This window comes from Neomonachus schauinslandi, chromosome 10, assembly GCF_002201575.2.
Source record: "Neomonachus schauinslandi chromosome 10, ASM220157v2, whole genome shotgun sequence".
NCBI lineage: Eukaryota > Metazoa > Chordata > Mammalia > Carnivora > Phocidae > Neomonachus > Neomonachus schauinslandi.
In genome coordinates, this window is record NC_058412.1 from 56,283,191 (window position 1) to 56,355,279 (window position 72,089).

General features: G+C 44.7%; 1 protein-coding gene across 1 annotated transcript; it reads right to left on the reverse strand.

Moving 5' to 3' along the window:
- Positions 1-13,592: 13,592 nt before the first annotated feature.
- On the reverse strand, positions 13,593-35,424 carry SLC1A4 (solute carrier family 1 member 4). Its single transcript, XM_021699176.1, has 8 exons — positions 34,898-35,424; positions 25,767-25,809; positions 23,520-23,582; positions 22,000-22,166; positions 18,143-18,376; positions 16,764-16,958; positions 16,321-16,455; positions 13,593-14,221 (listed from the first exon to the last, which is right to left on the reverse strand). Exons 1-8 carry the CDS (start codon positions 35,422-35,424, stop codon positions 13,987-13,989), a joined length of 1,599 nt encoding a protein of 532 aa, XP_021554851.1. The 3' UTR covers positions 13,593-13,986.
- Positions 35,425-72,089: the final 36,665 nt, after the last annotated feature.

Here is a 72,089-nt window from a genome sequence, read left to right on the forward strand (position 1 = left end):
ATAACACACTCCAAACCAATGATAGATTAATCACGTAATTGTTCCAGGCAAGGAAAGACAAAAGGAGTAAACTCTAAATTTAATTGAGGTATATGATTATACTCAGCTGGTACTCAGGAGAGACGGTTTAACCAACCCAGAGCTGATGTCCTGCTGCCAGTGCAAAAGTAAAAATCCCCGGTTGCAAGGGCACGTTGCTGGGGACGCGGGCCGAGGATCTCCTTTATGGTTGCTGCTCAGCTTTCACGACTGGAGGAAAGAGTCACCTTTACTGCAGCCGTTACCAAGGCAGGAGCTAATTGCCCCAAGGTCTTCATAGAGCTATTTAGATCAGCAGAGTATAGTGGAGCCCAGACAAACACTCTCTGATAGTCCTCACAAACTCTTGGTATTTTTAGCCTAACTTGCTGTAGTTGCTTCTTATGTCTTTATTGATAAGCCCCAGCAGGGGCCCCCTGCACTGAGCTCCTGAGCTCTTCTCAGTGAGAACAGATGATACCATCCTGACACAACTTACCTCATTCTTAGATCAAAACAACTTTACTTCTAAGAGATTTTTTTTTTTTGGTCTTTGTCATAAGCAAGTGGATTAAAACAACTTCACTTAAGTCATAAACAAGTGGATTTGAAATCATATCAAACTAATACATATTGTAACTTTACAAAGCGAATGAAATTGGCACTGACCGGAGTTTGATTTTATTAAATAATTACTGTTTATTTTTTTAGATATGATAATGGAATTTGGGGGATTTCTTTAAAGAGTCCTTACCTGGGGGCGGCTGGGTGGCTAAGTGGGTTAAGCGTCTACCTTCGGCTCAGGTCATGATCCCAGGGTCCTGGGATCAAGCACCGCATTAGGCTGGGCTGAGCGCCCCTGCTCAGTGGGGAGTCTGCTTCTCCCCCTCCCCACCCCTGCGCACGCGCACTCTCTCTTGCTCTCAAATAAAATCTTAAAAAAAAACTTAAAAAAAAAAGAGTTAGAGATAGATATATACTGAAATATTCATGGATAAAATTATATGATGTCTGGGATTTGCTTCAAAATAATATAAGAGGGGGATGTGAGTGGATATAGATGAAAGGAGATTGATCAATGGATGATGAACATATGGAGGTTCTTTATGCTATTCTATTACTTTCGTGTACATTAAAAAAAAAAACTTTTACTGTGGGAAATTTTAAAGAAAGAACCCAAGGTAACAAGTTAGCAATTATTCCCCAGTCCCAGTCCCCCTGGCCTGTAGCCCATTAATGTGAAAAGATCCAAACTAGCAGTCTATTTGGCCAGTCAAGATTCAGTTTTCAAATTCTTCCTTAATAGAACTTTTCAGGTACGTTTACAATACATTTACACTTAATTAACATCCTATTAATTCTAATGGAAATGAGATAGTCCAAATTTAATTAATCATTTATGACAACCGGAGAAGGCCCTTTAAGTTAAAATTATTTTGGTTAAACGTTTTCTAAAATGTCTGTATCATTTCCCAGTAAGAAATTAAGTTACTAACAATTGTTTTTCTTTTTTTTTTTTAAGATTTTATTTATTTATTTGACAGAAAGAGACACAGCGAGAGAGGGAACATAAGCAGGGAGAGTGGGAAAGGGAAAAGCAGGCTTCCCGCTGAGCGGGAAGCCCGACGCAGGGCTCGATTCCAGCACCCTGGGATCATGACCTGAGCCGAAAACAGACACTTAACCGACTGAGCCATCCAGGCGCCTGCAATTGTTTTTCTTTTCAATTTTATGACTCATTGTCGTTGTTAGGAAAGCTCAGGCACTGAGCTCGCTGTAATTTAGCCTAGGTTAAATTAATTAATTAATTATCTGGTGTTATTAGTGCTGATTCAAAAGCTCTGAGACTTCTTTCGTAGATGGTGGTCTTCCGTGTTCTCTCTCCTCTTTGTGTCAGCCAGCCGGTCTGCTCCCCCACCCCATGTGATTGTAATCTGCTCTCTGCTGTCCCTTCTCCACTCCTCATGGCAGCCTAACAGGGTGCCCTGTTCACAGTAGGCACTCAATTAGCACTTATTGAATTGGATTAAACCTGGGAAGAATGGTAGGTTGCCAGAGGAAATCAAATAATTAAGCTCATTAATCCATTACCCTTAATTTTAGACACATCACTTAAGCTGCTGAGTATAGTTTGGGAATTCATACCTGAGTTCCAGATGGTTGAGGTTGCCAGGTATGTGGCTGCTAAGGTAAATTGGGGAGGGTATGGCTCTATTAGATATTAAAATGTATGTCTGCAGGCATGCATAATTGCTGCTAATTTGTACCGCAGGAAGAACAAAAGTAGCAAATTGGTAAAGGAGTTCTATTTCTACTTCTAAAATGAAGAATAGCCGTTGATTACCTTAAGTACAACCTCTACGTTCTTTGTAGATACCAGCGCATGAAAGTATGGTTTGTGAAATTCCACCAAGTTACTTATTGAAATTAAAACATTTTTATAAAAGATGAAATATATTGACTAAAACAAAGAATTAAGTAAATTATGTGGAAAGAAAAACAACCCATAATCTTCATTTAATTGGTCTTGCCTACTAAAACATTTGACCTTTATGCAATACATTTTAAGTATATCGTTAGTAGGCACTTAATTATTTCCCACTAAATCTGTTTTGCTCAGGCACAATACCTTGGAGTCCACCTAGATTCCCTTCGGTCTCATCTCACATCCAATCCATCCATAAATCCTACTGACTCTACCTTCAAAATCCATCTAGAACCAGCCATCTCAACACGTCTAACTGCCGTACCCCAATCCAAGTCACCACTCCTCCTCTCCTGAGCTTTGTTCTAGCTTCTGATCTGTTCTTTTTTTTTTTAAGATTCTATTTATTTATTTCTTTGAGAGAGAGGAAGAGAGAGAGGGAGCATGAGCAGGGGGAGGGGCAGAGGGAAAGGGAGAAGCAGACTGCCCGATGAGCAGGGAGCCTGACATGGGGCTCGATCCCAGGACCCTGAGATCATGACCTGAGCCGAAGGCGGATGCTTAACGGACTGAGCCACCCAGGTATCCCTTCTTATCTGTTGCGCTTCCAGCAACGGTCTGCTCTCCATCCATAGCCGAAGCGATTATTTATAAGACAGTCTTCTATCTCTTCCCTGCTAGTTCCCCCCAGCAGCTCCTGTGACACATCAGTTCCCACTGCGGTCTACTTGTCTACACAACCTGGCCCCTGCCTGCCTCTCAAAACTCCTTTCCTCCACTCCCCCTCAGCCACTCTGCTCCAATCACATAGGCTTTCTTGCTGTCCTTTAAACACACACTAGATATTGTTGAATGAATGCAACACAATGGCTGCTGAATAAGTGACACAATAATTATAATCAGCAACAATTAGTACAGCTGCTATGCTAGCCCAGCCCAGGGAGATGCTCTTTTACCCAGCGGGTCTAAACTGGTGGTTCTCAGGCTTTACCTGGCATCAGGATCACCCAGGGTGATTCTCCGATGGCTGGCCCCACCTCTAGTTTCTGATTCAGTGGGGTTGGGGTGGACCTAAAAATCTGCATTTCTAATAAGTTCCTAAGTGATGCTGCTGTTGCTGGTCTAGGCACATGCTTGGCCTAAATAGCTTGGAAAGCCAATTGAACATTCTGAGCAGAAATTTAGCAAATGTTGTCCTGGGGTTCCTGTCTACTCTTTGGATGGAAATATTAATTGTGGAAATGAAGGGGGGGAACCTTGGACCTCATTTTTTGACACTTAGCCACAGGGTGGCCCCCTAGTTCCAGTGACTCCATTGGTCCCCAGCTGAGATGGTTTGGGTTATTTGGTGAAGTTCCAAACCGTTTGTTTTTAAAAAGAAAGAGAAGAAGGAAAAAAAGAAGAGAATTCAGTTGTAGGACCAGTAGTTGGCTGTTCACAAAAGAATGCCTCCGGAGCAGGCTGGTGGCTTCTTCAGCAACAAGCAGTTCTGGGCTCTGTTGGAAGACACCAGCATCCCTCAGGTGGAAATGACGGAGGTGAAAGTATGTTTGTAAGTGGGAGAAGGCATTAGTCAGAAGGTGAAAGGAGATTTCACTGTAGCCAACCAGGAAGCAGCATACACAGGACAAATGTTGAGCTCTGTGTAGCCCGCGGCACCCTGCCCGTGACAGACACTGCACGTACTCATCAGCCCCTGACACCCCTTCCAACCCCTTGCTACTGTGGTGAGGAGGGCACCTTCCTCTCAGGTGCCCTCCCCTCATGTCTTCACTTCTCTCTCAGCCAGATAAGCAGCTTATCTAATGACACTTTGTCCATCAGACGTATTTTTCAATGATACAGTTTTAGCGGGGGCGCCTGGCTGGCCCAGTCAGTGGAGTGTGTGACTGTTGATCTCAGGGCTGTGAGTTCGAGCCCCATGTTGGGTGTAGAGATTACTTAAAAAGAAAATCTTAAAATATATATATATATGTATGTATGTAGTGTTAAAAGTTTAAATGTGTTCTGTACATATGAATAGGCAACTGATCTTTTTTTCCTCAATAAGGGTCTCATTGAGGCTATAGGCTGACTGCTTTGGGTACTCCTGGTAATCTTTACTTCAGTTTTATTAAACTTATGAGACCTATGCTTAATATCACAAACATCATCACTCTCAATTCTGTTTTTCTACTCATTTGAGGGATAAAAAAGAAGTGCAAGTTCACGTAGCTGTAAAACAAATACTGCTGAACAAAGATGGTGACACCACAGAGATCCACTGGCTGATGGGCAGCCGCACCATGAGAAGGTTTGAAGTGTTCATTCACTCATATGAAAGGCTGCGTTTGTCATAATAGGCATTTAGGGAACTCCGGAACTTGTCTGGAACAGGGGCACGTGTCCTGTAAGTGGGGGCTGTGGCAGACCCATTGGCTCAAGGCCCATTCTAACCTCCCTCAGGTGTAGCTTCCTGAGTTGTGAGGACTAAGAAACTAGAGACCGCTTTCCTGGATTTCCTCAAAGCTCTGCCAAGCAGAGGCACCTGCGTGAAACTCGGAAGGTGAGCCTGGGAAGGTGGAAGTGAGGAATACAGGGTAGAGATACGCTGGGAGGTTGCAGTTGCTGACGGGGGCGCGAGGTGGAGGGGTGGGTGTCTTTCCCATTAGGTGGTTCCTAATGTCCCAGGTGTGGGGTGGTGGGCAGTGGCAGTGATGCTACTTCTGTTAGAACAGTTCTTCTAGAACTCTGAACTCTTAGCTGCATTTTTCCTGGCTACTAGCAACCTGCCTCTTTCCCTGTCCTCAGAAATTCTGTACACTCCTCACTAATACTGTGTAGTCAATGCTTTTTTGCTTTTCGTCACTACAGTGGATGCTGTTGTCTGCAACTTGGAATCCTTACTAGTAGAGGACTCTACCCAAATCAAAGCTATTCAGCCCGGGCTCAAGGAGATGCGTTGGGATATCATGCTCTTCAAATGCCCTGAAGTTGTGACATGTCTCCTGTTACCCTTTCTTCTAGTTACTGTTCAGTTTCCATCTCGACCTCTCATGTGGTCTGATGTTTATTAGAGGGGTTCTAGCTCTCCATACCTGACTGCCGATTTTCGTCTTGTTTCTTCATCTGGTTCCTCGAAGGTGTTCATCTGGACATCCAGCTGGACTCTCTTCCTTGGTGCTTCTGTGGCACCTCCCACCCTGTCACTTGGATGTCTTGAGAGCTGTTGCCATGAGAACAAAAACTACCATGGGGAAGTACACACTCTGACTTACATGACTCAAAATGAACCCAAGTGCTCCTTGATCTGGGGCTTACAATAGGGCATGTCATGAGATTTCTCACTGGCTGAGGACACAGGATAATTCTCCAAACACTGGCTAACAGGTATTATTTAAAAAAAGAAGAAGAAGAAGAAAAGAAGAAAATCTATGTTAACTCTTCTTCAGTACTGTAATTCCTCATGTGAACGGCACTATCAGCTTTGCATGGAACAATACTAAATGTAGTATACTTTTATTGTACAAAAAGGCAGATGGCAGGAAGGTTGAATACAGGTACTAATAGCTGCCTAGAGAGGCTTTGTGTCAATGGCACTAACTAGATAGTGAAAGAAGGCACGAGTGCTAAGAAAAGACACAAAGTGGCTAGCTCTGATTCTAAGACCAAATGCCAATGTGTGTGTGTGTGTGTGTGTGTGTGTGCGCGCGCGCGCAGGGGGGGTTCCCCACACCACCAAGCACTTCCCCGTGTTTACCAGCCTGAAAGCTCTCAGCTCTCTGAATCTTGTCCTTCTGGGCTTTTATGCAGGCTTCGTTACATAGGCAAGATTAATTAAATCTTGTCCATTGGTGATCAATTCAACTCCCAGCCTCTCCTTCCCAGAAATCGGGGGGTGGGACTGAAAGTTCCAACACTTGATTCATGATTGCTTCACCTGGCAACCAGCCCCCATCCTTGGGCACTTTCCAAAAGTCACCTCGTCAACATGAACTCAGCTGTGGTGGAAAAGGGCTTATTATGAATAACAAGATGCCCGTTTTACCTCTATGGCTCTGAAGTTATTTCAGGAACTGAGAACAAGAGACCAAATATTATGATAAAAGATGCTCCCATTGCTCTTACCGCTCAGGAAATTCCAAGGTTGTGGGGAATTGTGAGCCAGGAACTGTGGACAAAGACCAAATATATATTTCTTATGAATCACCATGTTGCACTAATGCAGTGGTTTGCAGGCTTGGCTGCACATTAGGATCATCTGGGACTTAAAAAAAAAAAAAAAAAAAAGTAAATGATCAGGTCCAAGTCCAAACCTAGACCAAATGAATCAGAATCCCAGGGTGGAGCTGAGGCTTTTTTTTAAAGCTCAGGTGATTCTAATAAGCCCTCAAGTTTAAGAACCACTGGGTAGGGCTTGCTACTTTGCCACATTTATCCTTGTGATGAACGTGGCTTTTTCTCCTCTCTCAGCAGGTGTCTGAGGACTTTAAGATGAAGTAATCACATAGGTTTTTCTAATAAGTCATATTTTTGAGTAGGGGCCAGCTTCCTCTTCCAAGACCGCCTGTCTTACACAGATTAGGCCTGCTTGGTGTGGATGGGACCTAGACACTGGTGGAGGGAGCCACCCAAGCATGGTCTCCATGGCGCACAGTGCTGGTCTGCTGGAGCAGTGTCTGAGGGCTGAACAAAAACAAGCAGTGGGCTGGATTTAACCTGTGGGTCACGGTTAGCTGACCTTTGCTCTAGATGGCCAAGATGCAGTTGGCTGAGAGAATTTCCGATGGGATGTAGGACACCTAAGAAAAGACAATGATCATCCAAAGCGACTGGTGGCCACTGCAGAGTTAGGTCTCCTACCAGGTCCTACCCCCCACCCCCATGTGTTTTCCTAATGAAGTATGACATCCAGTCAAGACATAGGATATTGCCAGCACTTCTAGAGGCCCCTCTTTCCCCTCTTCCAATCACCAACCCCTCTCCCCGCCTGCAGAAGGCTACTAAACTGACTTCTAACTCTATACATCAGTTTTGTTGGTATAAATGTAGTAATACCATATACACCATTTCACTCCTTGGTGTCTGTCCTTTTTCAGTACTGGCCATTATTGCTCTTGTGTTTCTGGAAGGATTGAATGTAATGCATCACCACTCAGGAGCTCCTGGGGCCACCCTTTTGTCATGAGATCGGTTCTCTTAGAGGGGTTTGGCTGGAGGTAAGTGGGGAGAGGGGGGGGCTATGAATAATCCAGCCAGCCTGCCCAGGGTGCTCTGCAGACTAGAGAGACAAAAGGTACGTTGATGCTACAAAATGCTTAGCAACAGACCCAGATGCCTTGTGACAGGCATGCCAGCAATTGGGAAAACCAGCCTGACTGGTAAAGTTGATGAAGCAGGTCCCTCTTGACCTCAACCCTATTGCCTCTGAGATTCATTAGTCTCCACTTATTAAAAATAATTTTTTAAGAGATTCATTTATTTATTTGAGGGAGAGAGCCTGAATGGGAGGGCACAGGGGGAAGGTAACAAGCAGACTCTATGCGGAGCGCAGAGCCCGATGCAGGGCTTGAATCCACGACCCTGAGATCACTACCCGAGCCAAAACCAAGAGTCAGATCCTTAGCCGACTGAGCCACCCAGGTGCCCCTAGAATTTTTTTTTTTTTACAGGGCATTCAACATGTTTTGAGTGTGAGTCCAATTTTTTAACTGCAACTCACTTCCAGATTCGGGGCTGTCATGCAGAATTGTGAAGCACTGCCCAACTCCAGGGAGCGTCATTTACGTGGAATACAATGGAACCACACTGTGCAGTTAGCAGAATGTTAGTAGAATCGGTTGCCTGAATCCAGACCCCATTTTCATTTAGCCTGTGGTCTAGATGCTTAGGCCTTCATCAGATATACATGTTTGGGGAGAGGTGCTTCAAAGTAATTAGGTGTTCCCATTAACCAGAAATCTTTTTTATTTTTCTTCCTTTTTTTTTTTGGCCCAACATGCTCAAATGAGTGAGTCTTATTTAATGATTAAGAAGATCTTATAGGGGGCGCCTGGGTGGCTCAGTTGTTAAGCATCTGCCTTCGGCTCAGGTCATGATCCCAGAGTCCTGGGATCGAGCCCCACATCGGGCTCCCTGCTCGGCGGGAAGCCTGCTTCTCCCTCTCCCACTCCCCCTGCTTGTGTTCCCTCTCTTGCTGTGTCTCTGTCAAATAAATAAATAAAATCTTTCAAAAAAAAAAAAAAAGATCTTATAGGATCTCCTTTGGGTATGTGCGGGAAGGATGGAGTGTAGTGGGAATGTGGGCAGTGATTACATTTTGAACATCAATTTTCTTTATCTGGGATGTATCTATGAAAGGAAACATCTCTACCTATAAATACAAAATGTCTAGAGTAGGCAAATCCATAGAGACAGAAAGCAAATTAGTGGATGCCAGAGGTCCTAGGTTTCTTTTTGGGGTAATGGAAATGTTTTGGAATTAGAATGTGGTGATGGTTGTGCAACTCTGTGAATATACTAAAAAACACTGAACTGTATACTTTAAAAGGGTGAATTTTATGGTATGTGGATTATTTTAATAAAACTATTATATTTTTTAAAAAGTGAAGAGACACTGCATCTTTACTGAGCTCAGGACACCCTGAAACTATTTTTTCAAAGAAGGAAACCTTCTGAGCTTTATGCATGATTTTCTTTTTCCCCTAAAGGCAGAGCTTGGGGACAGTTGTGTCCTAGAACCTGGGGCAAGTTCACCTGTTACAGACCACCCGAGGGATCCCAAGGCTCTCATCTCAGTCTTGTGTCTTCCTCTAAATAATCCTACATCTGCTAAAAAACTCAGCCCAATACTCTTTTATATATTGTTTCTAAGACACACAATTCAGGTTTGAGACTCTGATTTGAGAAATTTTAGGATACTCAGTGCCATTCTCTGAAACGATGAAAAGCCAGTGAGGATTCATGGCTGTCTTTCTTTGAGAGGGGGAAGTTTTCTTTCAAATGACTTAAGATTCTCCCTCTTGCTATGTACTCACTTACTGGCAACCCCAACTAAAGGGCACTGCAGGTCAAAGGCCCTGAGATTGGGAGGTAGGCCAGAACCCCCACACCTAAGCCTGCCTGCACCTTCCCCGAGCGTGTTGAGGAGGCATTGAGCTCGACCAGGAAAGCAAATTTCCGTCTGGACGACAGGGTGTTGCCGGCATCCTGAGTGGCAACTTGGAAGGATATAGCTAAAGAGAGAAAGAACGAGTAAAGCACTTCTTCTGTGAATAAGAGACATTCGAGTGCATCCTGACAATTGTTTACAGGGCTGGTTCTTTCTAAGCAGTTATCCAAATATTTTTAGAACACATGTTCGAAATGACAGCTTCAGACAGTGAGAAAGTGGGATATTCCCCAGCCGGGCTCCTCTACTCTGCAGCCACAGACCCACCAGCTGAAAGAGATCATCCTATCTCCTCAAGACAGCAAGGGAGCATGCCACTTGCTGGGCCCGCACATAAAGGAACACAGGCCGGTTGGGAACCTTTCCTGCCATTTTGTGTCTCATCTGAGCGCCAACACTACCACAGCACATGCCATGTGAGCACTTTGTGTAAATTAACTCCTCTACTCTTCACAATAGCCTATGCCCCTCTTAAGATTATTGTCCCCATTTTAAAGATAAGGAGGCTGGGGCGCCTGGGTGGCTCAGTCGGCTAAGCATCTGTCTTCAGCTCAGGCCCTGTTTCCAGGGTCCTGGGATTGAGTCCTCGTTGGCTCCTTGCTCAGCAGGGGGTCTGCTTCTCCCTCTCCCTCTGCCTGCTGCTCCCCCTGCTTGTGCTCTTTGTCAAATAAAATCTTATTGAAAAAAAGAAAAGAAAAGAAAAGGTAAGGAGGCTGAGGCTCGGAGGGGTTGTTGCGCCTGCGGCCTCAGAAAAAGCAAGCAACAGAGCTCGGATGGAGCCCAGACAGTGCACACTCCTTGCTATGTCACTCATGTCCTCCATGGATGCTGTGGGAAGTGCCTCTTAGCAGGCTCAGGTGACCCCACAGAACAGCACACTTTCCGCTCCCCTGGGAAGAGGCAGCTTATGGAATTGCTCTTGATTTGGCTATATTAAAAAGCTGAAGCACTGAGTACCAGTCTCAACCTTCAAACACTCTTCAAAACCGAGAAGCAAGACCGCTGTCCTCCAAGGTGGGAATCTGGTCATTAGTAACAGGCCCCATCAGGCCCTTGGTCTGTGTAAACAGCCCTTTGGGGCTTGTCCAGAAATTAAAACCGGTGTCTGTATGATATGAAGAGCTGGAAATGTCCAGGTCAGAATGGGACCTGTTTCTTCAGAGGCCCCAGAGCCTGGAAACTAAGGCTTCCAGTGTGAGCTTGTCAGATAATCTTTTATAAGAGGCTTCTAAATTCCCTAATTGTGCTGGAATGTGGTGTCACTGAAAATGAGATTATATAAAAGAATGGGCTGGGTGTGGTGTGGATGATGGTGGAGGCCTGGGCAAGTGCCCCACGCAGGGACTTTCTCAGTAATTCTATGGACTAGGGCATTCTTCCAGCATCACTCTTGGTTTACAGATGCTCAGTTAAGGCCTGTTGACCTAGTTCTAACAAGACTTAATTTTATGAAGGTATGTAGCAAAACCACCACTTTTTCATGAGCCCTGCTAGTGTTGACTAGTAGGCATCCAGAAGCAGCTGGATACTCACCTTCTGTGAGCCCCATCAGTGACTGCCCTGCAGCAGCTTGGCTCACCCGAGCGGGCCTACCCTGCTTCAGGGGGTCAGGCTGGCTAAAAGCGGCGAGAACAAAATCCATTCAGTCACCCCCAGGTGATCCCCTAGAAGGGCTCCATCGATAACTGCTACTTCACAACACAGGAATGGAATAAAGGAACGTGCAGATCCTAGTAGAAATATTGTATTCATTTTGAGGACTGCTATGTTTTAAGGCAAATGTCACGCACACAAAAAAGAGATGAACAGTATTTGAACAGTATTTATGACAACACGTTAGAAGAGCGGGGAAGACAGCTTCAGACAGTGAGAAAGTGGGATATTCCCCAGCCGGGTCCCTCCTGGTCTGATTGCTCCTACAGACTGAAAACCAGGGAGGCACAGGGCACCTTCTTCCTCCCAGGGCAAGGGGAGCCATTTTGGCGGATTCCTTACAGAAGCACCTGCCCCAGGCCCCGGCACTCTGCCTACCGCCTTGCCGGCTTCAGGACAGAGGAGGCACGCTCACTGGATGGGCAGCTCTAATTTTTACGTTTCGTGGAATTTACTTTTAGACACAGGAAAATCAATTTGCAGAAGCCACAACACTGTGGTTATTTCACATTTATCCAAATTCAAACTTGCTTGGATTGGAGCTAAAACAATGTGGATACACACATGCATACACGCATTTGTGTGCATACAGAATCATATCTATATATGTGTATGTGGAAGAAGGAAGGATAAGATCTACCAAAGGCGAAGGCGGAAAAGTAGTGAATGTTCATTTGCAATTTGGGATCAAACAATGTGATTGTTTCCCCTTTCAAAACAGAAGGGGATCAGCGAGGAGCCAGAGGGTCAAGGTTTCCAGGCAGCTCTCAGCTCAGTTCCTGGTCCCTCTTGGCCTCACAGGGGATGGAAGCGGCTTGGCTGGTTTAAAGAGGGGCCTTCCCACTGGCCGGGCCAGCTCTGTGCCCATGGCTCTTCCCCACTCCTTCCACTCAGGCACACACCCCCAATTTTAAAACGGAGGAGCTTGACTGCCTCTGTCCCCGCTCGCCCATTCTCAACAGCACGGACACACATCTCCAGGGCGTGTTCCCCTTCTGCAGGGTATGGGAGACAGCCATGCCACAGCAACAGGGCAAACAAGAAAACGCACAAGGCCAAACATCAGGAGCTGTTAATGGCCCATTGTGGGGTGGCCGAGCCGGTGCCTGGGGTCTGGGAGTCACAGGGAAGCCAGGGACCCGGAATGTGCTGCAAGATGGGGTGGTTCATTCAGGAACACCTGAACAACATCAGGAAGAGGTCGCACTTGATGCTAGCAAATACCTACAAAGAGAACAAGCGGCATGATAGAGTTGCTAACGCACACAGAGAACGAAGTTCTGCTCAGAGAAGCTGTCTTTACCGGGAGCATGAGGCCTCCGTGAAGAAAGGTATCATTTGGGTAAAACATAAGAATAGCAAAGGGGTGTTAGCACTTGATATCCAAGAAGTGAAAGGGGTGTTTTCATGGATTCACTTAGTTTGCCTCACCAAATCCCTCTGAGGTAGGTAAGAGGCAGGTGACAACAGCCCATTTTACAAATGGGGTAAAGTGAGGCCCAGGACTCACTGCAGATCACACCATGGAGACAGTAACAGCCACAGTGAAAGAGCATTCTTGTGCCTTTCGGTCTCCCTGTCCTGGCAACACCAGTCTTCTTGAAAAAGCCCCCTCACCTAGATTCAGACCAAGTCAGCAGGTATCTGCAGGAACGGGGACATTTGGCTTACAGTTTTAAACTCTTGATCTACTGGCAGGAAAAGAAACCGAGCCCACAGCAATCAGCCAAAGCCAGGGGACCTGGGGACTTGGGAATGGGGGCAGCCCACCCCACCCCAATTAGTGAGTGGCTTTATGTGTTTTCATTTTTGTTTTTGTTTTGCACAGTGCAGCATTTTAGGGGGCTAGCTGAATTCTAAGAATGGATTGATAAACCAGCAGGTCCTGAATGTGATGATCATGGAGGAAGAGGCCCCTCTCGGGCCTGTTGCCAGATCAGATCAGAGTGGATGGGGATAAAGCTACAGTGTTGTCAGAGGCCAGGTCCTGGAAGCAGAAAACTTCTGTGGGGCTGGGACGAGACTGAGGACGACTGTGTGTACCTCTATGTGTGTGTGTCTGTCTGTCCTGACAGGGTGCTTCCCTTACCCTTGCTGGCTCCCCCCCCCACCCCCTCCTTTCTCTGACCTCAGCATTTAAACTGTTTATTTCATGCCATTGACCAGAGACCCCCACAGTGCTAAGGCCATCTGGAGTATTTCTAACTGGACCACGTGCAGCGCCTCCAAGCCTACCAGCAACCGGTGAATCAGAACCAGCCACACCTCGAAGTTCGAAATCTCAACACCTCGGGTCGCAGCTCAGTGAATTCCAGCCAAGGGTAAGAATTTGGGAATTTTTCCAATTACTCTGGCTCACGAGGCAGCGTGACAGAGGACTGTAAGCCCCCTACGTCTGCCCAGAAAGCCCCCGCGCGCAGTGAAGGGCACATGTGCGTTGTTCCAAGCGCTAACCCACCCGGTCCCTGGGAGCCCACACCGCAGCTCCAGGACGGGCTTCCGAAGCACACGCAGTTGCACCTGGACATGGATCAAGCCATATGGCAGAGCGTCCTGGTCTCCGGGAACCAGTTCCTGCTGGGAAGCCCAATGCCTGCACGGAGACGCAATCCTCGAACTGGTGACTGGGCCAAAGCATCACTTAGGGCTAAGAGTCGGTGAGCACGGTGCCCACGCCGGCTAGCCGCCCTCCCACGGCGGGGCGCTACCGCCCGGGGGGGCCAGCCCGGAGCCAGCCCCCTCACAGAACCGACTCCTTGGATTCCAGTTCGGGGGCGCTGACTGCGGGGCCAGCGGGGTTCTGGTGCGTCACCAGGGGCGACGTCTCCTCCTCCGATCTGCAGTTGGGGACGGCCTCCACCTTCACTTCGCTCAGCTCCTGCTCCCCTTTCTTCATGGTCTTCTGATTGAGGTGGTGGAGAATGCCCGCACCCAGCGCGTCCCCTTCCACGTTCACCACGGTGGTGGTGCGGTCCCTGCGGGGGGAGAAAAGGCAGGCATTGGCGCGGGTGCCGCCGGGCCGGGCCGCCACAGCAGCCTGCGCGCGCCTCGTCGTGCTACCCAGGGCCAGGCCTCACTGTGCTCTAAACGGAGCTTCTTTCAGGATTTCTTATTCTCAGGAAAGCAACAGACCCTGACTGTGGAAAACCTGGAAAGAAGAGAAGTATAAAGAAGAAAACAAAAGTCACCCACCCACACTTCACAACTCCCAGCGAATCTAGTAACATCTTTCTATGTATGTATTTTATGTGGAGTAGACACCATCGTATGAGAGTCCCACGTAGCTGGGACGCAGAGTGTAGACAGGGTTTCGGACCCAGCTTCTCTCCTGCTCAGCAGTACACTGTGGGAACGCCCCTTCTTTTTCTCGCCCCAACACTGTGTCTCTGCTCAATGTTCAACTTCGCACGTATTCCATGGCAGTTGGCAAACACCGTCTCATAGCACTGTCCTTTCCAGGAGCTTGTCTTCCCACAGATTAGTCCAATCACCACCCCATCTCTCCTGGGGCTCAGAGCAAGTACAGTGCCCGTTTTGGGGCAAGGAGTGAACTCGCCTGCGTGCACCGGAGAAGCTGAGGGCTGTGCAAGCAGAGGCTGCGGGGTGGTGGACGGCTCACATGACTTCAGGTCTCTCCTGGGCAGTCTGCCTGGTGCCCTGTTCCTGACTAACTGCCTCTTAAGGGCCTGCCTTCCTCATGCAGAGGCAGCTGGCTGAGGAAGCAGACGGGGCCTCTGACGCTCCGCTCTGGTCCTGTCCAACTCACCAGCTCAGGGACTGAGTTCCCTCTGATGAGCTGTGTGGACAATGTGGGTCTCTGCTGCACATTTCACCCTCCTTGTTCTGAGGAACTGTAAGGATTCTGAGAATTCCTTTCAAATTTCCAGGGCTTACACAAGAAGTTGGAAACCACCATTCCCAACCACAATGGGCAGAGCCACGAGCCCAGGGCCAGACTCCAGCGTTTAGGTGATGCCGTGCCTGGCTCTGGCTAGCCTGGCCAGCAGTGTCTTTCTTCACTAATGTTTACTGAATGCTTTACCACAAGCCTGGAACTCTTCTATGCACTGTGGATATGCTAACTTAGTTCATCTCCAACACAGCTCTGGTGTAGCTTCTATTATTATTCCCATTTGACAGGTGAGCGGATCAAAGCACAGAACAGTTCCTATCACAACAACTAGTAAAGCTGGGATTTGAACCCACATACCTGGGTTTCAGGGCTTCACTTTCTTATCCATATGCTCTACTGCCCAACATTAGTACCTCAGGTGACCTTCCCTATACAACAAGTACTGTTTACACCTAAAGAAGGTATCACACAACTCAAGGAATCCACACTCAGAATCAACACTCACTGTCCTATGCCCTTATAGGAGCCCTGGTGATGGTGGCCTGAATCACACCTCCTTCCTAACTCCTCTTCCCCAATCCACTCACATCAGCTGGGTTCATCTTCACTTCCCTTGCCGAAATCACTCCTTGCATGTTCCAGGCCAAGGACAATCATCCCCAAAGGCTCACTGCTCCAATGGCTATGACCCCTACGCAGCCAACAACCTCCATTAGACCCTTGTCCTGCCTGTGCCTACCCTGGGGGCCCAGCCTGGGTCTTGGACCCCCATTTTCCTGGATGCTCAAACCAAGTTCTCAGTAATGACATTTCATGGTCATTCATGGCCTTTGACTCTTACCCTGTTTAATTTTTCCTAGCTCTAAATTTTGTCTTGCTTGGGACACCTGGGTGGCTCAGTCGGTTAAGCATCTGCCTTTGGCTCAGGTCATGATCCCAGGGTTCCTGGGATCGAGTCCTGCATCGGGCTCCTTGCTCAGTGGGGAGCCTGCTTCTCCCTCTGCCCGCCACTCCCCCTGCTTGTGCTCATGCTCTCTCTCTGACAAATAAATAAATAAAATCTCAAAAAAAAAAATTCTGTCTTGCCAGCTCAACTGTAGGCTCCTTCACAAGGCATGTTTGAAGTTTCTCCGCATACCCCAGACCTAGCAGGGTGCCAAGCTCCTACGGAAGTCGACACAGACTTGCTTCTATTCAGTGCCCTTAGGACTTGCTACTTACACAATCCAGTCCACAGCCAGGATCAGAGAAAGGTCATGAGTGGGCAGCCCGATGGCCTCCAGGATAATGGCGATGGTGAGGACCCCTCCAGCTGGCACGCCGGCCGCGCCGACACTGGATGCTGTGGCTGTCACTCTAGGGGACGGCACAGAAGACTAGCCATTGACACAGAGCACGGTGTGAGCACAGAGAAATGCAATATGGCAGCTGTGGCTTAGAAACCGAAAACCACACAACCCTAGGTGCTGCTGGCTGAGGCCTTCAGAGATGATTCACTCTCTTCAAGTAATGAACTCACGCTGTCATCTCCAAATGGGACCCCCCCCCCCACCCAAGTCATGGTGAGATTGGTATTCATGGGGTGTTTCAAAGGAAATCACACACATAACAAAAAACCTCTGAAGTTTTGACCCAGACCTGAAGATGAAGAATAATGAACTTACAGAATCGTGAAAATCTGTCCTGCTTTGAGCTCAATGTTGTTGAGCTGGGCAATGAACACCGCGGCCACACACTGGAAGATGGCTGCCCCGTCCATGTTCACAGTGGCCCCGATGGGGAGGATGAACCTGCTGACCCTCTTGTCCACACCGTTGTTCTCCTCAATGCACTTCATCATGGAGGGAAGGGTTGCTGAGCTGGAAAGGGAGAAACGGCCAACCATGACAAGAGTCCTTCCCAGCCTGGCTAAGAGACTACGCAGCTCAGACCCAGGAACAGAGCAATTTGCACCATCCCACTGTCTGGTTTTCTTCCCTTGAAGAAAGAGAAAAATTGGAATTGTTTCAAAGCTTCTGTCACAATGTGAGGTAATGTCAATTCCCAAAGTATTCAATATCTGACTCCCTAGATTTACCTGTTATGTTATTTACCTGGATACACCTGTTCCAAATATTTCAAGAAACGCCACATTACCTCATGGTGCAAAATGGTCTCAAGACAGCAAAGAACTATTTATTCTACATGCGCATCTTCTTTCTTGAATTGTTCTCCCCCAGAAGTCAAAGGCAAACTATGACTTTTTTTTCCTTTTAGGCCAAGAAGTAGCAAGGGCTGTGAGAGCCTGGAGAGGACTATGTTCCTGGATAACTGGAAGAACAAGCCCTGCTCTCTCCAGCTAGCCCCACGGGTGGCTGCCACAGCTGAGAAGCAGATTTGTTTCTAAGCCAGAGAAGCTTTCCTCCCTAATTCTTTTTACCATCATCACCTTATCATAGAAATAGCCATTCAGGATGGGAGGAAACATGCAGCAGAGAGGCAAAAACCAAATGTATGAATGCAATGTGCAGCCATCCTTTGAAAGTTTTCTTTAACATACTTGGAAAGCCCAATTTTTTGGAAGCATTTCCAATAATGACAAGGTGCATCTTTTGTATTAATTAGATAATCCCACAATACTGTGGACTCCCAGAGAGCTAAGCACCCATTCCTCACCGTGATGCCTTAGTCTTATTTTCTAATCCATATATCCAGAGGGAGAATTGGGCAGGCATCATTCTAGAAACTTCCCTGCAATGCATTTTGAGGTAAGTGGTTGCCTTCTTTTACTAATTAGGGTGAAGATCCACAACTGAGTTAAATAATGATCTGACCTCTAAGGAGCATGAAGGAGAAGGGAATGAGACAATCCTTCATTCTGGCAATCCCAGAGACCCACTTCCATAAAAGTGTGGGCTGGTAATTCAAAAAACCAGACAAGACCAATTTATAGTTTTCAATAAATCAAAATACACCAAACGTTGGTTGTGCAGCTACGACTGGACTCAGCTGGTCCCACAGGACTATGACTCAGAGCAGCCGAGGGCGCCTGAAACCGACTCACCTAGAGCAGGTGGCAAACGCTGTTGCAAATGGCGTGACGAGGCCCAGGAGGAAGCTGAATGGGTTTTTTCGTGTGAAAACAAAATAAATAAGTGGCAGAACAATTCCTCCATGAATAAAATGGCCCAATATAGATGTGAAGATATATTTTCCAAGGCTGGTCACCAGCACGATGATGTCCTTCATTTCCAAAATCTTGCTTCCAACCAGGAACATGATGCCCACGGGTACATACCTAGAGCGTGAGCATAGGTACCTGTCAGTAAGAGTGATGTGATGATGGGACTGGGAGACGCAGGCCCTTCTTGAATACACAACACAAGGACTTTCAACTAAGTGGTCTTCATTTCTCCCTAGGATGATGCTAAGGGCACCTGGCTGGTTCAGTCAGTACAGCATGCAACTCCTGATCTCAGGGTGGTGAGTTCGAGCCCCAAATTGGGCGTGGAGCCTACTTAAAAAAAAAAAAGAAAGAAGCTCTCTCTAGAATGATCCTGAGGAATTGAAAACGATGGGCCCATTTTATAGGCTGTGAAACTGAGTAGAATAAACATGATAAATCACCATGGGTAATAGAGTCAGGACCAGAATCCAGATTTCTTTCTCCTTGGATATATTATGTTCTTAACAGAAGGATGCTACCAACCACATGGGCTCCAAAATGAAAAGTCGAGGAACTCCTCAAGATCAAAGCCTCTGGGACTGAGAACTTGACTTTCAGCCTTGGTCAGGCTTGTTCTGAGAACTTAGAAACACAAAAGACTAACACCTATTTTGCAGAATTGCTGTGATACAGAATTGAGCCAAAGCTGGGACTTTTGTTAAGTTTTAAATTCTCCGTGGTTTGGAAAACATGATTCCGTGGGAAAAAGTCATTAACAATGACCCTCAGGGAACACTCCTCGAACGTGGAGATTTTTTTAATGGCGAGACGGGAAGAAGAAAGGGAAGGAATGAACTATGGGAGCCACAAAACCCCAAAGTCAGCTGTTTTAAATTAAAATAAATTTAGGAAGAATTTTATAACCATTGACTTTATTTGTAAGTTTCAATTACATAGATAATAATATCACATAGTTCAAATTTGAAAGGGTTCAAAAGGGCGAATAAAGTCTCCCTTCCACATCTGCCCCCCAAGTACTGAGTTTGTTTCCACCTTTACCTTATTCTTTTTAAATATTAGCCTCAAAACTGAAATACTATAGATTATCTTGCCATTGTTCTGCTGATGGACCTCCAGACTATTCCCAGGTTTTCATCATTATAAACAATGCTGCAAGCAGCCTCTTTGTGCCTACCTGCCTGTGTTCTCTAGGTAGAGACACCAAGAAGTAAAACTGTTGAATTATGGGGTGTGCATATTTTAAATTTTAGTAGATATCAACAAATTGTTCTCTAAAGTAGCTGTTCCAATTCATATTCCCACCAGCCGTCCAGGAGAATCATCTTTTCCCTGAACCACTGGTTCTGACCCAGGGATGATTCTCCCCCTGTGGTACATTTGGCAATGTCTGGAGATATTTTTGGTTGTCATAGCTTTGGGGAGGGGTGTCACTGGCATCTAGTGGGTAGAGTCCAGGGATGCTGCTAAACACCCCAACGTTTGCTCAAAACTATCCTCACTCTTATCAACGCCTAATAAAACCAAACTTTTCATTTTCCTAATCCTAGTAAGTTGGGCATCCCTTAAAATGTTTATTGATCATTCAGGTTTCCTCTTCTATGAATTGCCTGCTCACATACTTTGTCTACTTTCTAATAGTATATTCAGTCTTTTTTCTTTTTCAACAACCAGAACTCTTTGCATTAGTGCTTCTCAAATGATCTTTGGTGTATTTCTATCCAGTTGGTCATGGGCCATATTCTTATAAAAGACAACAGAAATAAAATATTAGAAAAGTGATCATGTGCTTGGATGTTGCAGCAATATGAAATTGCTACAAAAGTTTCTAAACACTTATCCTCAATTTCCCTATAAATCTCACTGCAGCCAGATAAACAGTTCGTGAACTTGTACCAGTCCTCTGGAAACTAGGTACCTGAGATGTGTGTTCGTGTGTGTGTTCATATATACATTATATGTAAATATATATAAACTTTTTTCAGTGTCTTCTTTTGTTCAAGGTATCTTTTGCATGCAAACATTTTATATTTTGATGTAGTCAGATTTGGCAGCTTTTTATGGCTTGTACTTTTTGCGTTCCATTTAGGCAGAGTTTCCATACCCCTATGTTTTCTTCTAATACTTTTAGGGGACCCCCCTCCTCCTTTCTTCCTTCCTCCTTGGATGGTTTAATGCAAGGGTTAGCACCCTGAATTTTATTGGAACAACCACATTCACTCATTTATAAATAGTCTACAGTTGCTTTCATCCTATAATGGCAGAGTTGGTAGTTGTGACAGAGACCATATGGTCTGCCAAGTTTGCCGAGCCTGTATTTAATCAACTGAGGCATTATTTCTGTGAATAGTGCAGGATAGGCAGGTGCTTTAACATTACAGTAGGTAAATAGCAAAGGCAAGATAGCAGAAAGAGCTGCTACTGGAGATCCCTCTCAAACCTGGTTGAGATCCTTTAACCAGGTAAGGCATTTTAAACACTAATTCTGTGTGAGATGCACTTGCTGGGCAACAGATCTCCCACTGTAGTCAAACACACAGCAGGATCTGCCTTACTGAACACCCACTTATATAACTAGTACATCGAATTGAAGGAATGACTATAAATTGGTTTTCAGATTGAAAACAAATGTCTTAACATCGCAACATCACTTTCTTGCATAATTTCCTTTAATCCAAACTTTGGGAGGATTTTAGACTTAAAAAAATAAGGGAAAGGGAAAGAACCTAACACGTGATGAAAACACTTTTTCCTTTCTGAAAATATTTTTCTCCCCAGAACAACAGCAGTCACATGAACAGTCATGTTTGCAATGATGGAGTCAGACTCTGGAATTTTTGATTGAGGAAGATAAACACCACTAGTGGGGGCTCTGGACTTGGCCTCCCCTTCAATTCCAAACTTTACTACCAAATTCCAGTCTTCTCTCCTAAGATCTGCCACCCCCATGCCATCTGAGAGAGAGACGTTGTGGGATAGTTAAGGATTGACGATAAGGAAAATGCTTCATGTATGAAAGGATAAACTACATTTCTGGACAATGTACCAGTAGAAACTAAAACCCACAGAAGTTTGGTTCAAGTAAAACAGCAAGATGAAGCTTATGAGGGATAGGCACTGGAATTGGTATGATTTCTGAGAAGTCACTTTGAGACCTCTGGTCAAATTTTTACTTGTTAGCCAGAAATCAATCCAATGGTTTTTATTAAACAACTGTGCTTTTACTGATGTTACATAAAGAAACATTTATGTGAAAAGAGACCATTCCAAGTTTATATATGCATGGGGTGAAAATGAATTAGTCTTCCATGCTGTGAAATATTATAGGAAGGGGCCCCTTTGAAGCTTGAAGTCTACTGTTTTAAGATAAATAAGCTTTATTTTATGCTGCAGGTAGCACACTTATGGAGTTCATTGCCCCACAAGATGATATGGGCATCCCACATGCTATGGATAATGGGGGAAACTCATAAATAAAGGCGTCCCTGTGGGTGTTGAAGAAGGGACTGGTAACTATGGCACATGCCTGATTCTCTGAGGTCCTAGACAAGAGGAGAAACTGTCTCCACCTCCACAACCCCCTGTATCACTGTATCAAGTTTGGCCCATGGTGCATCAACCATAGGCGGAGCACTTAGCCGGGCAGCCCCACAGGGGTGACCTAGGACAGCAGACTTGGGTTCTTTTCTGGATGGCAAAAGAAATGAGAGGGAGAGTAGCAGGCGGGCCAAACTTACCACATAATCCACGACACCAGCACCATTGTTGCCTCATTGAAGGCATTAAAGAAACGGATGAGCTCTTCTCCTTCAGAGCCGAGTTTCCTTAGGGCCACTCCTAACACTAGGGCAAAGAGGACCAATCCTAAAATGTTCATCCCTTCGATCTCGGTGCCAATGGGAATCTGTGGGATCAGAGGGGACAGAGGGTCTAAGTTTACAACAGATGAGTGAGAATTCAAGTAGCGGTTGGACAATCACTTCAAAGGGTTGCTTTTATTTTATTTTATCAAGTAGCATTTTCAACTCAGGACTTGAACTCATGACCCTGAGATCAAGACCTGAGCTGAGATCAAGAGTTGGATGCTTCACCGACTGAGCCACCCAGACGCCCCCAAAAGGTTGCTTTTAAAAGAAGAGCTGGTTAATATAACATTGTATGTCAACTACACTGCAGTAATAAATACAAAAAAATAAATTAAAAAAAATAAAAGAAGAGCTGGGTGGTGAAAAGTTCCTTCAGATCGAGAGTCAATGATTTTAACTGTGCCTCCCAAATGTCAACAAATCTTGTTGCTAGACTGTTACTGTGGCCTCCTAGCTGACAAATTTCACAAAAGATTTTCAGGATATTCTTTCCTGAGTCACTGACTTAAAATAAAATATATGGATATACTGTATTCCTTTTTTTTTTTTCCATAATGCTCAATCTCACTACTACAAGCATACATTGGACAAACGTATTATTACATCAAAATACATGAAATTCTGAACGGGAAACATATATCAGCATGGTAAAAAGAGAAAGAACATTTTTACCATAGATCTGAGTTCTAGTCCCAGCTCTGATATTAAATAACTTCTCTGACCTTCAGGTCCTTCATCTGCAAGAGGAAGTGATTTGGACTAACTAGTAGCTTTCGACTTTTTTTTTTAAGTACAACTTTTCCTCAAAGAAAGGCTGGTAGAGCTCAGAGCCCCTCAGCCCTGAGAAGCTGTATGTGTGGCGATGGGGAAAGGGCGAAGTACTTCCTTCTTCCCATGACAGCTCTGTAGCAGCACTGAATAATCCTTGATTATCTTGGTCCCTCTCCTTGTCCTTCCAGCTCTATCATGAAGGCTGGGACCTTACCCAGTGTCCAGCCGATAATGGCTACTCAAAAAATATGTGTGAGTGAATGATGGCTATAGTGAGTTAAGCCCCTGAGACAAGTTCTATGTGTAGAGATAGGTTAAATCACCTATTAGTTATATTTCAGGATAGCAGAAGGGGTGTTATAAAAGATTTTTTGAAGAAAGGGACATCAGTTCCAATTTGACGAAATGGATCTGCTAAAGATTGCAATGCTGCAGAGGCTGGCCTTGGGCCATGTCGGTAAATAACCCAAGGAGCAAGCCTAATTATGTTCTTCAAATAGTTCCTTCAAACCCCAGTTTTCAGCCCTGCTGAGAGGATGCATCTTGTATGCTCCTTCAATTAAAAAGCATTATTTGCTTTATAAGTTACTAGCCACAAGTGATCTTATAAAGAGCTTTACCTTCTCATGGGTTACATTTCCAGAGCTCGTGTTGTGGGTCACCTCTCTATAATCAGTTGCATACTGGGAACAAGAGAAAGAAGAAGATGCTGTCAGTTCACAGGTGAAGGCCGACCAGAGAATCTGAGAGGACTGCTGGACCTCTTGCTACTCTTCTTATTCACTCTGAGCGTTCTGGGAATTCCTCACTTGGTTGGCCTAACGAGGGCCTCTGAGAACCATACAAAAGTTACTTAAGACCAAGGCAGCATACATCCCAAGAGGCCTCTGAGTTTTTTAGGGACCCACACCATTAGGGGCAATGATTTGGAGGAAAAGTTCTGCACAATTTCATGCTGATAGTTTGATATTTCAAACACCTGACACTTTGAACTTTGGTATTAATTTCATAATGTCGAAGTTCACTTTTCAATGTGTCATTTTATTTTCATTCATATGTTTATGTTCCACTTTGTTCCAGAATTTATTTGAGCTTGACTGCTTTTCAGCATCTACTCCTTTTTTCTTTTTTTTAAAGATTTTATTTATTTGAGAGAGAGAGAGTGAGAGCATGAACCAGGTGTGGGGGAGGGGGTAGGGGCAGAGGGAAAGGGAGAAGAAGACTCCCCGCTAAGCAGGGAGCCCAATGAGCGGTGATCTCAGGACCCCAAGATCATGACCTGAGCCAAAAGCAGACACTTAACCTACTGAACCACCCAGGCGCCCCTCAGCATCTACTTCTAATCGGCTTGGCCTCCGCTCTCCAAAGCAAAGGATGTGAGGCAAGATGGCATTTTTTGGCTAAGTCTTGTGGGAGACTCACTTATCAGAAGTGAAATGACTCTCCAAACTTGGGTCCTACAATTGACTTCACATACTTTTGCACAATGCATGCAGGTGTCTCCCTATGGCAGAATGCATGACTGAATGGAGTTTCTTATAAAATGCCTTTCCTGACCCCTTCTAAGGACACGTGGCTCTGAACTGTCAAGAGGAACCCATTATGGGGTACTGCTTTGTGCCTGCCTTTGATGCAGCCTGGTCTCTCTCACCTTTGATTTATAAAGCTTTCAGACAAGCAGAGGTGTTCAGCTATCCTGTGATTACAGGTGACAGGGGAAAAAACCCACCCCATGCCTTCTGTGATAGGCACTGAAAGCCCCATAAACCTTTTGTTTTTTTCCTACCTCACATTATATATATAAACCACAGCTGTACTTATATGCAGATTTTAAAAAAATATTTTATTTATTTATTTATTTGAGAAAGAGAGTGAGCGCATGAGCAGGGGGGAGGGGCAGAGGGAGAGGGAGAAGCGGGCTCCCTGCCGGGCTCGATCCCAGAACCCCGAGATCATGACCTGAGCCGAAGGAAGCCGCTTAACCAATTGAGCCACCCAGGCGCCCTGCAGATTTTTTTTTTTTTTTTTGGAAAGATAGAGAGGGAGAGGCTGTAAATAGAAACAGAAAAGTCTTTGCTTGGAAAAGGCAATGAGATTAGTCCATCTAATCTAGACCTTTATACTCCTTCTCCTCATATAGCATGGCTACTGGGACGTTACTTGCGAAAATTAGGAAAAACTAGAAACAATCTGAATGTCTATCAATAAGGAAGTCACAGAATAAAATTATGATATGCTCACACAGTGGAATAGGGCCATTAACATTATGCAGAAGGGTATTTACCGACATGAAGAAATGTTTATAATACGCCGCCTTAAAAAAAGAGATTAAAAACAGTATGTGTAGCTTGTATACATCCTAACAAAACGTGTAGTACAATTGTTTTTATTTTTAAAACACGTGTGGCACATGCAGAGAAAAACATATCTGAAGGATGTATACCAAAATGTTAATGGGTATCTCTAGGTAGTGATTATGAGTGATTTGTAATTTCTTCCATATTTTTGCACTTTTTAAAAATTTTTTTACATGAGCATATATTACCTTCATAATCAGAAAAAAACATAAAAGTATATTTTTTAAAAATTCTAAAATATTTAAGGGATCCCCAAAATGTTATTTAAGAGTCTTTCTCAGGTGATATGAAAGGATGGTGGAACCAGTGGGATATTTTAGAAAACCTTTTTGTTTTTTGTCATTTCGTTTGTTTTAACTCCAGGGTCCCCTCTACAAAAATTTAGGCCAGGGTTACCAAGTTTTGTTAACAATACTACCCCTCTCTGACCCACCTTACCTAACTCCATGGCATCATTTATACACCACCCCCATAAAAGTTTCTTATTTTTTGCAAAGCATCAAGCCTTACCGTACGGAAAGCGGCAACCACAAGATTTGAGGGAAACAGGTTTCTGTTGGAAAAGAAAGCACTTTGTCAGTGTTCTTAAAATTCAGCAAAGTGTCCACTTTCAGATGCCCATTCCTGACAGCCTAACACACAGTGTTCCCTCTCTGTCCAGCAGTTACTGTGGTCCCTGCTTGATCCAAGCACCCAGCTAGGGCTCGGCTGCCGGGTCACAGTAGATACTCGGCACGCACCGATTTTTATCCTTACCTCCATCATGGTACTCCAGAAAAACTGCATCACTTCCCCTAGAAATTAAAGCCTGTCGCAGTGGTTTTCAACAGTAGTGGTATTGCCCACTGGTGAAATCCAAGGGAGTGTTTTCATTGTCAAAATAACTGGGGGGCATTCCTACCATTGGGGAGTGTGTATAGGGCGGAGTGCCAGGTCCCAGCCATTCATTCTACTGAGTGTGGCCCTCACACTTTCCAAATGTCCTATATGACATACCTGTAGATGAAAGCCTTATTTGTAATTACCTCAGCCTAAACTCATTCCAAAACAAGGTTGTTTTTTTTGCACAATTTGAACATACACTGAATTTTCTAGGAATGCAATTACTGTGCAAAACGTGGAATAAGTTTTATTTTGGTTTGTTCAGAATGTTTCTAAAGATTGTTCATCTTTCAGGAAAATCACATCACCAATGGCAAATTGTAGGATCTGGGTCCTTAATTGCACACACCAGTATCAAGTACCAGCCCGCATTTATAGCTGTCTCATTAATGGTGAATGTAAATTCAGAAGCAAACACCTAATTAGGATCTTTACATATTGAAACACATCATTTTTTATTATAAATTACTCTCCTTTTATCTTTCTGTTGAGTCATATTGATGCTTTGAAATTGAAATGAACTGAAATTCTATTTATGGATTTCATTTCAGGATGAAGGATTTTATAAAGTATTTGTTATAAAAGGAGGGCAATAGGACTGGTCAAGTTAAGCTAGATTTTGAAACCAAAATCTATTCATGTGAACAGTTTTTATTGAGGGCCTCCTTTGGGTCAGGCTCTATGCAGGATGCTGGTCTTGATATATAACAAAATCCCAGTGATGGTCCATTTGTAAAAGACTGAATCATCCTTTACAATTATGCCAAACTTATCCATTAATACTTACTTCTGTGGCTGAGTTGTTTACCTAGCACTAGAATCTCTAGGCAACCATTTGCAGTGCTTTTTGTTTCAGAGGTAGGTAGGTCTGACTGCAACCCAGCTTGGCAAGCAATCTAAGACAGACTCCTGGTAGTTACACCTTGTACGATACCTTCCCCTTGAGTGGTGGGGCCTATGACTTGCTTCTAGCCAACAGAATTCAGCAAAGGTGATCGATGTCATTTTCATGATTAGGTTACATAAAATTGGGGTTTCCTTCTCGCTATTAGACTTTCTTTATTGCAACTCATTCTTTATTAAAACTCATTGAACTGTACACCTAAAATAGGTGCATTTTATTGTGTTTAAATCATATCTCAAAACTGCGTAAAAGGCTAAAAAATAGGATATAGTACTAACTGCAAAGAATTTACAACCAAAAAAATACATACGTTCAAAGGGATGACTGAATTTTCTATAGCTCAGCTCTCAGATATTAATCCCTGGAAAGGCACCACCTGGGGGCAGTGAGACATAGCTCATGCATCCACAAAATCATTCTCCTTTTCCTTGTTCCTCCTGCCCATACATACAATGGCAAGGAGCTGAGGCTGTGGAGTAAAGTAAAAACACTTCTCTGCACCATTCACAGATTGTGCCTCTGGTGTTGTATCTAAAAAGTCATTGCCATAATCAAGTCAAAAAACAGGCAGAAGACATGAACAGACACTTCTCCAAAGAAGACATACAAATGGCTAACAGACACATGAAAAAATGTTTATCATCATTAGCCATCAGGGAAATTCAAATCAAAACCACACTGAGATACCACCTTACACCAGTTAGAATGGCAAAAATTGACAAGGCAAGAAACAACAAATGTTGGAGAGGTTGTGGAGAAAGGGGAACCCTCTTACACTGTTGGTGGGAATGCAAGTTGGTACAGCCACTTTGGAAAACAGTGTAGAGGTGCCTCAAAAAATTAAAAATAGAGCTACCCTATGACCCAGCAATTGCACTACTGGGTATTTACCCCAAAGACACAGATGTAGTGAAAAGAAGGGCCATATGCACCCCAATGTTCATAGCAGCAATGTCTGCAATAGCCAAACTGTGGAAAGAGCCAAGATGCCCTTCAACAGATGAATGGATAAAGAAGATGTGGTCAATATATACAATGGAATATTACTCAGTCATCAGAAAGGATGAATACCCAACTTTTACAAAAACATGGATGGGACTGGAGGAGATTATGCTAAGTGAAATAAGTCAAGCAGAGAAAGTCAATTATCATATGGTTTCACTTATTTGTGGAACATAAGGAATAGCATGGAGGACATTAGGAGAAGGAAGGGAAAAATGAAAGGGGGGAAATCGGAGGGAGAGATGAACCATAAGAGATTATGGACTCTGAGAAACAAACAGGGTTTTAGAGGGAAGGGGGCTGGGAGGATGGGTTAGCCCGGTGATGGGTATTAAGGAGGGCACGTACTGCATGGAGCACTGGGTGTTATACGAAAACAATGAATCATGGATCACTACATCAAAAGCTAATGATGTATTGTATGGTGACTAACATAACATAATAAAATAAAATTTAAAAAAGTAAAAAGTTATTGCCATATTGAAGGTCATTTAGGTTCTCTATGTTTTCTTCCAGGAGTTTTAGAGTTTTCCGTTTTACATTTAAGTCTGTGACCCATTTTGAGTCAATTTTTGTGACGGGTGCAAGGTCTGTGTCTAGGTGTCGGATGTCCAGCTGTTCCAGCACAATTTGTTGAAAAGATTATCTTTGTGCCATTGTATCGCCTCTACTTCTTTGTCAAAGATCAGTTGACTATATTTACACAGGCTCTCTATTCTGTTCCATTGGTCTATTTGACTATTCCTTCACCAGCCACCACACTATCTTGACTACTGTTGTTTTATGTTAAGTCTCATATAGTCGGGTAGTGTCAGCCCTCCGACTTTGATCTCCTCTCTGCAAGCTTCTTATTCCTCTTCCCTTTGGCTTTTAAACACAGACGCTGCTGTGAATGAACTCTGGCTTCCTTACTCCTGAGCTCTCCTGCGTTCAGGCATCAGCTGTTTGTCATGTAAGCAGGTTTGCCTGCCCCTCAGAGCTCTGTCTTCAGGCACTTTTCCTAACTCCTCACATTCACACAATAACTCCGTGTGCTTTCAAAATAAGAAACATTTGAGCTGGAAGAGATTTTAGAGGTGGTCAAGATCAACACCCTCATTTAGCACATGGGGACACCAAGAACCCAGAGACATTAAGCTGGTACATCTCCCATTCATGCTCCACCTAGACTAACTGTCCAATACGGTAGTCATGTGGTTATTGGATACTTGAAATATGACTGGTGCTACGGAGGATCTGAATTATTTTATTTACATTGAAATGTCTTAACTGTAAACACTTGTGGCTAGTGTCTATCATACTGGACATTGCAGATCTGGAGTTTTGAGATCCAGAGTCTGGGAGTAAGAAGGACCAAATGGTCTTTCCATGCTTTGCCTCTCCACAGTACCCAATTTCACTGGGCATTAGGGGGTATGAGAGGAGGCTGAACTTCTGTTAGTGGTGGTATACACACATGCAGCTCACACAATGAAGAACTTCAAAAATGTTCCTTCTTTATACATCTGGTACTGTTTGCTCTTCTGATCCTATTTAAATGTCAAGGGTGGTATGCATTTCCCTGTCCTATATGAGAAGAATGGAAAACAATTTACTTTTGCTTAGGTATATTTTTTTGTTCCAGAAATATTTCCTTTTATTTAAGTTCAAAAATTCTTTACTGAATTTATGAAAATTTCAAAGACTGTTCAGAACAGGATATTGCACGGTATGTACACCTGCTAAATATTTATTATTCTTAGTGTTTATTGTTATAGAGTTGGTTAACAGGGACATGCCCCTTCAGATCTTGGTACCCCCCACAAGGCTGGGAGCAGAGGAAGGGTTGGGTGTAGTGGGCTTATACTCTGGTGACAGTGGGGGGCAGGGGAGTAATCTACCCTCTTTTGAAGGCCCATATCCAGTTTTAGATTCCAGCTGGAAAGGTTAATGCCAGGCCCCTGGGGTGGGGATTTTTGGGAAATAAGATTAAAAACAGCACCAATCCTCTGTAACAAATGGCCTGAGGGCTATCCCTGAGGGGCTGGGACACTTGAGAATATTAGCAAGGCACTCCAATATTAACTCACTTAATCCTCATAACAAATGTAGGTAGTAGACACTATTATTAGTCTCATTCTACAGATAAGAACACTGAGGCATAGAGAGGCTTAAAGACTTGTTCATACAGCTAGTAAGTGGTAGAGCAGGATTCAAACTCAGGTAGTTGACCCCAGTGTCTGCTTTTAATCCCCCCCCATGCCGCCTCACTGGGTGTATGCTCTTTTCAGTCTCTGAACTATTCAGGTAGTCTCCTGGGTGGCAGAAGGAAAGGTGTCAAGGTAAAAGCTTTTATTATTTTTTTAAATAACAAGCTGCCACTTTTTCCCTTTAGTGACTAACTAGGCTGAGAAACCTCCATTAATGGATCCTTGTTAGATTTGCTAAGAGTCTTCTTCTTGCCTATAGAAGAGAGACGTAGGCATATGCCAAACGGCCTGCCATGGCCAACATTTAAAAGAAATTATTCACTATTCACTCCCTTGACTACGATCTAGGGGCTAATATTAGAGCTCGGCCTCCCACAGGTTTCTTTGAAGCTATTCAAGAAGTGTGTTCTTTGCAGGTTGAGAGGCATCATATTCACACCAGTCCTTGACCAGGCAAGTAAGTCCCTCATGCTTCCCTCTGTGAAGCGAAAGGCTCAAAGCACTGTCCACTGTTGAGAAAATGAGCACAAGAAAAAAATATAAAGCCTAGAAAACTGGGCAACAGGCAAAATCTCATTTGTGTCTACCAGGCAGGCACAGGGCTGCATCCTGCTAAGCTTTTGCAAAAGACAGTGGCCTGGGGCCAGAAGGAGCCCTCGGCCCCACCCAGGAGCTGTCCTTACCTGCCACCTTTGCAGAGAAGCCTCTGGTTTTCCATTTGAAAACTACAAATTTTAACACCCACGGGAATGTTAGAAGCCAGTGGTCTCAATCCTTTCCACTCATAGCGGAAGAAAATTGAGGTCGATGGTCAGCTTTGGAGACCACAAACATGTAATGCGGGGGGCAGGAATGCAGAAACTGGAATGTCAGAGAGGGTATGTGAGGATTTCTGCTCCCTTTTAGAATGGAAGGCTCTTCTGTGTTCAGTTTTGACTTTTCTACATTTTCCAAAATTTCCACGTGTTGATTTTTTTTTAAAGATTTTTATTTATTTATTTGAGAGAGAGAGAGCATAAAGGAAAAGTGAGAGGTAGAAGCAGACTCCCTGCTGAGCAGAGAGCCCGACGCAGGGTTCGATCCCAGGATCCTGAGATCATGACCTGAGCCGAAGGCAGATGCTTAACCGAATGAGTCACCCAGGCACCCTCCCCCTTTTTTCCCCACAGTGTTGATTCTGTTAGTCCAAAACATAGTAACTGTTCACTTCTTTTTCTCCAAGTTCCATGTAGTTCCCAACACACCTAAAAACATTAGCTTCAAGTCATCCTGAGCTCCCCCAAACATTCCCCCTGCCATTTATTCTCTTTTCTTTTAGACTATGAAGAGAGGGCCATCCCCGTAAGTTCATGTGAAACAAACACAACTTCCCGATAGCTTTGTAATCCTGGCCCATTCATAACCAGAGTAAGCATAGAGTGGGCCAGCCCTGGTCAAACAGCTTTACAGACATAACTCGTGTAACCCTCAGAACAATCTTCCGAGGCAGGTACTTTCATGATGCCCGTTACAGAGATGAGGAAGCTGAGACACAGAAATTAGGGACATGCTCTAGGACTCCCAATCAGTAAGCCTTGTTAGGGACCAAGAAGTTCTATAATGACTGAGTTCCTTGTAACCTGTTTCAGCGGCTCTTTGGTGCCGAAACCATTTCATTTTGGATGAACAGTCACAGCTCAATCACTTGGGTCACACCCAGTTCTGAGAGTCCTGTACTGTTCTGAGTCTCCAGGCATAAAGCTCTGGGCTGCTCAGGAGACGACCAGCGCTCTCCCACCTGCTAGCTGCTCTCCATCACCCCTTCTCAGCTCTTGAAGGGCCTGCTTCCAGCACCCGTGCTTCACACACACTCCCTGGCCTTTGTTATTTCTAATCCATTGTGGCTTGGGAAATCAAACCACTCAGCAACGGCACTCTGAAAGTCTTCTGAAAGTTATACTGAATATCTATTAGCTTCATTTCTTTCTTTCTTTCTTTAAAGATTTTATTTATTTATTTATTTGCGAGAGAGAGAGAGAGAGAAACAGCATGAGAGGGGATAGGGTCAGAGGGAGAAGCAGGCTCTCTGCCGAGCCGGGAGCCCGATGTGGGACTTGATCCCAGGACTCCGGGATCATGACCTGAGCCGAAGGCAGTCGCTTAACCAACTGAGCCACCCAGGCGCCCCTAGCTTCATTTCTTTCTGACCTGTAGTTCCATCTTGAGAAAAATTAGACACCGGAGCAGAGAGACCCTGAGGCACTGCACCACCAGCAAAGCCCCAGCAGCAGCTGCACTATATTATCAGAGACCGCTCCCACTCCTTTTGGGTGTTTTGAGTTCTGGGCAGTTACCCAGTGAGGGCCTGCTGGATAACTGAGGTGTTTGTCAGTGTTCTCACTTCATTCAGTGCCCACAGGCAGAAAGGACTGCGCCCTGCCTTTACCAAGGAATGTGCCCAGAGTCCCATAAAATCAGTATCTGCGGGGTTTCTTTGAAGGAAGCAAATTTACAACTTTGACCCAGGGACTCAGGAAGCACTTAGACATGGCTCAGAACTCAGTTCCCTCTCACAAGCTCCTCAATGTGAAGGCAAATCGGAACAGCAGTACACAGGCTTTCCTTCACTGACGGGGCTCAGGTCCTCTGTTTAGAGGAAGTGGGCATCTGCCCTGACCCAAATCATATTCTTACCTGATTCCCTTTTGGCCCAGAGCAAACATTTCTGAGATGGCGGACTGGACCAGCAGCATGGCACCATTACTATGGCATATTGACTTGGGGGAGGGGAGAGTGGGAGAAGCAGAACCCCGAACTGTGGGGCACAAGACCCATAGTTTTGCTAATCCTTCTTTCAATAAACCACTCTGTGACCTTGAGCAAATCACTTAATCTCTCTGTCTCAGTTTCCTCAGTCATAAAACAGGATCATAGCACCTGCCCTACCTTTATCCGTGAGCAGCTGGAGGCTGGCTGTGGAAGCATTATGAAATGCTGCCTATTCCCAACAAGCCACGACAAAGGTTCTCTTAGTCCTTTCCTGCATCTGCAGCCCAAGTCACTGAAAAGTCTGCACCCAGACAGACCACTAAGCCATGATGCTGGGTCACCATTCGCTTCAGAAGCAGCAGCTGTAGGGGCTTGGATCTAAATCTAGAAAACCACGATCAAGAAATAAGATGTCCCTTCTGAGACAGGTGGTAATAAAGTAACCCCTCACCTTACCTTGCGCCATTTGGGGGCTACTGTCCCTCTTTTGGAGATAAAAGAATGCTACTGAGCCTCCCTCTGGGGTACCACCAGCAGGTCAGAGCTGGGCATCCATACTCCCTTCCCTGGGCCACTGATCCCTGCAAAAAAAAATCCTTTAACCCCATAACCACCTTCCCTCCTGGGGAAAACTGACTGATACACTGAATGTAATAAGCCCAAAGCACTCTCAACCTCAGCAGACTTTGTTTTCAGCACCCACCTAAAAGTCCCAAAACTTTAAGGATCTCAGAAGACCAAATATCAAGTTGCCAGATACCAAAGACTGTGATAACATCAAAGTCCTCTTAGGCCATCCGCATCTGCCTTTTTGGTATGAACTTTTTGGTCCCCCTCATTGGAGGTTTTTGGGTTGGTTTTGTGTTTTGTTTTTTTTTGTTTTTTTTTTTTTTCAATACAAAAGCCTTGGACTTTTTATTGTTGTTGTTGTACTTTCAAATGAACACAAACTCAAGCGGCAGACATTCATCACATTTTCCAGAGGGAGAAAAGCAAATAGCAGGAAGTCAAGTCACTTTGCCCAGGATTTGCTGTTTTTTGTAGCCTCAGCCAGGAGGAGCTTTGCCTCAGTGACTCAAGACAAAACATACCTCCAAGGTTCCGAATCCAGAATTTTCGGAAACCTGGAGGAGCCAGCTGAGCTCCTCACTCAGCTGAACCTGGCCAGGACGGTAAATGCCTCCAGGCTGCAGTTCTCCCATCTGTGAACTCTGGGCTAATGGAGAAACCAAGAGAGGCTGAGGCTTTGGATAATCCAAAAACAACATTGCATCTCAAGGGATAAAATGCAACTTCTAAGAATCACAAAGAGCAGGCAAAACTCCTTCCCCTCTAGAACTCACCCTTCCAGAAATAAAGCTCCTTGAAACCCAACAATACTCTACAGTGATCCTGACTATGGGGTGGAAGCGACTTGTCCCAAGCCCCCCGGAGAGCCATGTTTCTGGGCAGTGGGCCTCATACAACTAACCCCAGCCCTGTTATCCTTGGGTCCCCTGATAAGTCTTCAAAAATTGCTACCTTCCTCTCAGCGGAAGGGCTGAAACAGGGAAGGCCAGAGATTACAGGTGAGGATGATACAGGCAAAATTTAACTAATGCTCCCCAACAGCTTTCGGGGACCGCGCCGAGAAAACAGGGTGAAGATAATGGGGTATGGTTGGAACGTTCCTACTGGTAAGGGCGGCCAGATGGTACAAGGAGTACAGTACAGGTGGGACAGCTGCTCTTCCCTAACACTCCCACCTAATGGTAGGGCTGGTTCATCACCAGCAGCCAATTAAGAATGAACTCTTAGCAGTGTATGAAGGTGGTGTGTGTGTCCGTGTGTATGGGGGGGGGGGCGCACGCACTGGAATGCATTAGAGAGCTTGTGTCCCTCACTGTGCACTTGGCGGGGGGGGGGGGGGGCGTTACCTGGCCAGGTCGAGGAAAGAGTCCACTGTCTCTTTGGGGACCGGAGGGGACCCCGACTCCTCCAGCCCCAGGTCACTGGACTGGAGGGTCTGCGCGCCAGACCCAGGCTTGATGATGAAGGCCAAAGCGACAGCGAGCGCCGAGGCGCCAAGCGTGGTGAGGCCGAAGTAGGCGATGGCGATGCCGCCCAGGCGCCCGAGAGAGCTGGCGTCGAGGGAGGCGGCGCCCGACACCAGGCTGCAGACTACCAGCGGCAGGATGATCATGCGCAGCATGCGGAGCAGCATCTCGCCGGGGAAGGACAGGTAGGCGACCTGCGTGCGGGTGAGGCCAAGCCCGCGCAGCGCCGCGCCCAGGCCGGCGCCCGCCACCACTCCCGACACGGTGAACAGCACCAGCGCGTGCCGCCGTAGGAAGCCCGCGCAGCGCCGCGCGTGTCCCACCGCGGACCCGGGCGCGCCAGGCCCTGCTGCAGGCCCCGTCTGGGCGCCGTCCAGGTAGCCGTTGGTTTCGCTACTCTTCTCCATGGCGCTGCTCGCGGCCCCGAGCTGGAGGAGGCGGGAGACTTGGCTCTGGGATAAGCCGGGCTCTCAATGAACGGATCAGGCAGAGCTGGCGACGTCTGCCGGTTGCGCTCCGCGGGTTCTGGGAGCCGGCGGGGGGGAGCTCCCGGCGTGGGTGCAGAAGCAGGTGGGAAAGGGCCAGGAGAGACGCGGGAGAGCAGGCTGGAGCCACGGCCTGAGTGGATCGCGCCGCGCCCAGCCTTCCCACAGCGGCCACGGGCTGGAGATGATGCAACGCGGGAGCCGCGAGAGAGGACGCAGATGGGAAGAAGGGAGGGAGCCGTGAGCAGCCCGAGCCCGCTCCCTTCACACCCGCCGCCCCGCCCCCCGCGGCTTCGGCCAATCAGCGCCCGGGAGCCGCCGCCGCGCGCCCCTCGCCCTGGAGGCCGGCGCGGGGGGAGGGGCGGCAGGGCTGGGGGCGCTGCCAGGGACGCTGGGGCGCCGGCGGAGCCGGCCAATCGGGCGCCGGCAGCCGCCGTCCGGCCCCGCTAACTGGGGCGGGCCCCGGGTGACCGCGACGGGGCGCGGCCTGAGGCACGGCCCGGGCTCGTTTGCACCTGCCGGGGCCGCTCGGGCCGGCCGGGATCTGGGCCCTCGGGGTTAGAGGGCCCGAGAGAATGTGGAACCCAGCCGCGTTCCCTGGCCTGGGGATTGGGGGAGGGGAGGGGTTCCCGCCCGGGTTGGTGCCTTCGCCCCCGCGGTCTGTCCGAGAACACACCGGCCTCTGTTGCAAAAGGGCCGCGCGCGGTGAGGCATCCCACACCCCCTCACCCCCCCATCCCCCGACCCGGACGGTTCTCCGGCCGCGTCCTCCTCCTGCCTAAATCCCCTCCTCCAGGAGTCCTGTAGGATAAAGCACGCCAGGGTGCCCAGCGCAGGCCTGGCCCTGAGACGGAAGATGGATGATGGGTGGATGAATTAGAAAAGCCTTATCCCACGTTCGGTAAGGGCTGTGACAAATCTTCACCTGTAAGTGAAACCGGGGTGGCACCAAACCCAGCGCCCGGGCTCGCGTGCTAGCGCTCTCCAATGCAGGGGTCTTAAAGCCTCCCGGATAGGCCCTCGGTTGCCCGACAGCTGTCTGCGGGCTGTATGTAGCCTGAAGACGCAAAACTCTTCTAGAATCAACAGCTCTCTCGCCACCACTTGCAGTTGCATTTCTACCACGTAGTACACAAGCCACTGGATTTTTTTAAAAATTTTTTAAAAGATTTTATTTATTTATTTGACAGAGAGAGACACAGCGAGAGAAGGAACACAAGCAGGGGGAGTGGGAGAGGGAGAAGCAGGCTTCCCGCTGAGCAGGGAGCCGGATGCGGGGCTCGATCCCAGGACTCTGGGATCATGACCTGAGCCGAAGGCAGACGCTTAACAGCTGAGCCACCCAGGCGCCCCCAAGCCACTGGATTTTAACCTCTTCCATCTCTCGGCCCCCAGCCGTCGCAGGAAAACTGTACATACAGTGGTTTAGCCAGCCTGCAAAGATGGTTTCTTAATGTTAACACTCAATTCATTTCCTTTTTATTTCAACTTTTATGTAATACCTGCTCTGGTCATGGCGGATATATGAGAGACCTCTGCAGAGTCGTTTTACTCTGTCACATGTATTAGTTTTTTCATATTTTCTCATTCTGCTTTTGAAAGGAATTGGTCTTTTAAGACTTCTGGGAAAAGGGAGTCTTCTTACATCTGGCTAACCTGAGTTAAGGAGGAAGGCAATTACCCTAGATCTCTTGCTGAAAAGGAGGCATCTTTGAACATGTCATGACAGATATTTATACAAATCCAAATGCCTTCCTAAGGAACATTAAGGAGCTGTCCAAATTTTGAGACCTGGGAGGATTTCCTTGCTTGAAGCCAGCCAGTCAGCCAGCCATTGGCTGGAGTTTGTAGGGGTTTTTTTGATGGAAGGAAGGGGAGCATGCGAACATATTTTTATGTTTTCAGAACACAGTTTATTTCTCTGTGTGCACTGAAGAAAGGATTTTCTACAGACAGATTCTCTATTTTGCCAACCAGCCCCTCCCTTTGTTTTGATGACCACTTTTACCCAAAGGACTCTCAAATCATGCTCCAGAAATGAATTTTCAATTACCTGCTTTAGATCTCCACCTGAATGTCCTGCAAGCATACCCACAGCACGTCCAAAATCAAACTCATGGTGGCATTCCTCAAGGCTTCTGGACCCCCTATATTTGCTAACATTACTAACATTAACATTATTGACCACCTAGTCATGTCTGTATGAAGCCTCACGTGACCTAACATTATTGACCACCTAGTTGTCTCTGTATGAAGCCTTTCATTCGTCCTTCTCTAGTGTCTCTTCTCATCTGATCAATTGCCAAGTCCTACAGACACTCCTTTCAGAATATTTATCACATCCACCCCTCCCATCCATTCCCACTGCTGCCATTCTGGCTTAGTTCTTATTTCCTCACTTCTTATCTCGACTATCAAAATGTTCTCCTAATTAGTCTTCCTATCTCCAATGCTCTTCTTGTTCCAGCCGTCCTATTTTTTGCCTTGTCCCAGGCCAATCTTCCTAATGCACAATATACATGTTAGGATTAGGTTCCACTTTTCCAGTAGGAAAAAAAGAAGGAGCAGTGTCCTCTCCCTTTAAGAATATTTCCTAAAAGTTGTTCACGCTACGTGCTTTATATTTCATTAACCAGAATTTACAACACGACCTTACGTAGGTGAAAGAGAAGTTAGGAAATGTAATCTTTATTTTGCACAGGCATATCCCCAGTTAAAAATCAGTGCTTCTGATGAATAAGTTGTGGGAATGAAAGGGACAGTGTAAGGAATATAGTCAATGATATTGTAATAGTGTTGTATGGTGACAGATGGCAGCTATCCTTGGGGTAAGCACAGCTTGACATATAGACTTGCTGAATCACTATGTTGTACACTTGAAACTAATGTAACACTGTGTGTCTGCTATACTTCAATAAATAAATTAATTAAATTAATTTTTTAACAAAAGATTGGTGCTCTGTTACTAAAGAAGCAGGAAAGAATTGTATTCTAGGACATACCACTTCCTTCATACCATACTCCTTCATACCACTTCTTGTTCAAAAGCTTTCAGTGGCTCCCACTGAATTAAGAATACGCTCTTCATCCTGGCATTCAACACCTACCAGGATCTGGTGTCTGTTCCCTCTCCAAGCTTGTACCCTCTAGGCACGCTACAAACATGGGGCTGTGTGCTGCTTCCACATTTTCTTGCCTCTCCATACAGTCCCAGTTCACTTCTCTTGCAAAGCCTTTCTGAAGCCCCCTTGCTCCCACCGTCCTTGCTGCTCACAGCTTTGTGCAGCCCAGAGCTGTGTTAATAGTTAACCCTCCATTGGGAGTGATGAACGACCTGCCCTGCTGGCACTTTCCCTGGACATAAGTGGTGCCGAGTGGGAGAGCCGTGTTGTGGGCACCTTATGCTGTGCCTAATGTTTGAACTAGAAACACTTCTCTTTAAGTAGGAGCTGGTGTCTGGGGGCCTCTTTCAGGGACTGGCTGCCCTGGAGCTGCTCTCCCTCCAGGTGAGGCAAACCAAGAGACAGGTTATCTGCTCATGGCCTCCCCAACAGTTGCTGAAGTGTTTAACTTTCTGCTTTCTTTCTCTCCTTTTTTTTTTTTTCTTAATTCTTCTCCTTCTGCACTTCCATTACATTTCTTTTGTCTTTTCATAATTTTACACGCCTCCTCCTTGTTGGTATTTAGTACAAAAAGTCATTGATTCCTATATTTAGACACCTCCCCCTGCAACACTTACATGTGTTTTCTCTGGATTTTAGATGTATAAGTACCAAATTACAAAATACCTTACAAGTGGTCCAGTCTGATACCACTCGCCATCACCACCACCACCATCGTTTGATGCTTGAAACTCTCAATAGGTTGGAGTAAGTACTGTTCAGTAAGTATTTCCTCTCTTGTTTCTCCCACTTGGATTGGAGTATATTTACTCACCTTTTTGATTTTGAGCTTGACCATATGACCTACTTGGCCAGTGAAATAAGAGGATGTGAAGCAAGCAGAGGCATCGAAATGTTTTGCAGAGTTGTACTTAGACTCCTGCTTACGTGTGAGTCAGCATGCCCCAGGTAGATGCTGTCCCTTTAGCCTGGCAACAGAACAAAGGTGAGAAACGTGTCTGAATCCAGCCTGCCCCTGCAAACCCAACTGCTTTGCTACCTAAAGAAGACATCCCAGGCAGCCCACGGGCCCCTAAGTGAGAAAAATAAAATGCTATTGTTGAAACCTACTGAGATTTGGAGTCATGTGTTATGCTGTATCACTGTGGCAATAGCTGAGTCATATAAACCCTCTTTTCAACATCTGTTCCAGTTATCTATTTTTATTGAACAAACCACTCCAAAACATAGCAGCATAAAGTTACAGCCATTTTCTTATGCTCATGATTCTGTAGGCCAGAAATTCAGGCTGGAGCCTTAGCTGGGTGGCTTCATGACTGGACATGGCTGCACTCCACCAAAGCCACATGCCTGGCTATCTGCTGGGATCCTCAGTTCTTTTTCACATTGTGTCTACTGAGGCTGGAATGTCCAAGATGGCTCTTTCATTCGTACCGCGGGTGCCTGGACTATTGTGGCTGGAAGAGCTGGGCTGGCTGAGCATCTCTCTCTGTCTGTCTGTAGGTCTGTCTCTCAGTGTGGCTAGCGTGGAATTCCTCACCGCAGAGTGATCTCAGTGTAGTCAAACTTCTTATAGTGGTTGACTTCCCTCAGAGGGAGTGTTCTAAGAAATCTAGGTAGAAGCTGCAAGACTTCTGACCTCGCCTCAGAGTGTCCCTTCTTGCACACGCTGGTGGTCAAGCAAGTCACTAAGACCAGCCCTGATTCAACAGAGGAGAATTAGACTCCACCTCTTAAAAAGGGAGTAGCAAAGAATTTGCTGCCATCTTTGATCCACAGTAACATCCTTAAAGCTTACATGTGTGTGCATTCTAGATCCGCACACATACGTCATTGCTCCCACAAATGCCCTCACTCTGAGGTCTCTTTGGACGACTCTGTTAGAAAGTTCCTTTGGCATCATTTAGTCATGTTCTTAAAACCATGACTGCATCATCTATCATGAAGAAGAATTCATTTCGCTCACTAAAGCAATGCTATGGATTTTTTTATTTAAGAAGTCGTAAGAATGGTGTCTTTCCTATATTGTCAACAATGACTGTCTATCACTCCTAATATGCTTATGTATTGGTGAATACTTTGTATAGTACATGCTTGCAGACTTCTGCTAGTAGAGAGATATTCTCAGTTCTGATTTCACATCTGATGCCAGTTCAGTATTTTCCATATTATTTCACTAGAATGATAATGGCGTCACTAGAATCACATAGCAGGAATTATTTTCTGCCATGAATGGACTCAAAAAGGAAAATCGTATCCCACAAAGGCCAATTTGGATTCTAGAGTACTTCTTTACCTTTACTGAGAGATGCCAGATAGTTTAACAATTACACTTAAAAAGTTAAACTTTAGGGGCGCCTGGGTGGCTCAGATGGTTGGGCATCTGCCTTCTGCTCAGGTCATGATCCTAGGGTCCTGGGATAGAGCCCCACATCGGGGTCCCTGCTGGGCGGGAAGCCTGCTTCTCCCTCTGCCTCTGCCTCTCTCTCTCTCTCTCTGACTCTCATGAATAAATAAATAAAACATTTAAAAAATAAATGAAAAAAAAAGTTAAACTTTAGCCTCATTCTTTCCATGTTAGCAAAACACAGCTTTGTAGAAAATGCAATGTGATTTTTAAAAAAGGATATTTGCCTTTCAAATAGATCAGATTACTTAGCAAACAAAGCAAGTGAGGTGAAAATCCAAAATAATAAATAAGTTCTTTTCCTTGCACGGTGGACGAACTTCGTGTGCAGGGCATTGTGGCAGTCAAAGCACTGGTGACTTCGTAATCTGTGCTCCTTTCTCAAGGCATCATCTCTATCCACCAAAAAGAAGGCAAAGAAAAAAGGGGGCCGTAAAGAAGCCCCTAGAACCAAAAGGTCAGGTGCACACTCAGATAAACACTGTGAGTCAACACTAAAAGGGAATTTGGTCAGAGTGGGAGTAAAAGGCAGAATGAAACAGAAATAAGTCTGTTTCTATGGTTTTAGAGAAGAGCTAAAGCTACGTTAGCTGACGTGTGCTTCTTAGAACAGTGAACTGGGAGCATCAGAAGAAATGAGTACAAGATGGGAATATAAGTTAGTTTGGTGTCTGTGTTTTGTGGGCAAGGGTTCTGTGGGTAGGAATTTAATTCATTGACACAACCAGATGTTTACTGAGTTGCTTAGTGAACGTAAATCACTCTGCAAGGTCCATTGAATGAAATACAAAGAAAGGAGTATGGATTACTTGGGGAGCTGATCAAAGTGCATCTTCCTGAGCCTGGTGGATGGCCTAGGAACCTGCATTTCAACAAGCCAACCCTCCTCTCCTGCATTACCCCACCCCACGATTCAATCAAAGAATATTTATAGGGACATTGAGTTAACAGAGTTTGAATTAAAGAGAAATCCAAGAAAAGGTCTAGGGCTAGGCCTTCGAAGCCTATCAATCAAATCCTTCTTCCTGAGAAGGGATCTTCCTCCACTTAAAGGGTTAACGTCCCAAAATTGAAAATATTGTAAGTTGAAAATACATTTAATATACCTAAACTATGGCCCAACATAGCTCAGCTTAGCCTACCTTGAGCGTACTCAGAACATTTGCATTAACCTGCAGCTGGGCAAAATCCCCTACCACAAAGCCTATTTTATAATAAAGTGTTGAATATCCATGTCATTTATTGAGTACTGTACTGAAGGTGAAAAAAAAATGGAATGATTCTATGGGTGTAGACTGGTTGTAAGTGTATCAGTTGTTGACCCTGTTGTGTGGCTGACTGGGAGCCGGGGCTGCCACTGCCCAGCATCGTGAGAGAGGATCTTACTGCATATCACTAGCCTGGGAAAAATATCCAAATTTAAAATTCAAAGTACTGTTTCTACTGAATGCACATCAATTTCACACCATGGTAAAGTCAAAAAATCATAAGCCATACCACCTGTACAATTCTAAGAAGAGAAGCAGGGGGAATTAGAGGAGAGGGAGGTTAGATAGGGTAGAAAAGAAATGGACATCAATTAGAATGGGTTATGGTTCTCCCAAGAATTTAGTTTAATTTAATTTAAGCCTGGCCCTAGAATTCTCTGAGGTCTGTTTGGGAAACAGTGGTGGACTTCTGAAAAGATAATTAACCTTACAAGTAGAACTCAGTGGTCCCCAAACTTGACTCTCATCAGAGTCATCTAGAAAGAGTTTAGAAAGAATAGATTCCAGGGCTCCAACCCTGGAAATTTTATTTTTGTAGCTCTGGGGTAGGACCCAGTCATCAATATGTTTTTTATTCTTCCAGCTAACAGATTAATCAGATATAACAACCAAATCCAATGGAATCTGAATTAAAAGAAAAGCAAAGTATAATTTTGAGACCATTGGGGAAATTTCATGTATGTTAAACCTAATGTGGAGTTTCTTAGATGTGGCAACAGTGTTCTGGATAATAGGACAGTGGCCCCATTCTTGGGAGAGTGCTGAGAAGTATTTAGGGACAGTGTCAAGGTGTCTGCACAGCATTCTTGGATGGCTTGGCAAAGGGGAAATGTGTGTACTTATACAGAGACCAATGCAGTGGAGGAGGCAAGATGCTACGGCTGACAAACGTAGGTGAGGAGTATATGGGTGTTAACTGTTTTGTTCTTGAGATTTTATTCAGGCTGAAAAATTTTCAGAATTATAAAACATTAATTATTTTTCCAAGCGAGAATAAATGGGGGGGGGGTGCGTGGGATTGGAAGGCTCCATTCTTGATTTTGTTGCACAAGAGATTTGAGAAACATTACCAGAAGGTATGGGTTATAGAAGTTTGAAGCAGTGAGAGAGAGGTCACTGTGGCCTACAACTGAGGTTCTCCACTCATTTTCTTCTAGGACACACGTGACAAATGATGTCTATACTCAGTGCCCACAGCTATGGTGGACCTAGGCTTAGATGTGATTCCTGGCTACTGACCTGAACCACAACAGATTTTCCTCCTACTTAAGAAAGAATGTTGCCTGCAAGTAAGTGATGTTATCATATGGATAACTTCGAATTCATTCAAATTTATTTTAAAAATAATCATGCCCGAACTTCTCTATTTTTGTGTGGAAGGGGTTTGAAAATTCAACCAATCACTATAATGCACAAAGAAAATGTAGATTACTTGCTATCTGTAGTTGATCTAATCTTTGTCCCGGGCAGTCACAGCACTGGGTCATCGAGGTGGGGGGTGGGGGGCGGGGAGAAAATGGGCCTTAACTTGACAATGAATGTCATGGAAGTTTTTCTCCAGTTTAAATAGTTTCATGTGGATAACTCAGAGTCTCCTGGTAAATACTCAGCATTTCAGACTTCTTCTCTATCAAGTTACTCTACATTGATGTGGTTATAGAAAATTTTAAGAGAGGTTACAATTTTCTATAAACTGGGAAAGAGTGGTGCTTCACCACTAGGGAAAATGCACAGACATTGTAGTAGATTCTGAAAATAGCCCCATTCTTCACCTTTCCCTGTATCCTGACTTTTTGTTATGTTACTTTTCAGGGTCCTCCAACTCAATCTGCACTCAGCCATATGATTTTCTTCAGCCAGTGGGTATAGCTGACCCAAGGCAAGCGGAGGTTTGAAATACGCTTACATGGGGCGCCTGGGTGGCTCAGTTGGTTAAGCGACTGCCTTCGGCTCAGGTCATGATTCTGGAGTCCCAGGATCAAGTCCCGCATTGGGCTCCCTGCTCGGCAGGGAGTCTGCTTCTCCCTCTGACCCTCCCCCGTCTCATGCTCTCTCTCTCATTCTCTCTCTCAAATAAATAAATAAAATCTTTAAAAAAAAAAAAAGAAATACGCTTACACGTTAGGCTTTTCTCTTGTGCCATTGCCATCAGAACATGCCTGCAGGGGGAGAGAGACACGTGGAGCACAGCTGAGTCCTCGGTCATCATAGCAGAGGTCATCCTGGATCAACTACCAGCCTGACTACCCCAAATATGGAAGCAGACCCAGCCAATCAGCAGAGCTGTCTAGTTGCCCGCCCCCCACCACTCCGAGAAATGTGAGCAGTAAATACCATTGTTGTATGCCATGGAGGTTTTGTGGTTCTTTGTTACAGTGTTAGTCCAAATCCACCATGAAGCAGATGCCGAGATGGAATAAAACGTACAAGGATTTTATGCAGGGAATATCAATGCGAGAGAAAAAAGGGAGGAGCGAACTGAGCACCAGGACACCTGTCAAAAGGCAATGTGAGTCTGACCCAAATGAAGGAAGGAGGGAAGGAAAGTTGGGTAGACATGTCTGCCATGCAGTCTAAGGAAAGTTCAACCTCAGCTGTCAGAGGAGTCTCGAGCCTCCTAGGAACAGGTCTGCCTTAGTATGCCCACAACACTCAGCCATTGGCTGGGAGAAACCTGGGGGAAGCATGGCCTTGGCACAAAATGGGCAGTGGATTTCAGAGCACACTAATTGGCCAGTTAGACTAATAAGTCTGCGAGGTTTTTTCCTCGTGGCTGCCAAAATCACACAGCATTATTGTGGGAAGACTTAACAGATAGAGGCATGCAGAAGAGCAGTTCCTAACGTGGGTGGTACTGCCTCCTGGGGGGAGTTCTGGAAGCGAAGGGGGCCTTTCCTGGCTGTCATCGTGATTGAGGGGGTGCTACTGGCAATTAGCGGGCATGGGCCAAAGATGTTTGATATCCTGTAAATCCCTGGACCGTCCTGCACAACCAATCATCCCGTGTCCTTCACAAAGTTTCGGTGTCCTATATGATATCCACAAGGGGAAGAAGCTGTTGAAAATGATCTCAGCCAAGAACCCAATACTGTTTTAGACAGAAACATCAAATATTTTTTGCTCACTACAAATATGCACTGTGTGTCTGTGATTACAATTACTGTGGATTATGAAGAAAGATGGCTCTGCTTCAAACGTGACTAAGTATTGGTGACCCATATTAGGAAATCATGCCACCAAGCAACATTACTTGTGGTATTTGAGTCACCAATACAATGCTCCTGAGACAAGCTACGTTTATGGCTGTGACCACCATGGGCAACGTGCAAACGTTTGATTATTTCATTATATTCCCTGTGTGATCATTCCCAGGTATTTACTCACAATAAAATATATATTATTTCATTATAATGATTTTCCTGAAGCTATGTGGTAGGTGAACTTTATTTATTTTTTTATTTTTAGAACGAGAGAGAGAAAGGGGGGAGGGGCAGAGGGAGAAGGAGAGAGAGAATCTTAAACAGGTTCCACGCCCAGTGCAGAGCCCCACATGGGCCTCGATCTCACGACCCTGAGATCATGACCTGAGCTGAAATCAAGAGTCAGATGCTTAGCCAACTGAGCCACCCAGGTACCCCTATTTTCAAACTTCATTTTTGGCTAAAAGAAAGTGCTAGGTCTGACATGGTTAAGACCCACTCCTGTAGAATGAGGATCAAAAAGCTATATAATAATTATCAAAGAGAAGGGAAATATACCCATGTTCATAGCAGCATTATTCACAATAGCCAAAAAGGTAGAAGCAACCCAAGTATCTATTGACAGATGAATGGATAAATAAAATGTGGTGTATATACGCATATACATAACAGAATATTAAAAAAGCCTTAAGGGGTGCCTGGCTGGCTCAGTCGGAAGAACATGTGACTCTTGATCTTTGGGTTGTGAGTTCAAACCCCACGTTGGGTACAGAGATTACTTAAAAATAAAATCTTTAAAAAAAGAAGAGAGAGAGAAGGAAATTCTGACATAGGCTACAACATAGATGAACCTTGAAGATATTATGCTAAGTGAAATAAGCCAGTCACAAAAGGACAAATATTGTATGATTCTGCTAAAACCAGTTACCTAGAGTAGGCATATTCATAGAGACAGGAGGTAGAATGGCGGCTGCCATTGGCTGGGGAGAGGGAGATTGTGAGTTATTGTTCCACGGGTACAGAGATTCAGTTTTGCATCATGAAAAGAGTTTTGGAGATCAGTTGCACAACCATATGAATATACTTAACACTACTAAACTTAAAGATGGTAAATTTTATATTATGTATATTTTACCACAATAAAAAAAGAAAGAAAGAAAGGGAGTATAATTTCAGTCCCCAGGTCAGACCCGGAGTAAACTATAAATGGATACTAGCCTGTGATAGTGTCCATTAATGTTATACTGATATTTAAATACATAGTTTCATGTAAATGTGTATACATATATATTCGATGGCATATCAAAATTGATAAGAAATATGACACATGGAGAACTGGTAACTCAGGAAATATTTTCTACCAGACCAAGATTTTTTTTTTAAATTTTATTATGTTATGTTAGTCACCATACAATACATCATTGGTTTTTGATGTGGTGATCCACGATCCATTGTTTTTGTATAACACCCAGTGCTCCATGCAGTACGTGCCCTCCTTAATGCCCATCACCGGGCTAACCAGTCCCCCCTCCCCCTCAGAACAAGATTTTTTAAAAAATTACTGAAAGAAGTTGGAGTTTAACTGGAAAGTCCCGGTGACCTCATGATCTTTGTGCTGTTTGTCCAGCTATTGTTGCCCACATCAGGCCCACCTTTCTCCGCTGCTGGGGGTGTTGGGGCTGAGCCACATTTTCCACATTTCCCACATTCCCTTGCCAGACTGCTCCCTATGGTTCTGGGAGGCAGTGTTGGGAAATGGGAGGGCAGAAGAAAGGGGGGTTCTCTTGCTCCTCCTTCCCATTGGGAGATGACTGGCAGCAGCAGACAGCTCTAGCTCCAGCTTCTAGCTTCTCTCCATGGTCCCCGCCGCTGTTCCCAGTCTTGCACAGCCCCTCACAGGTGCTCAGCAACCGGAGCTCCCTCGGAGCTGCACCCCCTCAGGGAGGATGGAGCATGCACCTGCAGAGAGAGCTCTGGGCCTCAGCCCTGCTGAGCCCTCCTCGGAAGGCTTGGTTTCTAGAAATACCACCTCTTCCCATTTGCTCCCCAGCCCAGCAGTAGCTGCTAGGTTATTAATCTCTGGTTTACCTCAGCATCCCTTTTTGCTTTCACTCCTCCCCTCCCCCGCCGTTATCTAACACCTTTGTAATCAACTGCCTGTATTATCTTTCATCCAGTGGGAATTCCTACTGTGATTGCTGTTTTCCTGCCTGGATCCTGACTGATGAAATCTTTGAAAGATGTACCACATCTGTCAGTGAAGTGATCTGTTAGTGATGCTGTGTTTCACCTGTGTTCCTAGGGAACAGTCTGCTAGGGATCCCTAGGGCAGCAAGATTTTCAAATACTCTAATACTATTTTCAAAGTTGTTTGTTTGTTTGTTTTGAGAGAGAGAGAGAGAGAATGAGTGAGAGTGGGGAGGGGCAGAGGGAGAGGGAGAGAGAATCCCAACCAGGCTCCACACTCAGGGCAGGGCCTGACATGGGGCTCGATCTCACTACCCTGAGATCATGACCTGAGCTGAAACCGGGAGTGGGATGCTTAACCAACTGAGCCACCCAGACGCCCCTCTAATATTATTTTCTACTAAAAGGAATCAGGGCTCCTTGGAGAGTGGCTGACTTTATGACTCTCTGTTTGGAGCAGAAAGTAGAAATGGGTTGGAAAATCTCATTGTTGCGAAAAAACAAAAATGCTTGCAGAGATTTCAGGAATTCCTATTGGCCAGACTATAACAACTTGAGCATTGAAAAGAAAATAAAATTCTGTGCAAAACAAGAGTACATAATGATACTCAAAAAGAAACAACTAAGGGGTGTCTGGGTGGCTCCGTTGGTTAAGCGGCTTCCTTCAGCTCAGGTCATGATCCCTGCTTTGAGCCCTGCTTTGGGCCCCCTGCTTGGCTGGGGGGGGCCTTCTTCTCCCTCTCCCACTCCTCCTGCTTGTGTTCCCTCTTTTGCTGTCTCTCTCTATATATCAAATAAATAAATAAAATCTTTTTAAAAAAAAGAACTAAAATATAGTACATTCAAGGAAAAGGCAATTCTGAGTCTCAAATAGTATTTGTAGAAAATGCTCTTTATGCTAATGCAAACCATATACACAGTAGCATCAGATTTAGTTAGCAGCTAAGCACCATCAGGAAAATCCAGGAAGTAGCAATTCAGCTTAGCCCCCCAAAATACTTGCTTGGGACAAGATCACCCTGGAAAGAGAACTTTGATCCTGTGCTTCAGTCCCAAATCATTAATTCAGGTATTTGGTAATTCAACCAATTATTTCAGCAAATATTTATTGGGTGGCTATTATTCTAAGCACTATTCTAGGCATCTGGGATGCAACAGTGAAGAAAAAAACAACACAAAAACATCTGTCCTCCTGAAGCTTACATTGTAGCTAACAGAGGTCAGTATGCAATAAGCCTAATAAAGCAGTAGACTCACAGTAGGTTAGAGCACGTGAACGCTGTGGAACAGGGTGAAAAGGATCCAGAAGTGGGCAATTTGCAGTATGAAGCTGGAAGCCCTCATTGTGAACATGAGATCTGAGCAAAAACCGGAGGAGATGAGGAAGTTAACCAAGTGGGTATCTGGAGAGAACATTCCAGGCATGGAGAATGGCCACAGCATTCCCTAACTTGGGAATGTACCTGGGGTGTTCAAGGAACAGCAAGGAGGCCAGTGTGGCTGGAGTAAAATGAATTAAGGGAAAGTGAGAGGAGCTGTGGTCAGAGAGGTGTTGAGAGAGCTGCCCGGGCAGGGCCTCGTGGGGCACGACTGTGACTTTGGCTTTTATTGGGAGATGGAGAGCTGCTGCAGACCTTTGGGGGCATGATTCAGCTGGTTTAAAATGACCTGCTGTGTTAAGAATAAGACCGTCAGAGGACTGAGAATAGAAGCAGTGAGGCTTGCTGGGAGGCTGTTGTAATTACCCAAGCGTGAGGTGATGGTGGCTTAGTTCAGGGCAGTGGTACAGGAGGTGGTGAGAAATGGTTCAAATCTGAATGTATTTTTGAAGGTAGTGCCAAAGGCATTTGCTAATAGATTAGACACAGGATGTGAGAGAAAGGGAAGAGACAGGGATGACTCTGAATTTCTGGCCTAAGCAATTAGAAAAATGGGACTGACATCCACCTGAGCTGGGGAAGGTTGAGAGCAGCAGGATTTTTAGGGAGGAAGATAAGAAAATCAGTTGTGGACCTGTTAGGTTTGAAATATCTATCTAAATATCCAGTGGAGCTGCTGAGTCAGTATCTAAAGTTCAGGAGAGAGGGGTGGACTGATAAATACTAGTCAGGATGGGCAAGGCTAGGCTGCTGTAACAAACAATTGCAAACTCTCACTAGATTAACACAACCAAAGTGGATTTCTTGCACTGAAGGGCTCTGCTCCATGTCCTTTTCACCCTGGAATCCAGACTAATCGAGGCTTCACTACTGGGACTGTTGTTGTGGCCAGAGGGAAAAAAGAGCTGGAGCCTCACGCCAGCAATGAAATGCTTCCACCTTGAAGTGGTCCATACCTCCCACTCACATTTCCTTGGCCAGCGTAAGTCCTGTAGCCACAGTTCACCTGAAAGGGGTGAGGAAGTACAGTTCTCTTGTGTTCCTGGAAAAAGAAGACCCGGAAGTATGGGTGAGCAGCATTAATGCCAACTAGAGCTGAAGGTATGCAATAGGGAGTCATTGGCACAAACTTGGCATTTAAAGCCAGAGGACTGGATGAGACAGCCAGGAGTGATCACGGATAGAGAAAATGAGAAGTCCAAGGGCTGAGCCCTGAGGACCACCAATACCCGGATACCATTGACTTCAGTCAATATAACAAGCCTTACATGGCAATTTTCCTTGATTACAGGAGTAATTTGCTACTATAGGATGAAGTAATGAATCAACAACATTGATACCTTAGTGTAAATTGTGCTTAAATAGTACAACACCAAGTTTTTAAATTGTTGTGCGGCTCATGTATGGTTTGTTTGTTTTGATGCTTTAAAGTGATCAAAGTTAATCTGATTTCTTTATGAAATTTGTAAATCTGCTTCAATTTATGAGTCACTTGAGTAATTAGGAAGATTTTACTTTTTAGATTTATCAGTCTGCTGTTTGGTGTTTGAAGTTCTTGAGAGAATCAGGTATGTTATATTTGCAACCGTGGTTTGACATCTCTAAAGGAATTTAAGGACTCAAGTTTGTAAATGTGTTCAATGTTTAGGGAAAAATTAATCTTTCACATGTATAAACTCATTGAGAATAAATCAAAGAGAAAGTGAAAGTGAGTGTTTTTCATTTTAACACAAAAATTACGGAATTTATAAATAAAAAAATCTGTATGTTGGGCTTAGAGTCTTCAGGAAAAAAATAGGTTTATAGGTTTATAAGCTAACACAATATTAATGAAAACACAAGTAACATCCAGTGTTCTTTTTTTTAAGATTTTATTTTTATTTATTTGAGAGAGAGCGAGCGAGAGAGTGCACGCACGTGGGCTCGCGCATGAGTGGGGGAGGGGCAGAGAGGGAAGCCGACTCCCCACTGAGCAGGGAGCCCAACTCTGGGACCATGACTGGGCTTGATCCTGGGACTCTGGGACCACGACCAGAACTGAAGGCAGCTGCTTAACTGACTGAGCCATCCAGGCGCCCCATAGTGTTCTTTTTGACAGAAAAAAGACGTGGAGGCTGAAAACCCAAGCAACCCTCTTCCTCCTTCGGTGCTCCTCGCGCGTGGAGGGAACCTAGTGATCCTGTGGTGATAAAGGGGCCTCTTGGGCATGCACTGCTCCATCTCTGAGGGTTGTCTCGGGGCTAATGTCCAGTCCCTCCTACCTGTTCATAGCTTCCACTGTTTTGATAGGCCTATCCTCTATCTTGATGGGTGTATGTCTTTTCTAATGGGTTGGGACTGACTGACTCTTCAACGTTTTGAATATTGTTAGTTCTTTTTGATCATGGTCAAATTCCATGGCCATTTCCTTTGGTCTCAAAGTCACCGCAGCCTGAAGTTCTTTATCCTGACCTGAGGTCTCCTTTGGACAGCCAACTCTCCCAGCACCCCTGAATGTGCTCATAAGCATGTGGGGACTTCTGGATCCCTTGCGCTTCTGGGAAAGAGTGAAGCAACAGTGAGATCTTTTCAGCCAGGACTGTGTTTTATTTATCCACCTTTCCCCAGCACCTTGCAGGTTGCTGAGAGCATTATAGATACTACAATACAGTATGGGGACTTGTTGAGCTGTGTGGCAGCATGGAGTAGTGGTATGGTGATTGCTGAACTGTGTGGAGGTATGGAGTTCTGGTTTGTTAAATGGTATAGCATATGGAATGAGGAGTCAGACTGTGTTTCTGTCTTTCCTGGCTATTTATTAGCTATGTGATCTTGGGCAAGTTACTTAACCTTCCTGTGCCACATATAATCATCTAGAAAATAGAGCTAACAACCACAATGTGTTGCTGAAAACTGCATGAGCTACATACATAAAATAATTAGCATAGCTCCTGGTACATTGTAAAATGCTTAATAAATGTTGCCTAAAGTAATAATTACACAACATATTTTTATTACTATTTTGTGTGGTCTAGGGCAGTTACTTGAACTAGTTAATGTATCAAAATAAAGAGAAAAGAAAAACAACACTCAAAATCCTAACTCCATCCAAGGAAAATGCATTTGAATTCTTGTCTGTTTATTGCAAGGAAGAATCCGGCAAAGCCTTGCAGTGTAACAGAGAGGCAGGCAGACATCTTCTGGTGAACTTGGCGAATGTAAATCCTTTTCTTTTTTCTTTCCCTTGCATTCTGGCCTAGCTTCCCTGGACTCTTATTGCCTCTGAGAGTGCTGGGGGGTGTAAGTCACCACCCTCAGGAAGGCACTTGCAGAAGAGAGGGGGTTGAAAATCCAAGCCCTACCATGAAAGGTCATCTCCAGTGAACGGGAAGAAGACTGGGCACTTGGCCGTGCTTGGCAGCTGACCTTGGCCCTTGGCAAGCCTACCCCACGGGTTTGGCATGCTGTAGAAGTGGGCAGGTCATCCTGATTCCTCTCAACCCTGTACCTCCTCCCATGCCCAGGGCTGGTGTGAAGGTCACACATCTCTCTTTTGAATCATCTCCGTGTTTAGGTTGCTCAAGTCCAAGCTAACTGGGAACACTGACTGTTGTAAACTGGAACCAGACGTTCATTTTGATGTGAGAGACAGAAGGTTCCATTTAGTGGTATATGAGGAATGGTTAAATTTGTACAGGAGTCAAGGTCAATATCAACAGTGGTAAGTCATACTGATAATATATACCTTTTTAAAAAGATTTGATTTATTTGAGAGAGAGAGAGACAGAGATAGTGAGAGAGAGCATGAGCAGGGAGGAGAGGGAGAAGCAGACCCCCAGCTGAGCAGCAAGCCCACTGTGGGGCTTGATCCCAGGACCCTAAGATCAGGACCTGAGACCAAAGCAGACGCTTAACCGACTGAGCCACCCAGGTGCTCCGATAATATATACATTTAATGCACTTTACTTCTATGGTTTTCCTTCCTGAAATCCATAACCCCTGTCTAATCATGTGAAGAAGATCAGACAAATCCCAAAAGAGGGCATCCTACAAAATACATGACCAGTACTCAAAACTGCCAGGGTCATCAAAAACAATGACAATCTGAGAAATTATCACAGCCAAAGAGGAGCTTAAAGAGACATAAGGACTAAAGGTTGTGTGGCGTCCTGGATGGGATCCTGAGCAGAAAATGACATTAGGTAAAAACTAAGGAAATCTGAATACAGTGTCAGTATTGGTTCGTTAATTGTAACAAAAGTACCATTCTAAAGTAAGATGGTAAAAATAGGGGAAAGCGGGTGTGGGTATATGGGAACTCCGTATTACCATCACAGTCTTTTCTGTAAATCTAAGACCACTCTAAAATTAAAAGTTTATTTTAAAAATCCTGCCAAGGAGAGGTCTGCAAAGCAACACCTTAGCTCGTTAACTCTGGAAAGGGGGTGCTGCCACTTTGAAGCCCTACTATGTGCAGGGTTAGGGATTAGAGAGATTGGAGTAGATAAAACAGGCGTCCTGCCCGAGCAGAGTGTTCAGTCTGGCAGGGAAGGGCTTTGTATACTTTGGCATTGCTGGAATTTCTCTCAATGAACATGACCCAGTTTCATAATCTGATTTTTTATGAATAAAAAAATGTAGGGCGCCTGGGTGGCTCAGTCGGTTAAGTGACTGCCTTCGGCTCAGGTCATGATCCTGGAGTCCCGGGATCGAGTCCCATATCGGGCCCCTTGCTCAGCAGGGAGTCTGCTTCTCCCTCTGACCCTCCCCCCTCTCATGTGCGTTCTCTCTCTCAAATAAATAAATAAAATCTTTAAAAAAAAAAAAAAAAAAAAAAATGTAGTAGGAAGCCGAATAAAAGTGACAACTAGCAGTTTCTCCTTATGAATATTAACCTGGATTTTCTAGGCCACACTGACTCTTATTCTTGGACTATGTTTTTTTGTTTTTAAGTTTATATATTTTTTCTAGTAATCTCTACACCCAATGTGGGGTTTGAACCCATGACCTGAGATCAAGAGTCGCACACTCTTCTGACTGAGCCAGACAGGTGCCCCTTGGACATTGATTTTTGAACTTTTTTTTTATGTTAAACTAGAAATCTTACCAGTTTAGGATAGAGTTTTCCAAACTTCCTTAACCTTGACCACAGAATACACTGAAAAGGATAATATATTGTCGGAATAGCAGCAGATTCTACAGAAAGCAGGGGGAAAGGGTCTCGCAGAGGAATTTCCTTAAGGAAAAACCTTCAAGCAAAATGGCTTTCTATTTTTCATATTCTTATAAAACTTGTAAAGTAATTTTAATATATGTTGTGTCTTTTCTGTGTTTTAACTTTTTGTATATTTTGTGTCTTTTATATTGTGTTTTAAGTATTGTATGTCTTTTAAAAAATCACCTATCTTTCTATTGGGAACAGCCTTGCTGTGGCGGAGAGTCTACCAGGTGCAACCCCCAGCCTCTGGTTTCAGTGCAGCGTGCTGTGGAAAGCCCCACCTTGGCCAGATACTTTGGAGCAAAGGCAGAAAGGATGTCAGCTATATGTTGGGTGATATTTGTGTCCTCTGAAATTAGGCTACTCCAGATCATATTCCTTGTTTCAGCTCGGGCAACACACACCTAAATTTTTTTTTTCTTTTAGTTCAAGCTCAGTTTGTTTATCTTCACTTTAAAGTATTCTCAATTTGTGTTAGGTTCAGATACCATTTAGAACCCCAAGGCCCTTCTTTGCATTTAAAGCTCTCTTATTTTGGCCATAGATTAGAGTTAAACATGTTAGTACTGTATAATTGTTTGCTATTGAATAAGCCGTGCTTAGTAACATGAATATATGCTGAAATTATGTGACCAGGGATGTGACATTTATGGTAATCAATCAATAAATGATGTACATGGGCATACAGTAGGATTATGTTTGCCTGCATTTAACAAGAATCTGACAATGGTTTAACTAAATCGTTTTTTCCCCCATACCAAGAAATCTGGAGGTGAGCAGACCAGAACTGGTACAGGGACTCTATGATGTCATGAAGGACCGAAACTTTGTCTCATTCCTTAGGTCACTACCCTTAGCATGTGACTTTTGTCCTCATGGTCACAAGGTGGCTGCTGCAGCTCCAGATGTGAAGTCTGGATCTCAGACAGGAGAAAGGGCAAGGACAAAAGGCAAAAGTTGCAAAGCAGCTGAGTCTTTCCCTTTCATCAGGAAAACATCTTTCCAGAAGCCCATTTAGTAGACACATTCTTACATCTCACTGCATCCGCCACACTCTTTTACGTGGCTGCTACTAACTGTGAAGGAGCTCAGAAAAATCGAGTCTTATAGCCTGAGGCACCCTGAACAACACGAGGGTTCTACTGGTAAGGAAGGCATTTAGAGTGCGTGTTGTGGAGGCAGTTTCTGGGCATGCGGGTATCAGCTTACATGTCAGTGGGAAAATGCTGCCCCTCCCTCAAAGCAAAGAGCAAATGTCCTCCAGGGATCACTCCAGCGGGGTGTGCTAAAGGCAGATCATTGGGGCGCCTGGGTGGCTCAGTCGTTAAGCGTCTGCCTTCGGCTCAGATCATGATCCCGGGGTCCTGGGATCGAGCCCCGCATCGGGCTCCCTGCTCAGCGGGAAGCCTGCTTCTCCCTCTCCCACTCCCCCTGCTTGTGTTCCCTCTCTTGCTGTGTCTCTCTCTGTCAAATAAATAAATAAATAAAATCTTCAAAAAAAAAATTTAAAAAAAAAAAAAAAATAAAATAAAGGCAGATCATTAAATAATGATATTTGTTTAGTTGATTTTTTATATATATGTTTTTCTAGAATAAATTTTGGTAGAAAAATAGCATCAATATAAATTATTTTCATGGAACATCATTAAATTTCTTCAGAGCACAGTTCAGGAAAATTCTGGCCTAAGTCACAGAAATAACTTATTCCATATGACAGATACAGTTTACATTAAGAAAACTGAAAACTTACCTCAAGATTTCTTTAAAGTATATCCTCTCTTAGATTAAAATTTTAACTTAGTTTAAAATTTAAAAATTGATTTCAATTTCTCAGCACCAAACCTATTTTATCCTCCTTAGGACTATAGATTTTCATTTCCAAATTCCAAATGGATAAATAGTAACACATTGCTCACTTCCTGGGTAACTCTTTTAAAAACAGTAATGTGTGCTTGATAATCTGAATCTTTTTTAGTCTCTGCTTCATGGTTTTGACATTCTCCCAGTTAAAGTCACAAGTCTTCTTTTACTCTTTCTACTGACACTAGTCCCTGTCCTGAGTGAAATTGATCCTCCTTTCTTATACTCAATTCTGACTGACTTCATTTTTAAGATAGAAATGATCATGTTATGAAAATAATACATGCTCATTGTAAAAAAACAACACATGTTTATGTCTTAGCTAGCACAAGCTCCCTCTCATAGATAACTGTTAACTCTCTTCCCACACCCCTCCCTTAATCTTCATCTCAGAAGTAGTATCTGGTAGGTGGCTCTAAGATCTGGGCACGCTGGCCCCAGCCCCTTCCTCTTTTGCGGTAGACCTGTGTTCTGACATCTCTGCTGTGCAGAATAAAGCATTCACCCAACTGGGCCCCAGACTGGGGAGTGTGTCTAATTCAGAGATTAAGGCTTCCTAAACCCACTGGCCACAGACTTTAGTCATGTTATCTTAACAGCTCTACAGACAATAAGAGTGATATTTTCATTTCCATCAGCCAGACTCCTGTGTCCGCATCTCAAATAGTTCAAAACTCAGGAGGGAGGGGGGAAAAGAAGCATTATTTTTTTGACTTCCTAAAACCCTAATAATCTTTTTTTTTTAAAGATTTTATTTATTTGACAGAGAGAGACATAGCGAGAGCAGGAACACAGCAGGAGGAGTGGGAGAGGGAGAAGCAGGCTTCCCACTGAGCAGGGAGCCCGACGCGGGGCTCGATCCCAGGACCCCGGGATCATGACCTGAGCCGAAGGCAGACGCCTAACGACTGAGCCCCCCAGGCGCCCCAAACCCTAATAATCTTTATCTATGTGTCAGAATGTTCCCCATCCTTAGGCCCAGACCAAATGCCATCCCTCGTACCCCTCCTCCTGAAAGCGTACACAACCTGCCCTTGCTCCGGACTCTTCGATGTCCTTGCCTCACTTGTGGGCACTTGCCAAGTTTGACTGGAGAGTGAGCTGTGTGCTTATTCCTCACTGCTACATAGCCTAGGTTGGTCTCAACTTCAATGGTTGGGCTTTAAGACAACCTAAATTTCCTTTTTACATTCTAATGGACACTCCTAAATGGAGGATTATACACCAAATTCAGACTCTCATGCATCAGCTGAGAAAAATGCACATTTCCAGCTATCACACAGTAGATTTGCTTGCTAGCCAACTGCTCTGTTCTGTAGCTTTATCACTTTTGTCAATGTGACAGTTTGGGGATAATTATTTAAATATTTTATTATATTTGCAGTGGTTCTTTTATAAAACAAATGTAAAGTGGAAAATGAGAATGCTGATCCTGGTGATCAAAAATAAAGAGCTTAGGGCGCCTGGGTGGCTCAGTTGGTTGGGCGACTGCCTTCGGCTCAGGTCATGATCCTGGAGTCCCTGGATCGAGTCCCGCATCGGGCTCCCTGCTTGGCAGGGAGTCTGCTTCGTCCTCTGACCCTATCCCCTCTCATGTGTTCTCTCTCTCTCAAATAAATAAATAAAATCTTTAAAAAAAAAACAAAAACAAAAAAAAAAAAAAAACAAAAATAAAGAGCTTAGACTTGATTCAGTTAAGGCAACGATGGAAATCATTAGGCATGCTGAATGCCAGGAATAGTTAACCTCGATTTGGATATTTGTTTTGTTTATGGTAGTTGACTTTTGTATTTAACTGTGAAGGAAAGGAGCAAAATGGAAAAAACATGTATAACATGGTGTATCAGTCCAGGTTCTCCAGAGAAATTGGCCATGTTTGTATCACCCCTTAATTTAGGATTGAATGGACCAGGGACGTCACCTGACCCAGGGTGGGCCAAGCAGCTTCCCTTTCTTCCAAATATGGAGCTGGGAGTGAGAGACTGTAAGTTTCTCAACATGGGAGTATAGTATGGTGAGTGAACTTGGGAGCCACGGAGAGAGGAAGGCAATGAGCATATTCCATTTTGTGAGACTCAAGAGACAGAGAAACCAAGCTGTAGTGACAATGAGGATGAAACAGAATCACAGAGAAATGCAGAGACAAAGAAGAGTCCCAGTGGCTCTCCAGTTCCTGATTCTACTCCTCCCTGAGATCTCTCAGCATTCCTGCCCTTGGGTTCTGAGATATACCCCTGCATCTTTATAATGTTCCTTGTTTGCAATCACAGAGTCTTACTCCCAAAGAGTCTTAACTAAACACCTATAATAATACATACAAAACCAAGAAAGTCAATGACTCACCATATTCTTTTTTTATTGTGGTAAAATATACAAACATAAAATTTACCATTTTAGCCATTTCTGAAGGGTACAGTTCTGTGGCATTAAGTACATTCTCACTCTTCTACAACTACCATCCATCTCCAGTTCTTCTTGCCATTTTCTTAATCAGGATCCTCCATGACGTAAGATCCTTCATATTGTAGTTTATGAGCATGAACTAAGGTGGTGCCATATTCCAGCACTTTGAGATGGCTTTGGGGCTCATTCATTTTAGTTATATTCCTACTTTGAATTTATTGTCAGGGGACTTGTTTCTTCCTCATAATTTTAGAGTTTAGAAAAATATGCTTACTGAAGGGTTCCAGTTAACTGTGCTCATTATAAAAATTTGGGCTGTTTGATAAAATTCAAGCAGACACTTGCTTTGATTTCATCCTTTTGCTAAACATCACAAATAGCTTTACACCTAGACCTACATTCATATGATCCCCATTTTACATCATACCTTCCCTCAAGAAGTTTATAGGCAGTCCCTTAATATAATAAAATATAAATAAATAATGGAATTATTTGTTAAATATCCAAAATTAATGCATGGAAGGCACAGAAATACATTACACACGTTAGTTGGGATATGTGCACGGCTACATTTGTGCTTCTCATATGTTCACCTCTTGCAATATACTCTATCACTTCCCAACTTTTCTTCTTCTAAGTTATGAGATTTTAGGCCTCTTAGGCTAACTACTTAATTTACAGGCTTCTCAACTTTTTTACAAGATAGGTTCACAATATGTATGAATGATATAGGCAGGGAGGTGCTTCTACCGCTAGGAGGGCGGAGATGGGTCCATGGCACAGCCTCTGCCGAGAATTACCGAAACCTCAACGTTGTTGTTGAAGCAACAGCAATTCTCTAATGGAGTGACTTTTGATTCACATAGTGAATTTTTAGTAAAAATGTTGCCAAGTTGTTATAGCAAGCATTTGGAGAGTGAGCGTTTCGTATGGTGCTGGGGACATAATGATGAAGAGAAACAATGGTTTCCCTCTTTGAGCAAAGCTTCTCCATTGGATAGATAGCTGCTGGCCTCCATTCTGGACCTGCCATGTACACTGGGCTCTTTTCAGGGGCTAACTCTTAATCCCTGGAAGGATTATGGACACTCCCAACCCTTTTGCTCACAGAGTTTGGCCAGTCACGCCACAATGGTCTCATTTCAGATGCAGACATCCCAAGTGTTTCCTCCCACAGGTCCACAGAGAAATGTCCACAAGGGCTTTATCTTCTATCTTCACTTGGGCACTTCCATGAAGAACCAGCAACAGAAAGGAGTTAATTCACTAAATCATTACAGAGACTAGTAGTATCTGAGTGTGGGAGGACAGAAATGATTAAGATTTGGGACACTGACCTCTGAGGGCTTGCAGTTTAGAGGAGTCGTAAGAGAAATTCTGAAGACTCAAGCCTTTTGTCTCCTGGGAAGGCTGTACTCACCATATAATACCTCTCATTCATTATGTGTTAAATAATAACTATGATTTAATGCATAATCACTATAAATAATCATTATAAAGAATGCATTGCATTCTTTGTAAAAACAAAACGGAAACTCTTGGGCTCACTGTTTCCCATAAGAAGCTGCATAGTGAGGGAGTCCGTACTTTGATACTGCTGCTTCAGGTGGCCTCTGGGGGTAAGGGGCTGTGTGTGTGTGCTTGGGGAGGGTGGCGGGATCTTCCCATTCCAAGCCTGTAGTCTGTGATCTGGGTGGATGCCTTCCTCTCCTTTCTGGAGTGGGAAAACTGCGAGGTGCTGTGCAAATGGGTGGCTTTGGCAGCTTCTCCTGGTAAAGAAATCAATGGTGTCTGTTTTTTAAGGCTCACTGAGGAATAAATTGTATCTATGTTTCTACCTGCCTCCCCACCCCCATGCTATGTCCTGGAACTAGCAACTTCTCTTGCCTCATGGGGCAATTAATAGGCCTTTGTTTTCTAAAGCTCAGGCATGTAAAACTCCTAGAATGAAACATATACAGTAAGCTCCTTGACATTGATCTTGGCGATGATTTTCTTGATCTGACTCCAAATGCAAGGGAAACAAAAGCAAAAATAAACAAGTGGGATTACATCAAACTAAGAAACTTCTGCACAATGAAGAAATAGTCAACAAGACAAAAAGGCAACCTACTGAATGAAGATTTGCAAATGATATATCTGATAAGGGGTTAATATCCAAAATATATAAAGAATTCATATAATTCAATAACAAAAAGAAACAAAAAGTCTGATTAAAAAATGGGCAGAGGATCTGAATAGACATTTTTCCAAAGAACATATACAGATAGCCAACAGGCACATGAAAAGAAACTCAACATTCCTAATAACCAGAGAAATGCAAGTAAAAATCACAATGAGATATCCCCTTACACCTGTCAGAATGGCTACTATCAATAAGACAAGAAGTAACAAGTATTGGCGAGAATGTGGAATAAAATGAACCTTCGTATACTCTTGATGGGAATGTAAATTGGTGCAGCCATTATGGAAAACTACATGGAGTTTCCTCAAAAAATTAAAAATAGAAATACCATATGATCCAGTACGTCCATTACTGGGTATCTACCCAAAGAAAATGAAAACACTAATTCAAAAAGATATATGCACCCCTATGTTCACTGTGGCATTATTTACAACACCCAAGATATGGAAACAACATAAACAACCTAAATGCCCTTTGATGGAAGAATGAGTAAAGAAGATGTGGTATATATACACACACACTGGAATACTACTCATCTACAAAAAAGAATGAAATTTTGTCAGTCGTGACAATATGGGTGAATCTTGAGGGTATTAGGATAACTGAAATAAGTCCAACAAAGAAAAACAGTACCACATAATTTCACTTAAGTATGAAATATAAAAAACAAAACAAACAAAACAAAACCCAGATACATATATACAGAGAACAGATTAGTGGTTGTCAGAGGGGAGGGCCGTTGGGGGCAAAATGGGTGAAAGAAGTGCAAATTTCCAGTCATGAAATAAATAAGTCATGGGGATGTAATGTACAGAACAGGGAATATAGTCAATAACATTGTATCAGCTTTGTAAGGTGCAGGTGGTAACTAAACTTATTGCCGTGACTATTTGCAATGTTTATGAATGCTGAATCAGGATGTTGTACACCTGAATACAGTAGTTTAATTACACCTCAATACAAAAGTAAAAATAAAATTAAAAATTTAAAAACAAAAATACCCCCAAAGGTACCCACTAAGGAATTCTTTAAGTGTTAAATAATTAGGTAATTGTTAAGTGCTTTCTATGAGTGGTTCTAGACCTCAGCTTGCATCTAAATCTCCTGGGGGGTTTTGCTAAAACTCAGAATTGCTGGACGCTATTCCAGAGTTTCGGACTTAGCAGGTTTAGTTTGGGGTCTGAATATTTACATTTTTAAGTTCTCACGTGACGCTGATGCTTGCTGGTTTGAACCACACTTTTAGGAACCACTGATTCGTATTATTTAGAGCTCCGTGTAGGTTGTTTATAAGTGTTTTTAGTGACTGAGAGGATGTTGGTTGAGGTTTTTTGTTTGCTTGGGAATGCATTATTATTTTCCCCATTTTATAACTAATGCAATATAGACATTTGATATCCTAAAATCTCCAGCATATTTTTAGGAACAGATTAGATTCAGATAATCTGTTATGCCTGTGCTGCCAACTTGAGACCGCCTGGGGAGTTTGTTGGGAGCCACCTTCTGGCCCAGCAGGCCCACATTCAGGATGGGATACCTTCTGATGGGTGAGCCGTGCTGGGAGGGAAGAGCAGCCTGAAAGGGATTTCACAGCCCTGTGAGGAAAAGAGACAAAAGCCCCTGAATTCTGCTGCAAGGCTAAAAAGCCCTTTCACTGCTAATGAACACAATTTGGAGAACTTGGCTGGGAGCCTGGAGCTGGGGGAGCAGAGCCATGGGTAAGTTATTAAGTGCCCTGCAAAAGTTCCCCTGGGCAAGTTAGGGAGCCGAGGCTTGGCTATTGGATGGTGTCAATGGAAGGGACCGGATGGCCACCAGGCCCTCGGGGGGACCCAAGGTGGTGTCAGTATCCCAGCCTGGAGGGGGGGCGTCAGGTCAGTGTCGTTTGGGATGCCAGATAGGGATTTCAACATTTTGCAGAAATGGAGCAGGCTAGGGAGTGTTTATTTGCCCAAGGAGTCAGGAAGCCTCACCTGTCTTACCCCAGTAACATTTTTCCAAATTTGCCACCTGCTTCTTCAGTCAGGTCTGAAAACTCAACTTTCTACTTGGTACTAAATCAGGAGATCCGTACATTCAAGTTTTTCCCAGCCCATGAGAGGAGCTTGATAGAGGTTCTAGGAAGTGAGATCTGGACCTTTCCACCTCTGTGTATGTTTCCTTCAAGCCTGCAACATTCATGCTGATGCTTCTCTCTCATATTTATTAGTTCTTGGTCTGCCCAATGGGGAGATGGGACCAGGAATACCTGTATCTAATTGGCATAAGGGTGCTGTGGAAATCATTTCATTTGAAAGATGAATGAATGAATTATTGGAATATTGATAAAGAGTAGAAGTCTTTGTGTTTTGAGATTATTTGTAAGAAGTTCTGAATTCCACAAGGGCGAGGGTTTGTCTGATTTTTCACGGATATCCCCAGCTCTTAGCACAATGACTGACACATCGTAGGCACTCAAAAAAATTGTTGAATGAATGAATGGGAAAAAGAAAAAACACAGGACCTGGGCGCCTGGGTGGCTCAGTTGGTTAAGCAACTGCTTTCGGCGCAGGTCATAATCCTGGAGTCCCCGGATCGAGTCCCACATCTGGGCTCCCTGCTCAGCGGGGGGTCTGCTTCTCCCTCTGACCCTCTTCCCTCTCATGCTCTCTGTCTCTCATTCTCTCTCTCAAATAAATCTTAAAAAAAAGAAAAAACATAGAACCGTAGAATCTTAAAATCTTAAAAAAAATTCTTAAAATTAAAAAAAAAATCTTAAAAAAAGAGAAAAAAGAAAAAACATAGAACCGTGGAATCTTAAAATCTTAAAAAAAGAAAAAAATCTTAAAATCTTAAAAAAATCTTAAAAAAAAGAAAAAACATAGAACCATAGAATTTAACAACGGGAGGGGTCCTAGGGTCAAGCTCAGATCCCTATTTGTAAGCCCTAGCAAGGTTCATATTTCTCCTCACAACCGCAGTAGGCTCGGGAATCCAGCACTGGCAGGCCTCCTCCACGGAGCAACTCAGGTCTCCCGTTCACGTTCTCTCACTGCTTTGCATTTTGAAGACAAATAAATTAAGCTCTAATTATTGGCTCTTTTTTGGCAATGAGAAAAAAAAAACATTCCAGTCCAGCTCTAAGCATGACGTGTCTGGTCCTATTCACTTGAAACAAAACAAAAACCCCAAACTTGGAAACTTTCTTGGCATTCTGTGTTCTCATTCCAGGTTCCTGAAGGGGTCGGAAAACACATATCATCTGTGAACACTTTCTCAGTCACAGCTAAAGCCAGCTTGGCCTCCCAAAGCTTCTCCAACATCTCGGGCCCACCGGCAGGTCAGCTTCCGGCTAAGATGATCTGGGGGACAGTCATCAATGGGAAAGAACTGGAGAGGCCTTGTGGTCTCTTCACTCTAGAGGTTACATGGCTTGCTATGGTCACCCAGCTGTCCAGAGGCAGACCCTATTCATGTCCCAGCCCAAGGGCACTTTATAGAAAGGACACTGCTCATCAGCTGACCTGGACAGCCTTCAGACGGCAGGGCCGGTGGGCAGAGGGCTATGGGTGGCGAAACCCGCCGGCTGTGGCCTAACGGCCGGCAGGGAAGTTGCATACAACCCCCCCACCCCGCCCCCCAGCCTCTGACTGCCCTTCCTCTTCTGGCTGCGGTACTGTTCATGTGGCCACCCCTGCCTGCTCCAGAACCTTCCCTGGCTCTTCCCTCGGCATCGGAGCCCTTCTGTGTGTTTGCGCGGGCAGCGGAAAGGCGCAGACACCCTTGTGTCGCCTGTTAACAGTGGTTCCCTTGAGTGGTGGGATGGGAGGGGGCAGATGGAGACAATTAACTTGTCCTGTACCCACCTCTGTGTTGCCGGACTTGTTACAACCGGCATCTACGACACGTGCCATTTTAAAAAAATGCAATAAAATTAAAAAGCCAGTTGTAAAAGGATGCATACGGTATGATATCATGTATATAAAATCCCAAACTACAAAACAATACTGTGCATTGTGCAAGGGGCTCTACCTACATAGTAAAAGCCCCAAACCTGCCCAAACACTACCTACTCGCTGCAGAGAGCTCCTGTGGAAGGGAGGTGCAGTGGGGTTGAAGGAGGCAACTTTGAGCCATGACATTCCGTTTCTTTAAAAAAAAAACAAACCCAAAAACCTCAAAGCAAATATGGTAAAAGGTTAATGTTCATTAGAGTGGGTGATGGGTAGCTGGGTGACAGTTAACATCATTCTCCCCAATTTTCCATACGTTTGAAATACTTCATAAGCTAAAAGATTAGCTGCAATAAAGGGAGAAAAGGACTGAGTTTACCTTATTTGTAACTTATCATCTTAGCAACTCCCTGTCCATCGTCAGGGAAGAAGAAATCAGGGAAGGAAAGAGGGAGGGAGGAAGGAAGGATCGCAATGAGTTTGGAGAGCTAGTCTGCTTTTCAGATTTTCCTTATTCTTTGTCTCAGTCACTTCAGGCTACTATAACCAAATACTATAGAGTGGGTGGCTTAAACAACCAATATTCCTCAGGGGTCTAGAGGCTGGCAAGTTAAAAATAAAAATCTTCAGGTGTCAGAAGAATCCAGAAAAATCCATGTGTGGTGAGGGTCTTCCTCCTGGTTTGCAGACAGCCACCATCCTATTGCATCCTCTTCTTTTCTTTTTTTAAGATTTTATTTTTATTTATTTTAGAGAGAGAGAGCAAGAGTGTGAGCAAGAAGCGGGGAGGAGCAGAGGGAAAGGGAGAAAGAATCTGAAGCAGACTCCGCACTCAGCACAGAGCCCGATGGGGGCTTGATCCCACAACCACGAGATCATGACCTGAGCCCAAACCAAGAGTCAGATGCTTAACCGACTGAGGCAGCCAGGCAGCCAACTGGCGTCCTCTTCTTCTTCTTCTTCCCTTTTTTTTTTTTTTTAAGATTTTACTTATTTATTTGACAGAAAGAGACACAGAGAGAGAGGGAACACAAGCAGGGGGAGTGGGAGAGGGAGAAGCCGGCTTCCTGCTGAGCAGGGAACCCAACGCGGGGCTCAATCCCAGGACCCTGGGACCATGACCTGAGCCGAAGGCAGACGCTTAACGACTGAGCCACCCAGGCGCCCCCCTGTGTCCTCTTCTTATAAGGGCACTAATCCCACCATCAGGGTTCTACCTTCATGAGGCCATCTAAGTGTAATCACCTTCCAAAGGCCTCACCTCCAAACACCATCACATTGGGGATTGGGGCTTCAACTATGACTTTTGGGGAACACAAACATTCAGTCTATAGTATTCTTCTACAATGTCTTATTTGGTAATAAACAAGAGAGAGGCAGAATTAATGTACTCTGGATAAATGGATGGATGCAAGGATGGATGGACGGATGGGTGAGTAGACATCCTAATGAACCGACGGCTTCTGGGTTCTCGGGGCAGGTTAGAATCTGCCTTCAGCATGAAGCTCACAGAGGCATCCCCTGCAGCTATGGGACTGCTTGCTGTTCACTTCCGAATGTGGTAAAAGGCATTCATGAAACCAGGCCCCTTGTGCTTTTGCCTGTCAAACCGCAAGTACCTACATGTGGTACTAAGCAGTTAGAACACAGAGTACCTACTGCCAATTATTCCCTTGTGCCAGGTGAAATACCCCTGGTGAAATACCCCTGTGAAATATCCCTGTCTCCTTGGACTAGGGAGCAGGAAAGAGTGAACAGTAAGTTGGCTTCAAAATCACTCTGGCCATCTAGCTCAGTCTCCTTGTAGGAAAGTTCTGGTGTGGATCTCCTAAAGGTCCCCCTGACCTTGACTTACTGGCAGAGAACCCCGCCTTGGAGACCCCACACCGAGCCGGGGTGCTCCCTACCTTGGAGCTGAGCCCCTGCTAAGTTTTTCAGGCCCTGCCTTGTGTTAGAAATGGGAGAGGTTCTTGAGTGCTGTGGCTAAGTCCTTGGCCTGGTGGGGTTCAAAGCCTGACCCCTTTCTATGCACTTTTTATTCACTTTCAGCTATATCGCCGTGGTAAGTGACTTGGATTCTCTGTGCCTCAGTTTCCTCGTGCCTGCGGAGAAAGCGTGGTGGGCCCCACTGTGGCCCTATACAGTGGGGATGATAATGCTACCTAATTTGCTTTTAGGCATATTGAGAAAAGACCCATTAAACATTTAACACAGAGACAGGCACACTGTAAGCGCTCAATTAACCGATGGCTATTACCATAATTAAGCATTTGCCGTCAGTACTGAGCGCCCACCCTGCACCAGGCTTGGGGGATACAGTGCTTACCTATGAGCCTGGCAAGCAGGGTCCCTGTCCTCAGACTTACTGTGTGGAGGAGAGGCAGGCAAGTTAACCATAACACATTAACTAGTACACACGCACTCCGCTAGGGACGGAGGAGGTGCGGTAGGAGCACATACCAGGGGCACCTTCCCCAGAGTTGGGGTTCCCAGGCCCTGCAGCCTCCCTCTTGTGGTCTGGAATGTTCTCTCCTTGCCTGGAAATATCTTCCCCCCGATGTCTGCATGACCCACTCCCTCGTATCATACAAGACTGATCAAATATCACCTCCTCCCAAGGAGCCTTCCCTGATCTTTCTGTCTGAAATAACTCCCACCCATGCCACCCCCTTTATTATTCTAATACCTTAACTTTTTTTTTAAGATTTTGTTTATTTATTTGTCAGAGAGAGAGCACAAACAGGGGGAGGGGCAGGCAGAGGGAGAAGCAGACTCCCCACTGAGTAGGGAGCCTGATACGGGGCTCGATCCCAGGACCCTGGGATCATGACCTGAGCCAAAGACAGACGCTTAATGACTGAGCCACCCAGCCGCCCCCGATGAGGCAGGGACTGCCCATTCTTTAGCCCTTACCTATCCCTGGTGCACAGAACAATGCCTGGATCACAGGGAGCCATCGATAAATGTCTCTGATGAATGAAGCCCAGAGAGGTATGTGACTTCAAGGCCACATACGTGGTTGGCAGTGCGTGGGGGGGGGGGGGGGGGGGGGCAGCTGCAGGCTCCCAGCTGGGCCATGTGCCTCGTCTCCATAGGTTCAGTTCTGAGCTCTGCGACCTTGTGATTTCAAGACGAGCACAAGGCTAACCCCAGGTCTGGGTTTCTTTCCAGAACCTCCTGGCCTCCCAAGCCCTTACTTAGCTGTCAGGACTAGCAAATAGTTCAGCCACCACAAGAGTTAACTGGTGCACTAGGCCAGAAGAATTGACCTGGTTTAAATACTGGCACGAATGGGGCGGGGTTCAGCTGAGGTTGTTGGCCCTTGGTTTCCCGCTGACCTAGCCAGTGAGCAGCACCGGGCCATAAAAGGTCTTGAGAGCACTGCATAGGGTAGGGTTTTGTTCCCCACTTGCACACAGCAGGGTGAGATCAATATTTGCTAACTGATGGGGGAAGGCAGGTAGAGATGAGGCACGAGTCCTTGACCTTATCTGCGTGGCTGTTCCATAACCTGGTGGAAGGTGCTGAGCTCCGAGACCTTGCGGTCTGAAGATAAACACAAGGCTGACCCTAAGGGTGCAGGGGCCCGGGTTTCTTTCCAAAAAGATCTGAGTCTCCGCAGCTGTGGAGGGAAGCCGCCACGTTTTGTAACTGGGCATGACAGGGAGAGTAGAGGCAGCAGCCCCTTGAAAGGCTTGCAGAACGAAATCAATACAGGCCCCGTGAGCCACGATTTCATCAAGTTTCAGCTGTTGGTGGGTGCTGAACTGGAAAGTTGAGAGGGGCCCCAGCTGCCTTGCAAGGAGGGGCAGGCTACGGGCAAAACCCATTTAGTAGCCACTGAGGGGAGTCCCCACAAGACAGAAACCTAATCTTTCTTAGATCTGAGGTCTGTGGCCTCCACAGGAAGTAAGGGACAGGATTCAGTTAGAACAGCAGTAAAATTACTGATCCTACTGAGTGGCTACTGATTACCAGGCATTTGCCTGCTAATCTTCACAACAAGCTTGTGAATCCAATAGGGGAAGGTCATATGAGTTGCCCAGGGTTATCCAGCTGGTCAAGTTGAGAGCTGCGATTCCAGCCCAATACAGAGCCTGGTTCCTTCCACAGTGCCAGTTCCCAAAGAGGACAAGAACATGATTTAGACACTGAATCAAGGAAAGGGAGCATATCTTAGGTTCTCAAAGAACAGATTTAAAACATTCTGTTGTGTTAAAAAGAACTTTCTTTCTCGGGGCACCTGGGTGGCTCAGTTGGTTGAGCGTCTGACTCTTGGTTTTGGCTCAGGTCATGATCTCATGGGTTGTGGAATAGAGCCCCGCCTCAAGCTCTGTGCTCAGAGGGGAGTCAGCTTGAGATTCTCTCCCTCCGCCCCTCCCCCAATGTGCATGCACCTGCGCACGCACACACACTCTCTCTCATAAATAAATCTTAAAAAAAAAAAAAAAGAATTTTCTCCCTCACCTTAGAAAATTGGCATTGGCTCTACCCACCCAGACCACGGTCAGCCCCTGCCATGCTCATCGGGCTTCTTTAAAGACATTCCCACCCCATCCCCAAGTCTGGAGAGAGGTTTGTGCCTCCTTCCCTACAGCGCATCAGCTATCATCCCTATGGAGAATCTAATAAAGTGGGGAGCTGGGTATTTAATTCTAAATTTTCCTTAAGGATTTCCCGACTTGGCTTAGGCCCAGCCTAATTTCTCCCCAGACTGGTGACACAGGAATAGCATCATAACTTATGTAAACTAGAAAATGGTACAGTGGTTTTAAGTTACACCAAACTGGACATTGGAGTTAAGATTTACTGCTCCAAGACCCTCTCAACTTTGCACAAAAAAACAGCTGCAGAACCATACGTACGGTATAATCTGTTTCTGTGAAACTGAAAGCTCTATAAAAGTTCATTTGTATTTGTAGGAAGTAATCTGAGAGGATGCTTGGTAAACAGCTAACAATGTGGAGGCTCAAGGCTCTGTGTCAGGTTTGTGTAAAGAGCTCTTACACTTTTTCCTTCCCACACTTCTTTATTGTTTCAGACTTCTACAACACTGTGAATTATTGTTTTAAAATTTATTCTTTAATTTTCACACAGTTAGTAAAATTCACTCTTTTTGGTGCAGAGTTCTGCAAGGTTTGACAAGTGTATAGAATTGTGTAACCATCACCATAATCACTTAGTTCTTATCACCTAGAAAAAAAATATATCCCTCTATCCAAATCCTTGGAACCAGTGAGCTGTTCTCCGTCACACTAGATTGCCTTTTCCAGAATGTCATAGAAATGGAAATCTTACAGTATGTAGCCTTTTGAGTCTGGCTCCTTTCACTCGACATCATTCTTTGGAGACTCATGCATGTTGTTGCACGCTTCGGGAGCTCATTCCTTTATTGCTGAGCAATACGGCATTGTATGATGTCTGCGGTCTGTTTATCTCCTCACACCTTGGAAAACATTTGAGTTGTTCGTGGGTTTTGACAGTTATGAAGAAAGCAGCTATACACATTCACACAGGTTTTTAAATGAACATAGCTTATTTGGGGTAAATATCTAGGAATAGGATTGCTGGGTCATATCCTCGGTGTCTATTTAACTTTATAAGAAATTGTCAACTGCTTTCCAAAACCAAATAACATCTGAGCGCTCCAGCAGCTCTGCATCCTCTCCGGAACTTGAACTAGATATGGTAAGTGTCTTTGATTGCAGTCATTCTGATAAGTGTGTGGTGATACATCATTGTGATTTTAATTTGCATTTCCCTACTGACTGATCCCTTTGAACATGGTTTCGTGTGCTTAATTTATTTGCCATCTTTTTGGGTATAGTGTCTGTTATGAATCTTTTACACATTTTTGTTCTATTGTTTTGTTATTGTTGAGTTGCATTACTATTTTTAAGAACTTTATGAATGTATAATTGACCTACAATAAACTGCATGTACTTAAAATGTACAGTTGTTAAATTCGACATAAACATACATCTGTGAAACCATCGCCACAATCAAGATGAGTTTATTCATTATCCACAGGAGTTTGATACCCCTTTATAATCCTCCCATTGCCCTTCCTGCCACCATCTCATCCCCAGGCAAACAGCGATCTGCTTCCTGTCACCTTGGATTAGTTTGCATTTTATAGAATTTATGTAAATGGGACCCTATAGTAAGGACTCTTTTCCTCTGGCTTCTTTTGCTCTGCATACTTGTTTGAGATTCACCCATGTTATTGTGTGTATCAATACTTCATTCCTTTTTTTTTTTAAAGATTTATTTATTTATTTATTTATTTAATTTGACAGAGAGAGACACAGCGAGAGAGGGAACACAAGCAGGGGGAGTGGGAGAGGGAGAAGCAGGCTCCTGGCTGAGCAGGGAGCCCGATGTGGGGCTCGATCCCAGGACTCTGGGATCGTGACCTGAGCTGAAGGCAGACGCTTAACCGCTTAACGAATGAGCCACCTAGGTGCCCCAATACTTCATTCCTTTTTATTGCTGGAAGTATTTCATGGAATCAATACACCTTAATTTGTTTATTCATTCACCTGTTGATGGACATTTGGGTTGTTTTCAGTTTTTAGCCATTACAAATAAAGCTGCTATGAACATTCATGTACAAGTCTTTGGGCATATTTTTTCATTTACGTTGGGTCAACACAGTAAATACCTAGGAATAGGTATTTGGTTGGGACATACAGTAGGTGTATGTTTAACATTTTAAGAAACTGCTAAATTGTTTCCAGGTAGTTGCACCATTTCACATGGTTATCTTAACTAAATGAAAGTAATTTTTTTTAAAATGGTTTTACTACTGGGACGCCTGGGTGGCTCAGTCGGTTAAGCGTCTGCCTTCAGCTCAGGTCATGATCCCAGGGTCCTGGGATCGAGTCCCGCATTGGGCTCCCTGCTCAGTGGGAAGCCTGCTTCTCCCTCTGCCTCTGCGTGCTGCTCCCTCTGCTTGTGCTCTGTCAAATAAATAAAATCTTTAAAAAAAAATGGTTTTACTCGTATTTATTGATCCCTACATGTAAACTATACAAGCTCTCCTCAGTCACAGAATTTGGGGTAGGAGTGGGGAGAGAGCTAAGGTTTTCCTCATAATAAAAGGAAAGAGTGAGAGGGTAGTGTGGGGTAGGGCCCCCACATGGAGCCAGGAATCTGGGCCCTTGTGGCAGAAACAGAAAATGAAAAGACCCAGGGACTGTGTGTCATTGGTGGAGTTGGGAAGAACATAAATATCTCCTATGGGATTTTATGGGCATGGGGGGCATGGGCTGTGCTATGTAAAGATCCCTCTTCAATCTTAAAAACTATCTAAATGAAACACATTAGCCTCCGAACTCCCTCACTCATCTCATGGGTCACCAGTAGAACTCACTGCACACTCTGGGAAATTCTTTCCTAGGATGTAGGGGAGGTGAAAAACCCTTCCCTCTACCTCCTAGGTTTA

What these genes read in the sequence shown, in the direction of transcription:
- SLC1A4 (XM_021699176.1), bottom strand. Translation starts at nt 35,424, where the DNA reads ATGGAGAAGAGTAGCGAAACCAACGGCTACCTGGACGGCGCCCAGACG. An exon ending in CTGGTGTCGTGGATTATGTG is followed by an intron (nt 18,377 to 21,999) that starts GTAAGTTTGGCC and finishes CTCACGCTCTAG; the next exon opens with GTATGTACCCGTGGGCATCA. An exon ending in GGACAGATTTTCACGATTCT is followed by an intron (nt 16,456 to 16,763) that starts GTAAGTTCATTA and finishes GCCGTCCCCTAG; the next exon opens with AGTGACAGCCACAGCATCCA.